This window comes from Anabrus simplex, chromosome 14, assembly GCF_040414725.1.
Source record: "Anabrus simplex isolate iqAnaSimp1 chromosome 14, ASM4041472v1, whole genome shotgun sequence".
In the NCBI taxonomy this organism is placed as follows: Eukaryota; Metazoa; Arthropoda; class Insecta; order Orthoptera; family Tettigoniidae; genus Anabrus; species Anabrus simplex.
Window position 1 is genome coordinate 57,090,835 of NC_090278.1, and position 60,948 is coordinate 57,151,782.

At 39.6% G+C, this 60,948-nt stretch overlaps 1 protein-coding gene across 2 annotated transcripts; it reads left to right on the forward strand.

The window, feature by feature from the left end:
- The first annotated feature begins 21,657 nt into the window (after window positions 1-21,657).
- Window positions 21,658-54,442, forward strand: LOC136885339 (zinc finger protein 37-like). Of its 2 annotated transcripts, none has more exons than XM_067157852.2 (4): window positions 21,658-21,714; window positions 27,753-27,883; window positions 34,023-34,105; window positions 52,992-54,442. In XM_067157852.2, the coding sequence occupies exons 2-4, from the start codon at window positions 27,818-27,820 to the stop codon at window positions 53,470-53,472; spliced, it is 630 nt and encodes a 209-aa protein (XP_067013953.2). In that variant the 5' UTR covers window positions 21,658-21,714; window positions 27,753-27,817; the 3' UTR covers window positions 53,473-54,442. The 2 variants fall into 2 exon arrangements, with proteins under 2 accessions (XP_067013953.2, XP_068086465.1); XM_068230364.1 differs by lacking the exon at window positions 21,658-21,714 and adding an exon at window positions 22,972-23,088 and having other exon boundaries at window positions 27,812-27,883.
- Window positions 54,443-60,948: the final 6,506 nt, after the last annotated feature.

Consider the following 60,948-nt stretch of genomic DNA (forward strand, 5'->3'; position numbering starts at 1 on the left):
TTTTATGTGTGTATTATATGTATAATGTTGTATGTTGATGAGGTGCTCATGCACGGAATTTGTTCAGAATATAGTTAGCTATTTTAGAATCAGTGTTATTGATGAACCTAGGTGCAGTTCCTACCTAATTAGTCGTTTTCAGGAGGTTAGGTAAGGCCTGCAGCAGATGTACCAGTACGCAGCATTATGTACACGCCCTGAGATATACAGTTTATCATGCTCTTATCTAAATTCGAGGGATCCATTCTGGTGAACTCTGGCGCCCATACTATGGACATTTCGGTTAATTATGCTTATTAATGTTATTAAGTTTTTGAGTAATTTCATTTATATATTTATATTCATGATTTTATTTATTAATATTCATAAAAAAAGTTACAATTGGCTTCCCAACGTGTGGCTGAATGATTGGTACATCTGTTAGGCTTATAAGCGTAGGTGCACTTATCAGGTGTGGTTGGAATTCTGCAAACTATGTCAGTGAAGTGTTTTATATGTACGTGATATGTATGTTGGATTATGAAGAAATGTAGCGAGTCGAGTATTATAAAATTGAGAGGTAGAGAGGTTGTTAAAGTTGCTGGTACCATGAATCAGGATAGGAGAAGTCAAAAGAATTCCACCACATTGAGTTTATCTAATTTAAGTGAGAGTAGCGAAATGGCTGATAGTAGGAAAGATCAATCGGCAACGATTGGTGAGGAATCTCTTAACCCGTCTCAAACTCAGAATGTAGGGGATCAAGGCGAGGCTTCAATGTTCAATATGCTTAAATCGCTATTTAATCAGTTCAGTAAGGAGTTCAAGGATGAATTAAAAGTTGTTAACAGTAAGTATGATGAAATGTCCGGTAAAATCAATAGTAAGTATGATGAAATGTTCAGTAAAATCAATAGTAAGAGTGATGAAATGTCCATTAAAATCGATAGTATGTTTGATGGAGTGTCCAGTAAGATTGATGAGAGGGGTAAAGTGTTAAGGGAGGCATTTGATAAAGTAGGGAGTGAAATCGTTTATCAGAGAGATTTTCAGAATAGGGGGCGTGATGAAGGCAAGGAAGATGTGTCGGATGTCTTACTTTGTGCTAGTGGTGATGGTAATAGCGGTGTTGCGATCGATAATCTTGTGGAAGTTTCTGAAATTGAAAGTAAAGTTTTTTGTGAAGTTGATGAAGGTTGTTTTGCGAGTGAAGAGTGTTCACGGAGTATACATCATGAGGATGTTTTTGTTGATTTAAGTGTACGTGAGGAGAGTAAAGTTAGGTCCATTATGTGTGAAAATGGTGACTTTGAGATTAATGAAACTTCTGATAAGAGAGTCGAAAGTAGCAGTGCTGTTGGCATGAAAGTGGTGCAAGTAGGAGCTGATATGGAATGCGGTGAAGATGGATTAATTGTTGGGTTATTAAGTAGTAATGACAGCAATTTCAAAGCGTATTATGGTAAGAATTTCAGTAATAGAGTGAGCGTGTGTGAGAATGGAAGTGTGCATGAGATGAAAGAAAGTCTTTTCAAGCGAGTGTGTAATGTTTTATTTAATTCTGAGAGATGTGTGAATGATGTGAATGACATGTTGTATGATTTCGATGTGGAATGTGTGAAAAAGTATGTGATCTGTTTGCTTGCATTAATTATGGTTTTGTGGAAGAGTAAACGTAGGGAGATTCCCGCGCATTTCAGAAATAGGGATTTCTTTGTTATGAATGTTCCGAATGAAAGTTTGTATGATTCTTGTGTGACTGGATGGTATGAATGTTTGTGTGTGAGATAGAGTGGATTCTAGACGTAGTAAGTTTTTATTGCGGTACGCATTCCTCGCTTATCGATGCCAATGTTAAGTTTATGTATAGTTTTTTTCATTTATATCAGGGTCCGTATACTGTGGACAGTAGTATAGGCAAGTGTGCTTATAGGCTCCTAACCACTGACAAAAAGGTCCTTGGGACATTTAATATCTATAGCCTTCGCTGATATAAGAGATAGGATCTGCACCTTGGATGTATATATTATCAATTATGAGTTATGTGTACAGTAGCAAGAAGGGATTGTGTTCAATGGTATATGAAACAATCGGAGTTGTGTGTATATAGCCATACTATGATTATTATTATTATTATTTTTATTATTATTATTATTATTATTATTATTATTATTATTATTATTATTTGGACAAATTGTATTTCGTGTGTGCGAATACAATGCAGTAGACGCAATGTATATATCATTATTACAGTAAATTATATGTTCAGTTATGCCATTGTAAGGTTATGTATGAAGTTCTGTTTTATGGTGAATCATAATATGTGATATCATCGATTCACCAAGGGGGCGTTATGTGATAGTACATATATCACACCCCCGAATTATATGTAGAAGTTAGAGATATTATTGTCAGTATTCGATTTGTTGTTATTATTATTATTATTATCGGTATTTCATTTGTATGTTTGTCATTTATATTTATAAGCTGGAAGATATCCACATATGTAGGTATGAGTAATTTGTTTTGCATGAGTGGGAAAACATTGCTTTAATAACTCTGGTAATTTGAATGAGTCATCTGGCTACCCCAGTGTTTTGTTGTGATGTACTTGTGTCAGGAAATTCATGAGTCATGTATATATCCCAGCCTGATGAGATGAGCTTGTTGTTGTACCAGGGAAATTTGATGATTCATGTAAAACTCCCCAGAGTTTGTTATTGTCTTGGGAGGAAGAAGTAGTTCAGGGCTTGGGCTTGAGAAGAGGACCACTCATGATTGGCGGGCAAGCACCAATCAAGACGTATCATCTGAGAGGAGGGGGATGTTGATGTCTATAAAGGTTGATCATACGGCGGCAACCAGGGACATTGTCAGAAACATTGTAAGGGTGATTGTAGAGGTGATTGTAAAGGAACGAGAAGGAAGATAACTACAACTACAACTACAACTGAGGCACTGTACGGGAAGGAAGTGGTGCTGATACACGGTACTGGAGTGACACGGCTGCAATGGACTGGACTTCAAACGTTTGTGGAGCGTAGTCTTGTTATGTTCGTAGAAAGTGGCTGATTGTGGAGAGTGCTTGCGCATTAAGTATTGTAGCACTTGTGGTGGCCTAGCATTATATGTTGGTGAAAGCTATCTCAGACTTTCCATAATTTATGTTGAGGATCGACAGACGTGTGTATATATCTTTACAAGTGTTAAAATATGTGAACACAGTAGTACAAGGTACAGTATCTGTGTGATGTGATAACTGCCGATTATGAGAATCGGTAAGTCGAATTGATATAGAGACAGTGAAGGGTATTTATCTTCATACATGTACATTGTTCATCGGACTATTTACAAATGGTAACTTACTTCTCGCTTTCGTTTTCCCACGATTTTCATTATTATTGTTGTTGTTGTAAATATGGAGTCTTCCAGCAATATTTTATGTGTGTATTATATGTATAATGTTGTATGTTGATGAGGTGCTCATGCACGGAATTTGTTCAGAATATAGTTAGCTATTTTAGAATCAGTGTTATTGATGAACCTAGGTGCAGTTCCTACCTAATTAGTCGTTTTCAGGAGGTTAGGTAAGGCCTGCAGCAGATGTACCAGTACGCAGCATTATGTACACGCCCTGAGATATACAGTTTATCATGCTCTTATCTAAATTCGAGGGATCCATTCTGGTGAACTCTGGCGCCCATACTATGGACATTTCGGTTAATTATGCTTATTAATGTTATTAAGTTTTTGAGTAATTTCATTTATATATTTATATTCATGATTTTATTTATTAATATTCATAAAAAAAGTTACAATTGGCTTCCCAACGTGTGGCTGAATGATTGGTAAATCTGTTAGGCTTATAAGCGTAGGTGCACTTATCAGGTGTGGTTGGAATTCTGCAAACTATGTCAGTGAAGTGTTTTATATGTACGTGATATGTATGTTGGATTATGAAGAAATGTAGCGAGTCGAGTATTATAAAATTGAGAGGTAGAGAGGTTGTTAAAGTTGCTGGTACCATGAATCAGGATAGGAGAAGTCAAAAGAATTCCACCACATTGAGTTTATCTAATTTAAGTGAGAGTAGCGAAATGGCTGATAGTAGGAAAGATCAATCGGCAACGATTGGTGAGGAATCTCTTAACCCGTCTCAAACTCAGAATGTAGGGGATCAAGGCGAGGCTTCAATGTTCAATATGCTTAAATCGCTATTTAATCAGTTCAGTAAGGAGTTCAAGGATGAATTAAAAGTTGTTAACAGTAAGTATGATGAAATGTCCGGTAAAATCAATAGTAAGTATGATGAAATGTTCAGTAAAATCAATAGTAAGAGTGATGAAATGTCCATTAAAATCGATAGTATGTTTGATGGAGTGTCCAGTAAGATTGATGAGAGGGGTAAAGTGTTAAGGGAGGCATTTGATAAAGTAGGGAGTGAAATCGTTTATCAGAGAGATTTTCAGAATAGGGGGCGTGATGAAGGCAAGGAAGATGTGTCGGATGTCTTACTTTGTGCTAGTGGTGATGGTAATAGCGGTGTTGCGATCGATAATCTTGTGGAAGTTTCTGAAATTGAAAGTAAAGTTTTTTGTGAAGTTGATGAAGGTTGTTTTGCGAGTGAAGAGTGTTCACGGAGTATACATCATGAGGATGTTTTTGTTGATTTAAGTGTACGTGAGGAGAGTAAAGTTAGGTCCATTATGTGTGAAAATGGTGACTTTGAGATTAATGAAACTTCTGATAAGAGAGTCGAAAGTAGCAGTGCTGTTGGCATGAAAGTGGTGCAAGTAGGAGCTGATATGGAATGCGGTGAAGATGGATTAATTGTTGGGTTATTAAGTAGTAATGACAGCAATTTCAAAGCGTATTATGGTAAGAATTTCAGTAATAGAGTGAGCGTGTGTGAGAATGGAAGTGTGCATGAGATGAAAGAAAGTCTTTTCAAGCGAGTGTGTAATGTTTTATTTAATTCTGAGAGATGTGTGAATGATGTGAATGACATGTTGTATGATTTCGATGTGGAATGTGTGAAAAAGTATGTGATCTGTTTGCTTGCATTAATTATGGTTTTGTGGAAGAGTAAACGTAGGGAGATTCCCGCGCATTTCAGAAATAGGGATTTCTTTGTTATGAATGTTCCGAATGAAAGTTTGTATGATTCTTGTGTGACTGGATGGTATGAATGTTTGTGTGTGAGATAGAGTGGATTCTAGACGTAGTAAGTTTTTATTGCGGTACGCATTCCTCGCTTATCGATGCCAATGTTAAGTTTATGTATAGTTTTTTTCATTTATATCAGGGTCCGTATACTGTGGACAGTAGTATAGGCAAGTGTGCTTATAGGCTCCTAACCACTGACAAAAAGGTCCTTGGGACATTTAATATCTATAGCCTTCGCTGATATAAGAGATAGGATCTGCACCTTGGATGTATATATTATCAATTATGAGTTATGTGTACAGTAGCAAGAAGGGATTGTGTTCAATGGTATATGAAACAATCGGAGTTGTGTGTATATAGCCATACTATGATTATTATTATTATTATTATTTTTATTATTATTATTATTATTATTATTATTATTATTATTATTATTATTATTATTATTATTTGGACAAATTGTATTTCGTGTGTGCGAATACAATGCAGTAGACGCAATGTATATATCATTATTACAGTAAATTATATGTTCAGTTATGCCATTGTAAGGTTATGTATGAAGTTCTGTTTTATGGTGAATCATAATATGTGATATCATCGATTCACCAAGGGGGCGTTATGTGATAGTACATATATCACACCCCCGAATTATATGTAGAAGTTAGAGATATTATTGTCAGTATTCGATTTGTTGTTATTATTATTATTATTATCGGTATTTCATTTGTATGTTTGTCATTTATATTTATAAGCTGGAAGATATCCACATATGTAGGTATGAGTAATTTGTTTTGCATGAGTGGGAAAACATTGCTTTAATAACTCTGGTAATTTGAATGAGTCATCTGGCTACCCCAGTGTTTTGTTGTGATGTACTTGTGTCAGGAAATTCATGAGTCATGTATATATCCCAGCCTGATGAGATGAGCTTGTTGTTGTACCAGGGAAATTTGATGATTCATGTAAAACTCCCCAGAGTTTGTTATTGTCTTGGGAGGAAGAAGTAGTTCAGGGCTTGGGCTTGAGAAGAGGACCACTCATGATTGGCGGGCAAGCACCAATCAAGACGTATCATCTGAGAGGAGGGGGATGTTGATGTCTATAAAGGTTGATCATACGGCGGCAACCAGGGACATTGTCAGAAACATTGTAAGGGTGATTGTAGAGGTGATTGTAAAGGAACGAGAAGGAAGATAACTACAACTACAACTACAACTGAGGCACTGTACGGGAAGGAAGTGGTGCTGATACACGGTACTGGAGTGACACGGCTGCAATGGACTGGACTTCAAACGTTTGTGGAGCGTAGTCTTGTTATGTTCGTAGAAAGTGGCTGATTGTGGAGAGTGCTTGCGCATTAAGTATTGTAGCACTTGTGGTGGCCTAGCATTATATGTTGGTGAAAGCTATCTCAGACTTTCCATAATTTATGTTGAGGATCGACAGACGTGTGTATATATCTTTACAAGTGTTAAAATATGTGAACACAGTAGTACAAGGTACAGTATCTGTGTGATGTGATAACTGCCGATTATGAGAATCGGTAAGTCGAATTGATATAGAGACAGTGAAGGGTATTTATCTTCATACATGTACATTGTTCATCGGACTATTTACAAATGGTAACTTACTTCTCGCTTTCGTTTTCCCACGATTTTCATTATTATTGTTGTTGTTGTAAATATGGAGTCTTCCAGCAATATTTTATGTGTGTATTATATGTATAATGTTGTATGTTGATGAGGTGCTCATGCACGGAATTTGTTCAGAATATAGTTAGCTATTTTAGAATCAGTGTTATTGATGAACCTAGGTGCAGTTCCTACCTAATTAGTCGTTTTCAGGAGGTTAGGTAAGGCCTGCAGCAGATGTACCAGTACGCAGCATTATGTACACGCCCTGAGATATACAGTTTATCATGCTCTTATCTAAATTCGAGGGATCCATTCTGGTGAACTCTGGCGCCCATACTATGGACATTTCGGTTAATTATGCTTATTAATGTTATTAAGTTTTTGAGTAATTTCATTTATATATTTATATTCATGATTTTATTTATTAATATTCATAAAAAAGTTACAGGGTGGAAGTTCCTTTTGGGGATCATTATAAGTATCTAGGAGTTAATATACGGAAAGATTTTCATTGGGTAATAACATAAGTGGGATTGTAAATAAAGGGTACAGATCTTTGCACATGGGTGTGGGGGTGTTTAGGGTTGTAGTAAGGATGTAAAGGAGAGGGAATATAAGTCTCTGGTAAGACCCAACTAGAGTATGGTTCCAGTGTATGGGGCCTTCACCAGAATTACTTGATTCAATAACTGGAAAAGATCCAAAGATAAGCAGCTCGATTTGTTGTGGGTGATATCCGACAAAAGAGTAGCATTACAAACATTTTGCAAAGTTTGGGCTGGGAAGAATTGGGAGAAAGAAGTCGAGCTGCTGGACTAAGTATTATGTTCCGAGCTGCCAAAGGAGAGATGGCGTGGTATGACATAAATCTTACTAATATATATATATATAAATGGATGGATGTATGTATGTGTATAAATGACACATCTCCTCCTAAACCCATGGAGCAATTTCAACCAAACTTGGTACAATTTTGACTTACTATCTGGAGACGAGAACTGTGGGTGTAAGCTGTCCGTAGCTCCATTAGAGGTGAGGAGTCAAGAGGGGAAACTTATAAAAATAATCGATAAAGTGTCGAATCCACAGTTTTCGGGGTCTCTGAGATGAATAGTGACATCCTCGATTTCTTAAAAGTCAAAGTTCAGCCCCCCTTGGGTTGGGGGAGAGGGCAGTGATATATAAAATTAATCGAAAATAGTGTCGAATACATAGATTTCAGGGTCGCCGAGGTGAATAGTACACTCCGGATTTTTAGTATCAGGAGACAAACCACGTGGGGGTAAGACAGCCCAGGAACCCTTAGGGGAGTGAGGCGAGGGGAGTCAGATATTAAAATCATCGAAAGTAGTGTCGAATCCATACTTTTTTGGCTCGCTGAAATAAATAGTGACAGTCCGGCATTTTTATATGTCCAAGTTCAGCCCCCTTTGGGGTGGAGGGCGATGGGGGAGTAATATACAATAATAATAGAAAAGAGTGTCGAATCCATAGTTTTAGGGGTCGCTGAGATGAAAAGTGACACTCCGGATTTTTAGTATCAGGAGACAGACCACGTGGGGAAATACACCCCAGGAACCCTTAGGGGCAGGGTGGGCGAGGGGACTGAGATATAGAAATCATCGAAAGTAGTGTGGAATCCATACTTTTTGGGGTCGCTGAGATGAATAGTGACACTCCGGAAATTTTTGAAGTCCAAGTTCAGCCCCCTTCTTGGTGGGGGGGGGGCGATAGGAGAGTGATATATAAAAATAATCGAAAATAGTGTCGAATCCATAGTTGTCGGGGTGGCTGAGATGAATAGTGAGACTCCGGATATTCTATAAGTCCAAGTTCATCCCCCTTTGGAGTGGGGGTGAGGGGGAAGTGATTTATAAAATTAATCGAAAATAGTGTCGAACATATAGTTTTCGGGGTAGCTAAGGTGAGATGTGCACTTCGGATTTTTAGTATCAGGAGACAAACCACGTAGGGGTAGGGCACTGCAGGAACGCTTAGGGGCGGGGGCAGATATAAATATCATCGAAAGTAGTGTCGAATCCACACTTTTCAGGTTCGCTGAAATGAATAGCAACACTCAGAAATTTTTTAATATCAACGTTCAGCCCTCTTCGTGGTGGGGGTCGATGGGGGAGTGCTATATATAAATAGTAGAAAATAGTGTCGAATGCGTAGTTTTCGGGGTCGCTGAGATGAATAGTGACACTCCGGATTCTTAGTATCAGGAGACAAACCACGTGGGGGTAATATCCCCAGGAACACTTCGGGATGGGAGGCGAGGGACTGAGATATAAAAATAATCGAAAGTAGTGTCCAATCTATACTTTTCGGGGTCGTTGTGATGAATAGTGATACTCCGGAATTTTTTAAAATCCAAGTGCAGCCCCCTTCATGGTGGGGGCGATGGGAGAGTGATATATAAAAATAAGAGAACATAGTGTCGAATCCATATGTGTCGGGGTCGCTTAGATGAATGGTGAGACTCCGGCTATTTTATAAGTCCAAGTTCATCCCCCTTTGTGGTGGGAGGCGAGGGGGATTGAGATATAAAAATAATCGAATATAGTGTCGAATCCATAGTTTTCGGGGTCGCTGAGATGAATAGTATCACTCCCGATTTTTTAAAACTCAAAGTTTAGCCACCTTTATGGTGGGGGAGGGGGAGTGAGATATAATAATAATAATAATAATAATAATAATAATAATAATAATAATAATAATAATAATAATAATAATAATAGAATATACTGCCGAATCCATAGTTTTCCGGGTCGCTGAGATGAATATTAACATTCCGCATTTTTGAAGTCCAGCTCCAGCCCCCTTTGGCATACGGGGTGAGAAAGGGTGAAAAATAAAATATCAAAAATGACCGAGATAATGGACGTGTGTATATTCCAGTATGACTTACGGTACTACCTGGAAATCATCTCGTAAGACGCCCCTAGAACCACCAGGGAAGGGGATGAAATATAATCCATATTAATAAATGGAAATCAGTTTGGCAAGATATATATATAAATTAAGGCAAAATGAAAAAAAGACGTGAATTAATGAGATAATTCTAGGCATCTTAGAAACTTATAACTTCACCAGAGAAGCTGATGACTTCAAGATTCCTAGAAAAAAATGAAACTCTCAAAATTCTCTGAGGGGGATACGCTGGGAGTTTCAAATTTGCATAAGAACACAGTCGGTGATATTTATCCAGAATGATAACCTATAGGTTTCGTGGGCTTAAAAGTTTCCTGAAAGTCCTAATTTTTAACCCCTCGCCCAAGTCAAAATGGTAGAACAATCTTCCAGACGAGTTAGAATATTGAAATTTGGTTCAATTATAGCTTTTAGCCTGTAACCGACGGAAAATTTACGAGATGTTTAAAAATTGTATTTTTTACGCCCTAGAAATATCGAAATATGGAGGCAATTTTAATGACGGTGTAGACCTTCCTTTCGAGGTATTTCGTGGCTAAACGGTAAATCGTATCACAAAACGGATGGCGCTATCTCCGTTCAATTTGGAGTGATTTACAACTTTTGTCCTATGACGTTTTGTCGTATCTCTATGCCTTATACTTCAAATTTGGCTCTATTTCTGGATATACATAAATTTTGCACTTTCTACACGTATAATTGATGGTTTGATTCACTTATAGAAAAGATGGGATTATCAAATTCTACACGAATATTGGCCCACCCAGTAGCAATATGTGAGCCAAATTCTATGTTTGAATCTGTCGCATAAGTATCTGAAATGTAATTCACTCTGTGAAAACCTTACACAAATTTCATCATATTCAACGTTCCTAAAACAATCTTACCTTTAAATAGATGAGATTCGAGGAAATATCGTAGGGCCAGCCATTTAGATCGCTAAATGGGGCCACAGGCGTCTTTTCGTACAAACCGTTTTCCGAAATGATGCACCGTTTAGCAGCAGTTATTCTGTAAATGAAGGTGAACATGCATATATTTCCGTATGTCGGTCCACATTTTTCATTTATGTCGATCTTTAGCGATCTAGAAGGGGTGTGTCTGACACTGTCAGCAGGAGTGCGTCTGCTGTTGTAATCAGTACTCCCCACATCGACTTGAATTGGCAGTAGGAATGGGGTCCTCTTCCAACGCCTGTGTACCATTTTAGTAAATAATTCCCTTCTCGGTTTGACTAGCAAAAGGCAAGGGAGCGTGCATTTTTTTTTCAAAACTCTTGTACCTGATTCTCTTTATCATTAAGTATAGGTGCCCCCTTGCAAGGGTGCCCCCGATTATAAACAAATTTATCCAGCAAAATATGACTGACGTTATGCATAGTGAATTGCGATAGACTATTGTACCTGTCGTTATCATCACGACTCCGCAACTCGCACTTTACATTGGAAACAACGTCTGCGGACTTCCCTATGCTTTTCTCGGATAACGCCAAGAGACATGCAATTTAAAAATTCTTACTTCATGTACAGTAATTTACTTCGATATCCGTATACAATGTAGGATACCGTGCCGAAGCACGGGTACATTTGTTAGTAGACAAATAAGTTTGAGTGGCGTCTTTTAAAAATTGGAAAGATCACAATATAAAGATAAATTTGGAATTCAGGAGGACAAAGTTGGGCAAATATTCCTTTATAGGAAGGGGAGTTAGGGTTTGGAATAACTTACCCAGGGAGATGTCAACAAATTTCCAATTTCTTTGAAATAATTTTGAAAAGGCTAGGAAAACAACAGATAGGGAATCTGCCACCTGGGCACCTGCCCTAAATGCAGATCAGTATTGATTGATTCTTCAGTTTCTCGATGACCACTAGAAGGAAATCCTTGCTTTGAAAGAAAACACACAGTACGGAATCTTTAAAGTGCTGATAATATATCTGTTATTTGTACTAGCTCATTATGCTCGTTAATTTTCTTTCCGTGAGCTGTACCGTACTGTATTTTGGACCTTCCGAACTGAATCATATCGGCAACAGCGACGATGTGTGTTTGAGACACCTCATAGCGTCCCTTTAAAACTCAACCTACATAAATTGTCCACCCTGTCTTTATTCCAACCATCCTTTCCTGAGGAAAATGGAACACACGGCCAACAATACAGTTTATTAATTTTTGCACTAAAACGTAACCAATCCAGAACTATGTACCACGAGTCATGAAAATATCGTCCTGTTCTTTTCGATTCCTTGACTACATTTTTAAGGGAAGGTTTCAGTTATGTTTTTCTTTTCTTCAAAAGTTCTTATCAAAAATGGCGTGTTCATTAAGCTTTCTATTATACATGAATATTCTGGGCCTGCTAACACACTTATTTTCGAGGTGAAAGTGATAGCACTCATTTTAATGTTTAATACGTTGTGCAGTCCTATAGGCTATCCTTACCTAACATAAATTCACACTTTAACAAGAAAGGTCACATCGTACTATAATAGAAAACAGTAACAATAATATAGCAATGCACTGTTGAGCGCGACGGCAAGAACGGAGAGTACAGCACAGCTCCGACGTATTAAGGCCACCACACACAAAAAGCTAAGCTAAGCTACGCTACACTATGCTACGCTAAGTAATGCCAAGCTGTGGTCTGCTATGACACGAATAAAAAGCTAAGCTAAACTATGCTAGGCAGCACTTTTATTGTCTCACTGTTGTAAATAATCAATTACTCTCTCTGCACTACTGCTCGGTGGCATGATTTTTTTTTTTTCGAATGGGTTCGACTGGCTGAGATTGTGTAGGTGTGTGGGCGGTCGGAACAGATTATGAATCAGATATATGTGATAAGGAGTGTAGGTCATCACATTCCGGACTCTCACGTTCATCTGGGTGGCTACTTCAGTTATCTCTTGACGTCGATATGTTTCCTGTCTGTCAATATTTCAATGTGTGCTGTAAGGAAACTTAAGCTATTAATGCACATCCAAACGTATATTAAGAAATGACACATGGAGATCTGTTTATGGAGAATGAGCATATTGAACTCTCCTAGTCCTTGTGCTTCAAACGCAGTTATGTTTTTCATTTTATTAGTGAAATGTTTATAATGTCTTAGCTGCGAAACATAACAAATCGAGACGGTCTTGTCTGTGTCTGTTAGGTCATCAGCCCAGAGGCTGGTTGGATCCTCAAATAGCACCACCAAAAGTTATGCGGTTATAAGGAAACCGCAAAAATCAATGGTCTTATTTTCTTATAACCTCAAATGAATTGCATGCGTTTTAATTTATAATATACTCATTATATACATTCAATTATAATTTCATCAATTTTTAATATTTTAAAACTATTTTAAACAATAGTGATACTGCGTGCGTTTCTTGTAGAAATATAAGCAAACCAAACCAAACCCCATAGCAATACAGCCCATGAAGGGCCTTGGCCTACCAAGCGACCGCTCCTCAGCCCGAAGGCCTGCAGATTACGAGGTGTCGTGTGGTCAGCACGACGAATCCTCTCGGCCGTTATTCATGGCTTTCCAGAGCGGGGCCGCTATCTCACCGTCAGATAGCTCCTCAATTCTAATCACGTAAGCTGAGTGGACCTCGAACCAGCCCTCAGGTCCAGGTAAAAACCCGACCTGGCCGGGAATCGAACCCGGGACCTCCGGGTAAGAGGCAGGCACGCTACCCCTATACCACGGGGCCGGCTGTAGAAATATAAGGCAGAAGGAAATCCATTAGTTTGTGGAATCTCCACTCCATTTTTTCCTTTCCTGCCCACTTTACTCTCCTTTTGTCTCGTTAGTGCCTCCCTAAAGCAGTCTCTCAGTCTTTTTGATAAGTTTTTAAGTTCCTTACCTAAAACAATATATGCTATTATTTTACCTTTTACGTTCTTAGTAACTGTTGATATATTTAGGAATATGGCATACAGTTGCAGAACAGGCGCGTCAACAGTATCTGCTAAATTGTAAATGTGTGTAAAGCCATGTGAAAAATGTATTCTTCTCAAACAATTAGAACTGTCAAAATTTTTATTATATAGTTAATTTATAAATGATAGCCTACCTACAATCAATTTAAAGTACTGAACTTATTTTCCGCCAACAGTTGGATTCTTATCAAATCTCTGTAGTAATTTGATGACATATCATAAAGGCAGGGATATATTTTTACCTCCTCAATTAGTCGTTCTTCTTTTGGCCCGTTATCCATTGTATTAAAATATCGAAGTACTATACCAGAAGAGACTCACACGACACGACTAAATACACACGGCAGCCCGCCAGACCAACTGGCTCAGAAATGAAAAGCGCATGCGCCAGGCCAGCTACAGCAAATAGCTTAATATGATAATAGTAGAAACTCCAGCGAGAAACTGGCGACACCGCTTCTGCGTGCCATCTAGCGGTTCGAGAGGCTAACTACTCTTGCTACTGCTGTCAGCTGTGTACGCCAGAAGTGAATTATTTGTACTTCAGATAGTTTTGTGCTTGTTATGTATCACGATTTTGGAAATGGCAGGAAGAGGAGTTATTTGTGCTGTGTATGGGTGTTTTCATTACCGAAGACAAAGTGATCGCAAGCCGTTTTACAGATTTCCTAACAACAAAGTGCTGTGAGTATAGGCCTACCTGTTAAATCAAATCAAATCAAAATCTCTTTATTTGCAAATGAGGTGTCTACCTCGGTGGCAAATGGTACACTAAAATACATTATTGTCAAGCACTAAATATTAAATTAACAAGGGAAGAAAATTTTTCCTATAATACAATATTATACAATTTACGCTAACAATGTTTTCTATTAACACACAGCTCATCCTTAATAAATATATATTGTTTACAAAATTCTAATTATAATATCTCCTGTACTACTTACAAATATAGTCAACTGATATACAGCATGTGGAATTGCTTCAAATGATACTATAAAACTGGTATAACATTAATATTTACATTGCATTTATTTATTTACTTTTTTTTTACCCGTTCTGGATCCTAAGTAGCATAACGACCTGCTGCGTCTTAACCAGAGCCCCTTTTGCCACCACTTTTCAGAGTTCCTGAAGGGCCTTCACAGCTACCGTAGCGGTCCCAGGGCCCTCGAAGTCCCCACTGTACTTCACCCCTACAGGCAGTCTCCTACTTTGGCTGTCCAAACTCCTTAGACCAGGGGATGGAATTAATTTATTCACACACATTTTTTTAAATTTACAATAACCTGCACCGGTCGAATGCCCTCTAACACTTCATTTATTTTCTCTGTTGCTGTTTATTCTCTTCTTGAATATCTGTACAGATTTTGGAAAAGGATCAAACACTACCGCTGGTAAACTGTTCCACTCCTTCACACCCTTCCCAATGAATGAAAATTTACCCCAATCGCTTCTGCTAAAATTCCTTCTAATTTTATATTTGTGGTCAGTCCTGCCGATATAATTATTTTCCAACTGAAGCCTCTCACGGATATCTCCCCATGCTTCTTCTCCTGTATAGGCTCTATATAATCCTGTAAGTCTAGTTTTCTCCCTTCTCTTACTTAAAGTTTCCCACCCAAGTTCCTTTAACATTTCTGATACACTACTCTTTCTCCTGAAATCCCCTGTTACAAATCTTGCTGCTTTCCTCTGCACACTATCTATTTCTTTTATTAGGTATTCTTGGTGAGGATCCCAAACACTGTTTGCATATTCCAATAATGGACGAACCATACTCAAGTAACTTTTTTCTTTTAATTCTTTGTTGCATCCTTTAAGTAGCCTCATTATGACATGTAATGATCTGTATGCTTTCCCAACAATGTCATCAATATGACCCTTCCAGTGCAAATTACTTTCAAATCTCACACCTAAGCATTTGCACTTGCCTTCTTTTGGGATAACTACCTCATCCAAAGTATATTCAAATTCAGTTTTAAAGCTCCTGTTTGTAAAAGTTGTAACAGTTGATTTGCCTCCATTAACCTTCATATTATTTTCTTCAACCCATTGTTGGATACTTTCAAGGTCCCTTTGTAATTCTGAACAATCCTCAATGTTGTTTATTTCTCTATAAACAATTATGTCATCTGCATACAATCTTATTTTTGATGTTATATTGTTCCCTAAATCATTTGCGTATATTAAGAAAAGTAACGGACCGATTATACTACCCTGTGCAATTCCCTTCCAAACTTTCTCTTCCTGCGATACATTATTTCCTACTTTGACTTTCTGAACCCTTGAATTTAGAAATGCTTTTATCCAACGTGTAACCCTTACGTCCAATCCTATTCCCTCCAATTTCTTTAATAATATTCCATGTTCCACTCTATCAAAGGCTTTGGAAAGATCTATGGCTATGCAATCTAACTGACCTCCTGAATCCAACTGATCTGATATGTCCTGCTGAAATCCCACCAGTTGTGCCTCACAAGAAAATTTCTTTCTAAATCCATACTGGCTCCTCATGAACCAATTTTTATCATCACATATCCCTCTGATGTACTTCGATATTAAACTCTCCAGAATTTTACAAACTATACTGGTCAGGCTGATTGGTCTGTAGTTCTCTGGTTTCCTTTTATCACCCTTTCCTTTATAAATTGGTATTATTATAGATTCCTTCCATTCCTTTGGTATTACACTATTATTTATGACATAGTCAAAGAGAAATTTTAAATAAGGCACTATGTACCACCCCATTGTCTTTAATACCTCCCCAGTAATTTGATCACTTCCTGCAGCTTTTCGTTGCTGAAGCAGTTGGATATCTCTGAAAATATCTTCGTTTGTGAATGAGAAGCTTCTTGTTTCCTTCTGTCTCTCTCCCTCTCTATCTTCTGTTTCGGTTTCCAACTCTTGACAATCATCTACTGAATCTCTAAATTCCCTACTAAATAGGTTTGCTTTCTCAGTATCTGTTAAATAGTGTTCACCCCCTTCTCCCACCATTGTAGGAATTTGGACTCCTTTTCCTTTTTGATTCCTGATATATGAATACAGCCTTTTCCATTTCCCTTTGTGGTCATTACCCTCTTGAAGTATGCCATTCATATAATTCTCTTTTGCTTCCTTTTTCACTCTATTCAGTTCCCTCATTAGCTGTTTTCTAGTTTCTCTACTCTCCCTACCCTCTTTGATTTTCCTGTTTACTATTCTACATTTTCTTTTTAATTTTCTTATTTCCCTTGTATAATAAACAGGGTCTGAGGTCATTTTACCCTTCTTAACAGGTACAAATCTCTTCTCTCCTTCCCAAATAATTCCTTTAAATTTAGCCCAAAGTGTATCCACGTTACTCCCTTCACTTATCCAACAACTGAATTGTGATTTAAGGTAAGTCCCAAATTCATCAACTTTAGTTTTTCTGTACAATTTCTTGTCTTGTGTAACCCTCTTATTAAGCCTTTTTGGTACGAGTCCTACATCCATTATTACAGCCTTATGGTCTCCTATTCCTTCAATTACCTCAGTTTTATCAACAATTTCCCATGGTTTAACCAAGAATACATCTAGTAAGTTATTGAGACGAGTCGGTTCTTGTACTACTTGTTTAAATCCTCCCTCCCAAATTAACTTATTTGCCAGTTTCTGTTCATGGGCTTCACTTGCAGCTCCTTTCCATTCAACTTCAGGCAAATTTAGATCTCCCCCAATTATTACCATGTCATTATTATTGTTTTTATGAGTATAATCTATTATTTTTTCAAAGATTTCCATGTCTCTTTCCTCTCTTCCAGGCCTGTATGTTCCTATAATTCCCACCTCCTTCATATTATCACAAACTAATTTTATCCCTAATATTTCATCCCTTTCATCGGTAAACCATTCATGTGAACAGTAAGTTTCCTTCACCAGAATAAACACCCCCCCTCCCTTTTTATCTCCTCGGTCTCTACGATAGACTGTGTACCCTTCTGGAAATACTTCTCTATTACCCACCCCTTCTTTCAACCACGATTCCACTCCTATCACCACATCAGTCTCATAAGATTCCATCAATGTACCGAATTTTAATTGTTTATTTACTACACTTTGACAGTTTACCAAGAGCAGTCTCAGACCCCCTTCCTCCCTAAAACTTGACTGTTGCAATTGGGTAACTTGAAATTCCTTACTATCCTGAGTTTCTTTTTCTAGTTGACTGAGCCAGCTTGAAGTACAGCTGGCTCTTTCTACTAGTTTTCCTGGTCAGTATTATAACTCAAGGGAGTTGCCTGTTTTACAGTACATATCTTAAGATTAATAAAATCTAGAACAATATTTGCTATCTTTCGTTTACCTGAATTGTTTAGATGGAGGCCATGTTTTGTATAACAGTATCTCTCAAAACTGCTGCATTCAATAACCTGAGTATTCCGAAAATGTTTACAAATTTTAACAATATCTGTATTGACCTTGTCCACTTCAATATTCACACACGAGTCTCTACTCAAATCATGCCTGTGGGGCACGTTCACTACAAAAACGTTAGTGTGGGTCAGCTTCCCTAGTGTATGTTTAAGTTGTGATCTTACATTCTTGGCGTCGTCGCGAGCTACGTCGTTCGTCCCACCGATGATAAGCACTGCATCGCCGCTCCCGAAGTTCCTAGTTGCTGCTTCTACGTTTTCCATAACACTGCTGATAGAAGCTCCTGGATATATTTCTCCGGTTGCTGCTATATTCTCGTCGTTAATCACTCCCGCAATTCCCCTTCCTTGGCTATCACCAAACACAGCTACCTTCGCTGATTTAGGCCTAACTGGGTCTTGAATCTGAATTCTAGGCCTAAATTTTAAACTCGGCACGGCAACGGATCGCGATGATTTGGTTTCACGCGCGCGATCACTTTCTTCCAGGATTAAATTATTTAGGGCAGAAAACCTATTTCTAATGTTTATTTCCGGAAATTCAGTTGTAGATTTCTTCTTAGCCGGCCATCCACGAACTACTTGACACCACGTGCTCGAGTTTGTTACTTGTACCGGTATATCACTCGAAGAATGGTCAGTCCCAAGTTCTAGCGATCGCAGTCTTTCTTTTAATTCTTGATTTTCAACTTTAAGAGTCTCATTGTCCTTTTTTAGAATGTTTATAATTTCTAATGCACTTTTATATTCCTCATCGACTGTTTTCGGTGCTTCGTCAACGCCGTCCCCAACAACAACATTCCGAACACACTGCTCACAAATCCATTCAACATTTTCATTAGTTTTTAGGTCTCTAGGGCAATTTCCGCACTTATAATGCCACCATCGATCACATGAATCACACAACATACCATTTTTCACTAATTTTCGACATTTTCCGCACTTTTCGTCACATTTTACGGTTAATTTACTCGGAGAATAAAACACTACGTCGTCATTACCGGGCGCCATTTTGAAAAAAAAAAATCAAATCAAATGTTTACGTGCCGGTATTTTTTTCTATTTATGAGAACATACTTTCTTTAAAATATTGTTATGATTAAACCTATGAATTTTATCGATTTTTAGATGTACTCAGTGGGTGAAGAGCAGAAGGACAGATTTAGATGAAAGGTATGAGGGTATGTTTAGCCACCAGGGTCCTCAGCCATTCTGTAGCTTCTGGAATGCTAGTTCATGTGTCATTCAATTCTTTGCAATCAAGTGCTGCAAACACTGCAGAGTTTATAGAAATGTGTGATATTTTTAATTCTTGAAGTCTCAGTAGCCCCAAAGAGTACAGGAGACCCTTAAACAATGACTCAGGGCATATGAAAAAGCTGGATGAAATTTGTGATTGTCTAAAACAACTCAAAGTTTTGAATAACCGCAAAGGCAACCCTCTCTGTATTCAGGGTTGGATAGACAATATTTCTGCACTGAAACTATTGTGGTCTGAATTATATAGTGATTATGGTTTTCATTATTTGCTAACAAGGAGGCTCACACAGAACTGCATTGAAAACATTTTTTCCATCAGAGCAAGAGGAGGTAACAATGTAACTCCAGATGCAACAAAATTTCGCAGTGCCATAAGGAGTGTTATGATAAATCAATTGATCTCTGCTTCTGATGACAGCAATTGTGAATCTGATGTTGCAGACTTTCTACTGACTCCTAATGATGTGATAAAGTGCAAGTTTGATGCTAATGTCACTCGACAGTGTGAGTTAAGTGATCAGGTAACTGATTATGACTATGATATAATACAGGAAAAATGCAGGCAATTATGTCATGGGCTGGGCATGTAGCAAATTTCTCCATGCTGAGTGTAGGGATGTATTGTCATCTTATGATAATGATAGCCGCCTCTGTGGTGTAGTGGTTAGCGTGATTAGCTGCCACCCCCGGAGGTCCGGGTTCGATTCCCGGCTCTGCCACGAAATTTGAAAAGTGGTACGAGGGCTGGAACGGGGTCCACTCAGCCATTCTCGAAGTGGTTTTCCGTGGTTGCCGGGATGGTACCTAACTTAAGGCCACGGCCGCTTCCTTCCCTCATCCTTGCCTATCCCTTCCAATCTTCCCATCCCCCTACAAGGTCCCTGATCACCATAGCAGGTGAGGCCGCCTGGGCGAGATACTGGTCATACTCCCCAGTTGTATCCGCCGACCACGAGTCTGAAGCTCCAGGACACTGCCCTTGAGGCGGTAGAGGTGGGTTCCCTCGCTGAGTCTGAGGAAAAACCGAACCTGGATGATGATGATGATAATGATTATAGCATGGGAAACTTGCACATAGAAATGAAAAAGTATGACAATTCTAAAATTATGTTTCCGAATATTTGTGGGGGAAAGTTAGATGCTAAAATATCAAGAACATTTGAAGCAAAGATGGGCATATGTGAATATAACCTATGATTCAACAGTGAAAAATATTGCCTGTTTACCAAGTTTAAAGAGATATTGCATGTGTGATTTGCTCTTGAAGACTGTAGGCCCTAGTCATAACATGGCGATCTAATGCTTTAATTTGATAATACATTTGTTTTATTCTTATCACTGGTTCATTCAGATCAACATCCACCTTTTTCCTTCCCTATATTATGTTACAAGAACGACGCAAAAGTCTTAAAATCAGTATTTCGTTGGGTTGGAAGTCGAAATGTGTAGTGTTTGAATGGCGCGTTATGTTAGTGTTCCCTGCGAGCCGCTAGATGGCAGAACTATGTGCTGTCGCCGCTGCTCTGCGTGCTAAGTGAGGGGAGTTTCCACTATTATCATATTAAGCTATTTGGCTACAGCCAAGAAAATCGCCTGCCTTTAGCTTAGCATAGTATAGCTTAGCGGTCTGTGTGAGTCATCGTACTTAAATGCATTGGGAGCGATATTTTTCACAACACCGCGTAGCTTAGCTTAGCTTAGCCTAGCCTAGCTTTCTGTGTGTGGTGGCCTTAAAGCTTTTGTTTCCACTTTCCATTGTGGTAACACGACCGGAGAACGTAGCAGGAAAGAGGTGCCTTGCTCGGCGCAGGAACAGTAAAACTTGCCTAGCTGTTAGAGGAGTTTCAAAACGTAAGCACTACGTGGAGTGGTAACTGCCTCTCAATCAGCTTTGACGGTAGTGTCTACTGCAACAGAGTTCTCGCGGCACGTCCAGGCGAAGAAACAAGGGTATTCAATTTTATTGTTAAAAGAATATTCGATTTTTATATTTTCAAATTGTTACCGCGCTTCGCCATTGCCATTGTATTCACCAAAGTGATTCAGTGACTGGACGGATGCTATTTATGCGGAGTTCAATAACGATCAAGGGAAGAAGAATAGCGGGACATTGCACCCAGTTTTCTTTATAATAAGTGTTGTATACTCTGGAATTGTTATTTTCTAAATTCAGTCTGTTTTACTGACTGACAGAATTCAAATTTGTTCTTCAAGCATTCGTTTTAAGTGATTAAACTAATTTAAAATATCCAGTTTTGTTTTGAAGTGTCTGGTATGTTTTTATATAAGTCGCGTATTATTAACCAGCTGTACAGCTTATTCCGTTAACTGTATTACAGATTTTCATCAGTGACGAATTGTTATTTCTATAATTTTACACTGTAACCGCAAGCTCTAACATCTTGTCGGTAATGTTCAAGTTTCAATACTTTACGTTTGCCAAACTCATAGATCTCAATTGAGAACTATAAGAATTAAATAATAATCTTTCTCAGTTTCAGAATCTACATATTTTGAGGTAGTTCCATTTTAACTTTTCTTCAATTTTAAGTCAATCATTAAAATGTATACCTGAAAACTAACTTCCTTTTTGAAAGTTCTTAGCCTTTGCATTACAAGTGCCGGCAAGTCTATTCCTTGTATGTGTAGCAATATATCAGATATCTAAATTAAGTAGTATGATGAATTTTTTGAAGGCGAATAATTAGGCATGGTAGTTTCAGAAAGAAATTACAAAACATAGTGTATAATTGTAATTATTATTATTGAATATCCAAAGCAGTTTGGAAGCCTATTTTACAATGAAAATGAATTCTTGTATCTAATTGACGGAAAATGAAGTGGATGAAGTTAAGAAAATATTTGTAACAACATGGCTTCTTAAACAAATGGTACAAGGGTTTTGGTAATGCAATGTTGCAATAATTCAAATGAGAGTTCAAGTCATGCCTTCCTCTTTCAAATGCAGCACATTCAAACAGTAGGTGGTCCATTGTTTGTGACGATCCGCAAACACACACGTAGCCATCAGGACGATTGATTCCAAATCGATGAAAATAATAACCAAATTTGCCATGACCAGTCAAAAATTGAGTAACTTCAAAGCTTGGCACCAACACATTACTTTGCAGGTGGTTGAAAACCTCAGTGGAAGAAGAGCAAATGTTGTTCCATTGATGGATTAAGTGTTTCATTATGACTTTTTTAGTGTAACTAGGTGTTGTTTTGTCATAAGAAATTTCCAAATTAGATGTAGCCTCTGCTTTTGCCAGAAGTTCAGCTTTCTCGTTTCCAGATATTCCACAATGACCATCAATCCAGTCAAAACAGATGTGCAGACTTTGTTGAGCTGTAGTTCTAACAGTTACAGCTATTGGATTCAGATTATATTTATTATTTATCACATTCAATGCAGCTTGCGAATCACTTAATAACTGAGATTTCTTATCGTTAGATTTGCACCAATGTAATAGACAAGAAAAATGTTCCACCGATCAATACATTGATGATGGCCAAGATAGGTTGAAACCGGTACTAGTGCAATAATTCATTCACAATAAATATATTGATCGGTGGAACATTTTTCTTGTCTATTACATTGAATCCAATCAATACGGAATATGAAACTTATAAATAATAAGATTTGCACCATTTGATTGCCCACAGTTCAGCCTGGAAAATAGAGCATGTGGAAGGGAGTTTGTACTGGGATGAGAACACCTCAGAATTGTCTTCATGAACAATGAAGCCGCATCCAGCTTTGTCCTGTTCATCTGTGCTTGGTATGCAAGATCCTTCTGTGTAAATAAAGCAGTCATGTGTAATTGAACAATTTTCATAAATGGAGTTTTTGAAGAGCCTTGGGTGATCAGACTGTAGAAAATGACAGGGTTGCTCTAGAGTGGTATCCAGAATGGGCATTGATGATAATTTGTTTCTCTTCAAAGGAGTGAGTTCATCTTTTGCTATTGCCGTCAGAAATAGTGGCTCAATGCCTGCAATAAGAAGAGCTGTGTCAGTAGAGGTGGTACGGTAAGCACGGAAAATATGAAGAGCAAATCTTCTCTGAATTTGCATCCATTTATGCTGAGCCCATTTCTTCTCAAGTGTCATTAGAAAAGAGGAAACAGAATACAATATCAGAGGTACAAATGCTATATCATAAATAATACTTAGTACCTCTGAATTTGGTCCCCAAGAAGGTCTGCAGGCAATAGCTAAACCTTGCATAAACTTACTGCTTTTCTGTTGGAGTTTGTTCAAATGGGCCCTGAAGGTTAACTTCTTGTCAAGCACAACTCCCAGATAAAAAATATGATTTTCCATGGTGATATTTTGTCCATTCATTTTAAATTTTGGCTTTCTCAGTTTTCTTCTCCTTGTAACAAGCATGGCCTTTGTTTTCTGGGGATTCAATTGTAATATATTATCACAACATTGCACGTTATAAATTTCATATTAGAGCCTGTATTGTCAAAGTATCAACTTGTGAAAGTTTAGATTGTATAATTCCACCTTTACAATACTGTAATTGTCTTTATTACAAAGACTACATTAAATTACACTCGTGAAACATGTTTCGTCCTCTTGTAGTGGCTATGCAAATAAAATTATGTGCATGTTGCCACTTACAGAGTTTTATAATTGACAATTCGTTGCTTTGAACAACAGTTTTACATATGATTTTAATTGGACTTCATGCTTCATATCATGTTCACACCGCACCATTTTAACATTGAAGATTGACAAGACGCTATCACGCCGCGTCACAGTATACAAAGACTTTGCATTTACTTATTTTAATGTGTCCTTGCCTTATTTTTAATGTTATGTATTTGTATTTGTGACTGAAGATGTCCTATAAGAGGACGAAACATGTTTCACGAGTGTAATTTAACGTAGTCTTTGTAATAAAGACAATTACAGTATTGTAAAGGTGGAATTATAAAATCTAAACTTTCACAAGTTTATTATCACAATCCCAATAAATAAATTGATAAGAGACAAATTTACTCTTTCTCTCAGATCCTGCACATTATCTGCTTTAATTAAAAGAAGGGCGTCATCAGCGTAGGCCACAACTTTACAAACAACAGGATGAGTTATTTATCTCTGTGTGTGCTTTAAAGGTCACACTGTGAATTTTGAGTTGTTCTTTACAGTGTACACTGCAAAAAATGGTATTAGGATTCAAAGTCTTGGAAGATATTCCCTTTATGATATCTGTAACATTATCTGAATGTGTAGAATTCTTGTTATATCAGTGTTGTTATGGAGATTCTTCTGTATCTTGTCATTACCCCACAACAGCTCTATCCAGTATTTACTCCTCAAGTTTTATTTACCAGTAGGCTGCCCCTCTTTCGTCAGAACATCTTCAGAACCCTGCCACTTGGCTGAGTGAGAGGCAAGTGGTGGTGGCTGTGCATGGGTTCGATCCCAGCATCATTAATAAATGCTGGGGATGTACATTAATTGAGGCTACAGGTGCTACCTTCCGAATCCTAGCCATTTGCCATCCGTATGTCGCCAAGAATTTTCGATATGTTAGTGCAACATTAAACCAGCAGCAAGAGTGGAGGAAAAATCTTCCGGACTAAATTCTGGCTCAGGAAACTGTAGGAGGTAGTTAGTTGCAAGTAAAACCAATTACATATGAATAGAATTACCAGTGAAGTAGAACAAGAAAATGTGGCACACTTTAGAAGTGTACCCTACACTGAAATATACAAAATGCAATTGATCATAGTTTTCTGAATTGGTATATGTTTACATAGAAATCTGTTCCCTGGCAAAGAGCAAGGATCAACGCGATTCATTGTCAGTTCAGTTTGTTTACTTTTACAGAAAAATATAATTTGCCAAGAAACACTGCTATTGGCTGAAATGAATTCAGTGAGGCACCAATTATAGTAGCCAACACGGACAAGTTTCATACCACCTGGGGAACAATAAAAACTGCTAAACATTTAAACCAATTGTCTGCCACAGAACTCCCTTCAAGGGGTGCTCTGATCAGCACCTGTCGGTTGTGCCATTAAACATGGCATGCACAGACATATAAAGAAAGAGCACTTAAGTAAAGATCGGTAGCATTGTTTGATGAAATGAGCTGATAGTAGTGTTGTATACATTTTTGTCTTCAGTTCAGCAGGTTCTTCTTCATCATGTTCCATTTCCAGTCTTCTGGTTTGAGTTATGAATCAAGGACCTCCTCAGTTTTAAACCTCTCCACCACTCCCTTCCTTCGTCCAATATTCCTTTTAAGTTTTTAAAATGCTGTTCTTCTGCCCCTATTTTGCACCATATGTTATGAATCTGCGTGTATTTGTTAATTGCAGAAGTGTGAAGTGTTGAATGTGAGGAAAGGAATGTTAAGAATGACACAAACACCCAGTCTCCAGGCCAGGGATATTAATCGTTTATAATTAAAACCCTCTGATGCAGCCAGGAATCGAACTTGGCCCCCTACACTGCGGGGCGGAGTTCTTCTACCTTTACTCCTCTATTCTCTCCCTCCCTGTAGCCATCCACCTCTTTCTTTGCAATCCCCATTGCCTTTCTCCTATTATTTTCTCTGTAAATACTCGCTTTGGAACTCAATCCTTTTCTATTCTCATCATATGCCCATACTATTTCAGCTTATTCCCCCATATCTTGTCTTGCAGTTTAGGGAATCCACCCTCTCCCTGATTTGTATGTTTCCGACTTAACTCCATCATGTCTTCCCAATTAGTGCTCTAAGGAATTTCTTCTTGGCTGCTTGGATTCAGCGTATACCATCTTTTGCTGTTGTCCATGTGCCCACTGCATATGTCAAAGTTGGTGTGTAATATGTTGGGTAGAGAATTTTTTTTTCATTCCTTTGGGATGTTCCACTTCCACACTGTACCTCTTACACATTGATAAAACCCATCGGCTTGTTCAGTTCTCTTTCCTATTTCTTCATTTATTTTCCCATCTTCTGCAAGTTTGCTCCCCAAATTTTTGAAGCTTTTCACAACTTCTGATTGTTTTCCATTTACTTCAATAGTCTGGCTCCATGGCTAAATGGTTAGCATGCTGGCTGTTATTCCCCTGGCACGGGGACTAGAGGTATGTGTCGTCTTCTTCATCATTACATCCTCATCACATCGTGTAGGCCACCTACAGGTGTCAAATAAAAAGAACTGCACCTGGCGAGCCAAAGTACTCAGACACATCCTGCCATTAAAAAGCCATATGCCATTTCATTTACTTCAATATTCACACTTCCTTCTCCATTACTGCTCGTAACCACTACTGTCGTACACCTCTCCTAACTTATTTTCATTCCATATTCCTTTGTCTCCTCATTCCATACATTAACTTGTTCTTGTACTTACATCTTCTCCCCATATTATTATATCTCATCTGCAAAGATTAAGGCCATTGCCTTCTTGCTTCCCATTTTTGTTGTATACTCTTAGATTTCTTCCATGACTGTAATGAAGAGTAGAGGGGATAATTCACATCCCTGTTGAAGTCCTGTTTCTACTGTGCACCAGTTTATATGTCCTATCATAGTCTTCATACTACTTACTACTTTTGGTATATAGCTTGCATAACTGGTTCTTCTCCTCTCCCTGCCTTCATTTTTATCAATGCATCCAAGTCCAGTTGTCATGGTACACTGATAATATCAATATCAATAAATATCATCCATCACTAAATCCTGCCAGAACTTCCATCTTTTCTCCATTATGTGCCTTAGATTCAAAAGATTGAAAAACTCAGAAATTGTGTTTACATTGAGTGTGTAGTATGGAAGTGAATCATGGATAATAACTAGTGGCGAGAAATACTGAGTTGAAGCTTTTGTGGTGTGGTGTTATCAGAAGGTTTTGAAAATCAGATGGATGGAATATGTCTCAGATAAAGAAATTGTGAATGAGCTTGATGAGAGGGGAGCGGTTTTACACAACTTGTTCCTAAGAATGAAAAGTTTGATAGGACAAATATGAAGGTGCTGAGATCTTGTTTAGTTAGTTTAGTTTAGTTAGGAAGCGCAAAGGAAAATAATGGTGTGATGATATCCGTGTGATCAGAGCCAGAGCGAAGGACATAGTCTTTGAATTTTCAAGAAGTTTTGTGCAGTCCGATCACAATCACTGTATGTTGGATTTTTAAATTGAAAAATCATCTGCTGTGGTTTCTGTTCCATGTAAAACTGTAAGTCATATAGCTATGAATATGATATTAGCTCTCGTGTAAAACTGGAGGTCCTTGGCTACGATCATAGTATCAGTCATGTAATCTTTGAGGTTCTATAGGAATGATCATGATATCAACAGTCATGTAAAATTTGGTGTCTATTTCTGTGATCATGATACTGACAGTCACGCAAAATTGCAAGCTTGTTGCTCGGTCAGTTGACAAATAACAAGGAGAGCAATAAAATAATACATTATTGTGATATGTGTTTCAGTGTAAGGCCTTTGGAAGTTTTTTAACAACCCCAGTACCTTCTATCTACTTTACTTGCAGTGTGAAATGGACCAAGAAATGGAGATCAAAGAGGAACCAGTCTGGCTTGAAGGAATAGCAAATGCTTCACTTGTAAGTCTCATTGCAGATAACATTATAGAGATTGGAATTTAACCCTTAGAAGATAAATAAGTTTGGCAGGGGAAAAATTTACTATGTGCTTACCTGACATTAACACCAGCAGTCTCCACTTGCAGCATGGGCATGAATGTGTGGTATGTCTCTGTTTTGTTTCTTTATTCGGGAATACATGACAGCACGCTACACAAGGCTGCCAACTCTTAGGAACTACAAACCGCAGTATTTATGTACATCTCTAGGTCTGGCTAGTGAAAATGTCATTGTTCATGGGGCAAGCAGAGGGGTTCTGTTGGCATTAGGCCCCAGATTAGGGCCATAGTGTGGCAGTGCATTTGATAGTGGCAAAAAACTGAATTAATATTTTGAGCTTAATAGTGAAGGAGCCTTTGTTAGGTCCAGTTAGTGACAAAGTCGTGACAAGAAGGGGCTTAAGGTCGAGGCATCAGTGCATTTCATGGCTAAGTACCCATCGAATTACTGTCTATTGTTTATTCATTATGACTGTTGGTGTTTCCTATGTGGATTTCTGGAGGGAGTGCGGTTGTGTTTTTAATCTCCATGGTTTGGTAATGATATCTTTGTGGGATTGACATTATTTCCTATCATGTGTCAGCTAATTGCTGTGCTAGGTGCTGCTGAACTGATGGACAATGGTGGGTGCTAGATTTAAGTAGATTATGGCTGGTATGTGCCTGGCTGTCAGAGTAAACATTTTTCTTTTCCCAAGAGAAATTTCAGTTGAGATTTGCATCACTTAAACTTCTGTAAAATGTTACTAATGTTGGGTGTGCAGAGTAAAATTCTGCCTTGGCGGATTATTATCATTATTGAACATCCACAGCAAACACCCTGAAGAAAGTGGAGATGCAGTGAAAGATTCAGGAGAAGATGCAAGATATTTTCATCATCTTTCTTTTCTCTGTTGGCTGGTACTCTACGTACAGTTCATTGCAATCTTCTGCATGTGCGACTTTCAGTTTAGTGGCTCTTCATCTGATAGCTCAGAGGGTAAAGTGATGACATGCTAATTTCGTGTTGGAGAGTATGGTTCATTTTCAGTCTAGAGGTATCCTAACTCATGTCTGTAGATACACTGGCATGAAAGTGAATTCCTGCTCATCATTCTGGCACCTCAGATTCTTTGAAAACCTTGAAAGTTGGAAGAGGGATGTTCAACAAATAACAGTGACTTGACAGTAATAATCTATTGCAAACACTATGAACTGCTAATTTAGAGATGTGATATTGCCCAAGGGTTGATGAAAGCTAAAATTCAGCAATTGTTGCACTTTGTTCTCAGAATAAATGTGAGCTGGTTTAGTTCTAAGTTTCAGGTGCTACAGAAGAGAGTGATGATTGAACATATCCAATATATTAGCACACTGGATATTTCTTGTTATGTTCTTTGTCAAACTTGAATCTGACATATGAGCACACTCCTGATCAAGAAGTCCAGGTTTGATGTTTTGTATAATGCTAGGTGACAAAATTGTATATATATCATAATTATGTTAAAGAAATGTGGGCCAGTATAAGAAACAAGGTTCACAAACATGCATAGTTATTCTAAATGATTCATTGAATTTTAAATGATCCATAGCTTTCACATAATAAGAAAGGTTAACTTTCTAACTTTCATCCCATGGCACACATCCAGTTAGTTTAATGCATATTTGAGCATTTCTCTGTTGATGACCATCAGAGCAGCAGTCATGCAATCATTGAGATCATTCATTGTTACTGCAAATTGTGGGTAGTTAATGAGTTCAGAACATTCCTGTAATGCTATTTTCCCTGTCAATCTTTCATGTTCTATGCCCAGTGTGCTGATCAATCAATCAATGACCAATAATCTGAATTTAGGGCAATCTCTTCAGTGGCAGATTCCCTATATACTGATTACCAAACAGTTTCTTAAATAATCTCAGTAAATTTGAAAATTACCTAACATTTCACTTGTTGAATACTCCAATCACTAAATCATCTCTCTATAAACGAATATTTGATGCTGTTTTTCCTCGTAAATTCCAAATTCATCTTCATACTGTGATCTTCCTTACTTATAAAAAGACTAGTCAAACTTACTTGTGTACAAATGTCATTGCATACTATATCTCCATTGACAGCTTGGAACATCTGCATTTAAAATGTCCAATAACTTCAGCACAATTTAGATTTCCTCCTTCACGAACTGAATCTATGTCTGGGGTGAACTGCTACTTTACCCCACAGTATCTGTTTTTGAATGTCTCATGGCCTTTTTTTAACTATGCTTTCTTAGTTCTCTTAAGTGGAAAAACTGAGCAAGTTGGCCACATGATTGGAGTCACATTTCTATGAGCTCTCACTTGGGAGATAGTGGGATCAAATGCCGTCAGCAGCTCTGAAGATAATTTTCTGTGGTTCTCTGTTTTCACAATATGCAAATGATCATCATCACGTTTCTAATTTTATTGATTATATTAATTATTGGTTCCTAGATAATATAATTATTTGTCAATACAAGTTGCAGGTGACAAGCTTGCTTACTGCGAGGGTTCACTTCTATACTACACAAGATGGAGTCATCTTGTGGCAAGTGAAAAACATTCTTATTTTTCCTAATGTGGTCTGTGGTGTTACTACTATATTGTGACTTATAATATTACTTAAACTTGCAATGAATAATAAGCCCTTCAGGTGGGATCTTGACATTCTGATTCATACTTGGAAGGGGACAGTGTTCATGAATAGGCCCTGAACGGTCATTACATGAATTAATCCGTCACTACCAGGTTGTACATTTGATCACTACCATCGTCCACTGCATAGTATGCGTGTTGTCTTCTTCTTGTCTCGAGTTCTTTACTGTCCTTTCTCTGTGGTTGTCAGTTGCCCATTTTTGAGATATTCATATGACCATCTCTTCCTGGAGTTCTGGGATAGCTGCTGATTATCTAGCCATGTGGGCAAGGTGGTGATTGGAGGGAGAGTATAATCATGATCAGGGAGTGTAGTAATTGGCTCCCTGCTGTCATTTCTTGATGGATACAATACTTCTGCATCCATCTCCTGGCACAGGCCAGAGTAAAGTATAGCTTCCACCGAAGTCCCAGTCAACATCCATGGCTGTGACAATATGGAAGTTGCTGGGGTATGGGTAGTGCTGAGTAATGACATTCAGAGCATGGCTAGTGCATCTGAGTGTTATGAAAGGTGCTGCTCATTGGGTCAGTCGTGCTGCGATAGTACTTTCTGACCCAGTGAGGAAAGCAATGGCAAACTACCTCACTCCTCATCTTGCCTAGTACGCCTCATTTTGGTGCTGCCATTGGCTTTTGGGGTTTCCTTATAACTGCATAACCTTTGGTGGTGCTATTTGAGGATCCAGTCAGCCTCTGGGCTGATGACCTAACAGACATACGGAAATAAGATGTAGATAGGTAAAAAGTGTCAAAAGGGTCATATTTATTGACAGGACATGAGTATCTGTTTTAAGAGTGGTCAGTTGTTTGAAGGTGAAGCAATAAGAATTCATCACTCTTCTTAGCTGATATTACAGACTCTTGAGAGCTGCTTCTCAGATTTCACCAATATATGACACTGCAGGAGTGATAAAATGCCTTCTCAGTCCCATACTTGCAGTTGCAGTGAAGAGATGTTCTTTCAGAGGGTTGTCTTGCAGTAACACCTTGATTTCTTTAGCTGCTCCAAGGAATTTATTGCTGTTATTGTTATAAATGTTTAGGGCTTGACCTCTATGAGAACTAAGTCGATGAAGGGTGGTGAGAAGTGTAGTTGCGGTGAGATCAGATATCATGTCTATGTAGACAGCCTTGGTAGCTAGGCAGTCTGCTCTTGTTCAATCTCACACCGATTTTTATGGGAATTGGGCCAGCATAGTCTGTTCTAGTGATAAGAAATGGGCAGATCAGGGTTACATGCACCCTTTGTGTACTTCATATTAATTGTTCAGAAGTATCAGCAATCAACTTTCGACATTTGAAACGTGCATGAATGTGGCTTCTTTATTGTTCCTCTTCCTGATGGGATCCAAGATTTTGTAGGCGAACTTTCCATCATGCTATGCGATGAGTAACATAACCACGATACCATATGTTTAGTTAAAATACTGGTTTATTAAACATCACAAGTCATACTATATAACTGTAGGAGTCCACTCTTCAAGTACCCCAGTTTGCTATATCTTGTAACATCTACAACTGACATCCAAACAATACACACATCCAACTAACACACACATTGAGAGACTGGGACACAGCTGACTGAGTCCACAGACTTTATACAACACCACAGAGTGAAAGCTTCTTTCGAAGAGTTCTTAATATGAGGGAACATTGATTCCTAACAAATTTTTCTCTCAGAGATGTGATTAATAATTGAGTGCCAGGATGAAGTAGTCAAAGGTATTCTGCTATGAACATTAGGTTTGTTAGATAATGGTATGGATACAGAATGATCTGGTGCTTTGACTCCACTAGACTTCGGGCATTGTGCAGTATTCAGCCGACACAAGGAATGCCTTCTTGATCTGTGTCTTAATATGAGTTCATATTTTCCTACAGAATATTAATGCAACATTTGTGTATGGATTTCAATTCCAATATGAACAGTGGACTTTAATTACACTCTGTGGTTTGTTTACAACAGTTTGAAGTAAATAATTGCAAACAGTAAGCTACTGTAACTATAACTTTTGTTATGAATAGATCATCATGCATTGCTGTAAGAAGCACTAGTGGTATTATTTTTTTTTTTTGAGAGATTAATTTTAACATCATGTTTTGATTTGGGCTGACTCAAGGGATCTTGATTCAGTGATTTAAGACCATGCCAACAAACAGGATTGTTGGTGATTATGTTCATTTGTAGTATCTGAATACTAAGTCAGCATGTTTGCCCTTGTATGGCACACAGCACCACTCATTTGTACCTTTAACATGTTCACACTAAGAGACTTTAATGTCTTCTTCATTAGTCTTCTGAATGGTAGGGTCCTGCAAATCTCCATGTTGATTTTAGATGTGATATCCTGCATTTTACACATACCAGCATTGTTGTCACTGGAGCTTCATTGCTAAATGATCTGCATTTTGTGTGGGAGTTTTCTGACAAAAGATTTGTGTTACAAAGATGTTGCAAAGTTTGGGCTGGGAAGACTTGGAGAAAGGAGAAAAGCTGCAGAACTAAGGGGTATATTGTGAGATATCATTGAAGAGGTGACTTGGAATGACATAAGTAGATGAATATATTTAAGTCAATGTTTTTTAAAAGTAGGGAAGGTCGCAAGATGAAGTTGAGTTGAAATTTAAGGAGACAAATTTTAGCAAATGTTCATTTATAGGAAGAGGAGTTAGGGATTGAAATAATTTACCAAGGGGGTTGTTTTATGAATTTCCAAATTCTTTTTCTACATAAACAATTGATAAAAATGTTGCCACCAGGGTGATTGCCCTAAATTCTGATCATTGTTGTTTGATGGATTTTATAATTGGTTTGTTGATTGATAGAATTGATTGATTAATTCATTGATTGATTGATTGATTGATTGACTGATTGATTTATTGATTGGTTTTTGCTTGCTGGTCTTAATGTGATGTACAGAGAGGAATGATGGATATTTCTGTGGTTATGATTTAAGCATTGTCCACTTGTTGAGAAAATGTTAGGAACCATGTGGGATTATTTGATCTTGCAGTGAGGTGTTCGGGAAAAGGAAGTGTATAGGAGCATGGAAAGAAACAAAGAAGTGACTAGTCAAGTCATGTATAGAAGGATGGGAACAGGGGAATGTGAATATAGGATCATGAAGAAAATACCTAGTCTTTGGAATTGGGGATCAGCAGAAAGAGAAAGAGAAGCATGGAATGGTATTGGATATGGATTTGGAGATATTCATTGTCATTTCATGTTTCTCCTTTTATATTCCTACCTCATCTAGTGCTATTCTGTTCGTGTTACTTTTCATGTTCCTATCTCTCTTATCACTGGTTTGTTCCTTTCCATTCTTATGTTTTTACATTGGGAGATAAATTAATTGTAATCTTATTGTGCCAATATGAAATTTATTTTTCAGCTGTTTTTTTGTTCCTTATGTCTTTATTCTATTTTTCTTATTTCCTACTTCTAGCCTTCCAAAGACATTAAGGAGGAAATATTTATGGAACAAGGAACAGTTAAACAGCTGGTGCCATACATCAAAGAAGAAACAATGTACGTACACCACAAACCCTATGCAGTACAGAACATATTGTACCTATTCACTGTTGTTCAGTTCTGTGTTCTTTATCTCTGCAAAATGGTCATTTTCATCAATTAAATCCTTTATTTACAAGGTTACATTTAAAATATAATATCTTAAAAATCTATTGGCTATAATTATCTGATACATTCAGGAACTTTAGGATCATATTTAGTGTTCCTTGATGTAGTTTTATTAAATATATATATATCTGCAAAGAAATCTCTGGTAGAGCTTGTACCAACAGTAACACACAGAGTAAGCCTTGATAATAGATTGTGAACTCACTCACTCACTCTCCTGGTGCTACAGCCCATGATTGGCCTTAGCCCCTCCAATTGCTTTTGCCCACTCCTGTGGGTCCAGAGCTCTCCTTCTCCAGCCCTGGATCCCTAACAACTTCAAATCTCTCGAGACGCTGTCCAGCCATCTTGTCCTTTGTCCCCCGTCTTCGTTAGCCACCAGGGTGTTGCTTCGTCCTGTTCTATCCTTACTATTTGCCTTAGATACCAAATTCTTCTTTTTTTGCCCTTTGAAAAAATTTCGAAGTCTCCATACAGGGCATAGACTTCTCCATTGGTCCTCTTGTCACGCTCATTTAGGGTCCATGTCTCGCATGCATACAGTACAACTGGACAGATTATTACACAATACACGGTGAGTTTTAATCTTCTGGACATTGTTGCAGTCTTCAGTAACTTTTGGAAGGCGAAGTAAAACCTGTTTCCAGCTGCCACCCTAGCCTTTATCTCCTCGCTGACCTTGTTGTCCTCAATCATGAGGGATTCCACGTACTTAAACTGCACCACTCTCTCGTAACTGTTACTTGCAAATTACAGGCCTCTCACACCATGAAATTGTCTTTTGTCTCGGGTGTTCACCATATACTTGGTTTTGTCTTTGTTGATCTGTAAGCCCAGATGTAGTGATCCCTCACTCATGTTTTGCAGAAGAGCTGTCAGGTAGTTAACACTTCTCCCGAGTAGGACAACATCATCCGCGAAGGCTAGGTACTGGAGGGTTCTATTGCAAAATGGCACCCCCTGGTTCTGTGGTATTTGACGCATATCTTGCTCCAGACAGAGGTTAAACAGAGTGGTTGACAATGCGTCACCTTGCCTCAAGTTCCATAAGCTCGTTATGAGCAGTGAGGAAGGTCTGAGCATTGTCAGAATATATGTTGTGCTGCATACCTCGTCTGCTGACAAATCTCTGCATGGCCATCAAGAATCCATCCATAGACATATCCATAGATAGCTCGAGATGGCTAGCACGGGTGGTGGCACAAGTGAAAAGAATGATGTACGATTTGTTAACATTGCTGCCACATCTAACATACAGGGGTCCAGCAAAGTCGATCCCAATCACAGAGAAGGGTTATGTCAACTGTAGGCGGTCTGCTGGTAATGGCGCCTCAATCACCACTGGTCTGCTGTTGTGCGCTAATTTGCACGGTAGACAAGAATGCAGAATCTTCTTAGTTATTTGTCGAGCTCGCAGAATCCAGAATTCTTCACGTAGTTCTGCCAGTACTATGCGTACTCCAAGATGGTGAAGTTTGATGTGGGTCTCTTGAATGATTAACTCGGTGAACCTGTGACGGCCATCCAGAATTGTTGGGTGTTTCTCAGTTTGAGACAAATTTGAGAATTGTAATCTACCACCAAATCGGATGATACCTTCATGTAGAAATGGGTTAAATCTAGCAATCTGTGAAGTGCCTGGTAATTGTTCACCATTTCGCAATGCAGCTAGTTCAAGAGTGAACCGTTCCTCTTGAACCCTTTTGATCCAGTATGTGCGTGACGCACGTAGCTCTTCAGCCATTAGTGCATTGGGGTGCTTTGTGTTCTTGCTCAACATACTGACGAAACGAAGTACCCAAGCTGTGACATGTAGCAATTTCCAATATGAGCTATACATCGAGATATCCAGTAGGGGTTCCGCTATAGTGATCGTGAGAAGTTGTTGCGTCTTCCTGGCTTCTGGCAACTGCGCGCAGGTGGGTGTTGGGTCACGTGGCCATGCGCCTGTGTCTTTGATGAGCCAGCGAGGACCATGCCACCATGTTTCTAAGGAGGCTAGCTGATCTGCGTATACTCCTCGAGTGAGGTGATCTGCAGGGTTCTGATCTCCAGGACAGTGTCTCCATTGACTGGGGTTTACGTGATTATGTATTTCTGTCACGCGGTTGCAGGCAAAGGTCTTCCACTTATTCGGATCGTTGCGAATCCACCGAAGTGCAACAGTAGAATCGCTCCACAGCTGAGCATTCTTGATGTCACAGCCAGTCTCTTGACAGAAGTAGTGAAGAAGGCGTGTACCAGCAAGTGCAACTAGCAGCTCTAGTCTTGGTAGAGTTAGCTTCTTCACGGGTGCTAGTCTGTTTTGCTGCAGACAAGTTTTGTGACCGGAGTGTCGTTAAGTGTTGACTTCATGTAGACGACAGCTCCGTATGCTCTCTCCGAAGCATTGCAGAAGACGTGCAGCTCTGGTTCATGTCCTGGTCCTGTAATGCCCACCCACCTGGGAACGGATATGGTTGATAGGTGCTGAAGTTTAGAAGTCCACAAATACCAGGTACATGCAAGATCTGATGGAAGAACTTCCTCCCATGATAAGCCTCGGAGCTACGTGTCTTCGAATATAAGTTTTGCTACGATCCCCACAGGTGTGAAAAGTCCGAGGGGGTCATAGAATCTGGCAGTGGCGCGTAGAATGTTCCTCTTCGTCCCTGGTTTGTCCACCAGGTCTCTTGCTATTTCCCCCTTGTCGGTCGAAATGATGTCTTCAGAGGTATCCCAATCGATACCCAGCACACTCGTTACGGATCTCATTTCCACCCCCTTGTTGCGCAAGGCTTCCTTCAAGGTCAGTGAATTGGTAGCCCACTTACGGAGTGGGAGTTTGATCTCCATCAAAAGGTCGGTGAGTTCGTGATATAACCTCATTGCGAGGATGTCGTCTGCAACACTTGTTATAAAGTCATCCATAAATGTTGATTTATCGAGAAGACCCGATGCAAATGGATAATTATCTTGACGCAGTGTTGCCAGTTCCCTAAGACTAGCGGACAGAAGAAATGAGCTCGATGTAAGTCCAAATGGCAAACGTTTGAAACGGTAGGCAATGACCTCATCAGTGAAATTGTATGCATCATCTCCTGTATTCTCGGTATGCTACCACAGAAACCACGTGAGGTCTCTGTCGTTTTTGTCTAATGCTAACTGCAAAAATTCTTGGTGACCATCACACGCGATAGCCTTCGGGTGGCTCCTGAAACGTAGCAGGGTTCCCAATATTTCAGGGAGCAAGTTAGGACCTATTTCCAGTGTGTCGTTCAGTGAAGGCAAGTCTGGTTCATGTGATGATGCGTCGAGGACAATTCTGTACTTTGCGATGTCTCCCCTTTGTTTCTTTGCAATGTGGTGTGGCATATAGTAGACATTATTAGGAGTGACGTCCTCGGGTGCAACTTCCATGTGCTCTTGTGTGATGTAGTCCCACATATGGTTGTAATAGATGTGTTTCAAGTCCTTGTTCCTCTCCAGTTTAGACTCTAACAGGGTGAATCGTTTTTCAGAGGTGGTGCGATTGTCAGTTAAGGGAATGCCCACCTTTCGAGGTAATGATACAACTCTCCGTCCATGTTCGGTGCAGTAAGAGTCGCGAAACTCTTGAAAAATAGTGTTTTCTTTAATGGATAATTTTCGCTCTTGGTTATCCACAATTCCAATAGTTTCTAAGTCCCAGAACCGTCGCACGCTTTCATCAGTTATCTGATCCGTTGTGAGTGAGACATGATGGACCACTATTTGGTTGATCGTAGTGCCAAATCTACTTCCGCTGAGAATGTAACCGAAGATAGTAGGAAGAAGAACCAGTGATGTTGTTACTCTGATAGGTTCCTTCATTGTTACTATCTTCCAGTATGAATCTGCACCTATAAGTACCTCGATCGGAAGATCTTTGTCAATGTCGTCACTCGGATCAGCCAGCTTCATCTTCCTTAGCGATGCTAGCGCGGTTATGTCTTGGGGTGCATTTGGTTGAAAAGTGTAGGAGCTGTGACTTTCAAAAGCGGTAATCGATACTTGAGCTCTGGTTGAGTAGCCCATAATATCGAAACAAACCTTCCGTCTAATATCATACATAGTGGAGGGTGATTCAAACGTGCTTATCTCAAGAGTGTTGCGATCAATAACACAAAGCTGCAGCGAATCAATCAGAGAATTGTGGATGAAGCTCGATTGACTCCCTGCATCCAGGATACATCAAGTTAGTCTTTTTCGCCCTGTCGGCCCCTTGATCCATACTCGGGCCGTTTGCAGGTGTGTGCAATCGGACGTGATGACTCCTATCTTGCCTACAGAAGTGTGTTGACTGCTGCCCTCGGTACAAATGGATACATGGTGTGACCCTCAACATTTGTTGCAGGATGCCTTCCCCTTCTTAAAACACCGTGTCTTGTTGTGCCCACGGCGTAGGCAAAGAAAGCACCGGTTTGTGGTTTTCAGTCTCTCAACTCTCACCTGGGGATCCTTCATCTGTTGACAATCCTGACCCCAGTGACCTCGGTTTTTGCAGTACACACAGAACGGGTCTGGTCGAGGTTTCTGCTTCCCCTTTTGTTTGTTTGGTTTTGTGTTTACATGAAGAGTGGCTGCTCTGGGTAATGAAGATGTCGTTAATGGGGCGTCACCCCGTATCTTTTGAGTGTTAAGAGCTCCTTCTACTTCTTCGTTAAGGAACGCCATTAGTCGGGTAGTGTCCCCTTCTTGTATGCCTAGTCTTTTAGCGTGGATGAGCCAGCGGCGACAGATGTCCTCTGGAAAGGCTCGTAATAGTTTGGGTGGTAAAATTCGACCATATGCGTCGACGTCTTCCCCTAGTGCTCTCAATGCTTGTATCCGGCGATGGCATTCAATGTAGGTTGTGTTTGATACTTCGGAGGCCTCCGAAACGGCAACTTCGAGATTTTCCAAGTAATGTAGATGTTGATTCCCATAGGGAACCTAAAATATTTGTCCCGAATGAGTAAATTTATAATACCAATATAAATGGTCCGTTATTGGACATTATAAATTTTCCAGCTAACTCATTCTTGGTTGCCTGCGTTTCGCCCTCGTGTGCTAAGTTAGGCTCGTCAGTTGGGACTTAGCACTGACGAGCCTAACTTAGCACACGAGGGCGAAACGCAGGCAACCAAGAATGAGTTAGCTGGAAAATTTATAATGTCCAATAACGGACCATTTATATTGGTATTATAAATTTACTCATTCGGGACAAATATTTTAGGTTCCCTATGGGAATCAACATCTACATCATTTGATGGCCAGGCAGGCATCAATTTTTGAAAATGAGACATAGCTCTCATAGTGCATTGGCACTGCTGGTGGCTTCAAGTAGCCTATGCAGTGGCCTCCACGGTATGCACTAGCCTTGCGTCTTGGGTGGTGTGCTAAGTCCCAACTGACGAGCCTAACTTAGCACACGAGGGCGAAACGCAGGCAACCAAGAATGAGTTAGCTGGAAAATTTATAATGTCCAATAACGGACCATTTATATTGGTATTATTTTCCAAGTAATCGAGGTGAGACTGAATAATCCTGTTCTTATCACCATATCGTGCTATCAGGATTAGTTTAGTTTGTTCGTATGTGTCTGCCGTTATAGATATACCGTCTACAAAACGCCTTGGTTCTCCCTCTAAGTACCCACGGAGAAACACATGTTTGTTTACGACTGACACCGACGAATTTTTGTCAATGGAGGACTCTAACTGCTCTCAGAATCCCGGCCATTCTTCTACATTCCCTGAGAATGACTGCAATTTAATGGTAGGAAGCTTTATCTCCACTGTAGTCATGGGTTGAACAAGGACACTCAGATACGTAGTGGTAGAGTCGGCCTCATTCCTCGCGCTTTTCTGTTGAATGAGGCCTGTGGCCATTCTAATTGCCCGTTTGGAGTTGTCCAGATATTCTTCACAGGCTGCCACGTCGTCTTCGTACTCCGCGTCATCAAGTAAATCTTGGATACTGCCATTTAACGCATTTAAGGACGCTTTCTGTAGACGCTCGCAGATATGCTCTATTTCATCTAAGTCCGTAGATTGATTGAAGGAATGAATCTGATTAATAAAACGCGTAGTGTTCGAACGTTGAGTTACTCGTCTACGTTTCAATTTCGTGAGCTGATTCGCTATACTGCTTTCCATAATGTCTCCTGCTAGTAAATTAATTCTTCATTGATCTGAATACTATTACTCCTTGAGATATTCAGACAAAAAATAAACATGTGAAATGATTTCGCGGCTCAACGTTACGTCATACACTATTGTCAATGAATGGTTGCCAGAGATGTCTTATTAAAAGTTAAAAATCATAGCTTAGTTACTCCCTTTTTACAACAGACAGCGCTAGTTTTCTACTCGAGTGTTGCATGCATAGATCTCTTTGGAGTGGAAGCCATTACGGATATTTTGACGTAGGTGGGGTTATATTTCTTGTTACAAGTAATATTGAAATTCCTTCGAACTTCTATGCATTAAATGTTCAGAAAAAATTACCAATCTACGGTCAACACTACGTATACTGTAATTGTGTTTCGTCTTATCTGTTGGTTTGAAGTTGTAGCTAGTTCTGTGTTGGTGAGCCTTTCTTCTCCTCAGAGATGCATAGATATGTCGAGATTTAAGTCGCTCAACATCCGTGTCCGTGGTGTGAAAATCCTCTTCTGTTCTCTCGTGTCGCGTTGAACTCGTAATATTCCCGGAGGTTTCGGCACCAAGATTTGTGTGTTATAAATCGTAACTACTGAATTATAAGAGGACTTCACCGTCGTGTTCACAATATCACGTTTATTATTATCAACAACATACATGCGTCACAGAGTAAAAAAAGGCAACTATACAAATACGAAGAATACATAGATATTTCGATGTTGACGTAACCAATATCAATCCGCGACAGTACTCATAAAACTTTTCAAGGATGAGCCCTTGGGTTAGTATGTGGTCTGTTGTTAATCTGTTGCACTGGAACCCACACTGACAGTCTCCCAGCTGCCTCCTAGCCAGCACTTTTGAAAAGATCTTGTAGGCCACACTAAGTAGTGAGATTCCTCAGCAGTTGCTGCACACTGTCTTGTCACCCTTCATAGACGGGACAGATAAGGGCCGAGCTCCTGTCCCTTGTCATCTCCTCACTTTCCCATACAAATTGGAACAGGACATGTATGTTAACATCTACAAGCTCTTTTCCCACATACTTGAACAGCTCAGCTGGTAGGCCATCCTCACCTGGAGGTCTCTTACTTCGCATGAGGTCAATTACCTCCTTCACCTCATTCCTCGTCACTTTGGGGACTGGCTTATGCTCGTTGTCGCCTGATCAGGCACCCTTGCTTCTGCCTCCTCAGTGTTCAGGAGCTCTTTGTTGTGCTCCTTCTCTCCAACCAAAAGACCTTGAAGTATGGGGTTCTGGGCTGAAACCCATTCTTTAATTCCCTTGTTTGCTGGAACATGGCATGAACCTCATTATTGTACAGCTTCTCGATGGCCTCAAGCTGCTCTTTCTCTCACTGTCCTTTCTTCCTGTGGAGCACCCTCCTTGCTTGTACATTAGCCATATGGTAGTCTTCTTCTGTTGACCTTATCGATCTTTGTAAGGTCTTGACTTTGCTTTGTTCCTCAATTGGATGACTTCTTCGCATTCCGCATCGAACGACTCGGATCTTATGCTTGGTCCTTGGAACCCTCAGATTCTGTCGCTGCATTCGTAATGGCCCCATGTAGTCATCCCTGATAGAAGCGTTTTTGTTCAATGTGCTGACATCGAACCTCCTCGCCTTCTGTATTTCATGACAACCAAAAATAGTCATACGAGTCAATGTCCGCACCTCTCCTCATCCTCACATCCATAACATGCAATCCATACCACCGATCAATGAGGTCGCTCAATTTGGTTCTGTGTCTCGCTTTCAGGTGACTTCCACTTTACCTTATGGAGGCTCTTCTGCACGAAGTAACTGCTGCTAATGCTCATCTGATGGTTGATGGCAATGTCCACTAGTCTGAAGCTTTTGTCATTGCTTTCTGGGTGTGCTCTCTCTTGTCCAATCCCTGGTTTTAACACCACCTCCTTCGCATGTTATAAATCTCATTCCGTATTGATGGTTATCGCTTTACAAATAAAATGCTTATTTAATCCTCCTATTCAATACAGGAGAACATAGAAAGCATCATTTTCGTTCTCAGGGGCATCTTCAGTCGGTGCATGCACGTTGAACACTGTCACATTGAATAGAGAGAACTTCAGTCTCAAAGAGTACAACCTCTCGTTCGCGGGCTTGAACTCCGGAACTGCTGGCTTGAGGCTCCTGATAATCACAAATCATGTGCCTCTGCTTCTTCTCCCTGCAGAGGAAGGGTTTCCCCTTCCACCACCTCCACTTTGTTGATGGTCTCCATCTTCGCTGTCACTGCTGTTGAGGTCGTCGCACGTATCCCTGTGCATGGGGCCCATGGTATACTCAGGGACTGGGTCCACACTAGAACTTAGCTAGGCACATAAGTTTGCCCACCCCCACGACGTGGACACCGAGAGTTATCTATGTAGACTCGATGTCTCATGTACTGGGTTTAGGAGACGGTCTGATCCCAGCCTCCATGGTAATGGATTAGAAATTAAATCTACAAATTCAGAATTGTTCACTTTTTATGTACATTGAAAACAATATGATGATTTCAAGCTAACATAATGCAGCTTCTTTAATCATTATATTGATGCTCCATTCCATAGTGTGATAACACAAAAATGCCATTTTTTAAGTGATTTATTTGGTTAGATTGCATTTTTATTATCTTTCCAGTTCTATTGTGTGTTAAGTCAAATTCCTCTATTTGTGGACACCAAAGCAGATAAGGTGTTGTAGAAATGAGACATTCATTTCAGTAGAGCTACATCTTAGATATCATAGTTTCTACTAAAATATTGTAATGGTTATAGCGCCCGCCATGCCAAGTCGCTACACGCTGGGGGCATCATCGTTTTGGCCCCATCCCCTTACGCTCGAGCGCGCCAGTAACGAACAACACTTGGTGTTAGGCCGGCCGTCTCGTCTCCGTCCGCGGTCTCACAGCAGAGGACGACGGAAATTACTTGACTGTTAATCTGGAGTCTTCTATCTCGCGAGGTTCCTGGATACATCTAGCATCCAGATTGTTCTGGAAGGCCCAGAGCAGGTATATAAGGAGAGGAGTAACTTGGAGTGAAGTTCAGAGTGAGATTTAGTTAGTGAGTGAGTGGGAGCAAGATTGAGTTTGCTCGTGCGCAGTCAGTGATGACCTGGGACAGTGCAGCCTGATCGAGTATCTGCCTGTTGGAGCCGAGGACTGTTCCTCTTTTCCTGATGTCGTGTGTGTGTGTCCCTTGAGGCTGGCTGCTGGAGGAGAACCTGGAGTGTTCTGGAGCAGCACGAAGGGAACACTGGGTGCCGACGTGTGCGGACTGGGAACGGGGTTCGACAGATCGAGCGAACAGCGGATACTATCCCGACCTGCGAGACTGACGTGTAGGCTGTGGACTGTGACAGCGCTAACAATTGTGACTGAGGGGCTGAGAGAGTGTACTGTAAATAATCAATGACTCTGTTTGTGCGTGTGTGTGTGTGTGTGTGTGTGTGTGTGTCATTGTGGATGGAACATGAGAAACTAAGAGAGAGAGCGCGAACATGTGAACGAGTGTAAGTGTACTTGCGTAAGTTGTAAACTCGGCTATCGTCCGCGTGTGAGTGTAAATCTGTAATTTTAGTGCTAAGGTTCTGTACTCATTTATTCATTTATTTACCCCGCCAACACGTTACAATATCCACATTGTTGTAAGTGTAACAAGATATCATGGTATTGAATTGTGTTATGGTCTTACAGGCTGATTGTTGCCATTTCCTACTATTCACTTTAGTGCTCATTGTCAGTCAAGTGCTTGTACTGTGCTGATTGCAAACATATTTACACACGTATTATAAAGTAATAAAATGGAATGTTACAAAAGAAGTATAAAATTTGTTAAGGTGGCACAGGAAATTGACAGAATTCTTCACGTCAGTAAACTTTTCTATCTCATAAATGTAGGTAAATAATAATGTAATGGTATATTTTTATTTCAAAATTGTTATTATCAGTGATGTAACAGAGTAGTGCATCTCCTGTTTTCAAAATGTTAATGCAGTAGTGTCCTTTTTATTATGGGTGTGCTGTGGGCTATTTGCTAGTTAATTTTTTGCTGTCAAACCTTTGTTGGTTACTGCATGGAATGATCTTTCATTGCCACTCCTTCACTCCCTGGGAACTGATTGTATAAGCTCAGACTTATTCTCTCAGCTGTGGCCTTGTATCAAGAGGTTCTGCAGTGGCTAATTGTAGCGTAAGATGGAAATATTGATGGAAATTCTGAATTCTGAAAGGTTTACTTGATTTTGTGTATGGTTCGAGTCTTCTCATCTGTTATGTGATGCATTGACTTTTTCCTACTGTACCTTCATAACTAGAGGCAAGACATATTCATTTCAGTCCTCAGAACCGTCCAGTACCAGCTTACATTCTTTCATTAGAAGAGCCATGCACACAACTGAAGAATGCTCTAATATATCAACTCTTTAAAGGTCAAATTCTCATGTGTCTTTGTAATTATTGTGTAACAGGAGACAATAGGCTAATTTAGAGAACAATCTTGCAATATGACCAGCAATAAAAATGTTGCTTAAGAAAAGTTTTCACACCCAAAATCATTATTCCACAATGTGTATTTCTATATTCAGATGGGATTTAATATTGCTTTTTTCTTTCTATAATATCTTGTGGAGAGGCACTCTCTAACCAGGAAAGCAACAAAGACTTTGGTGTATAATCTTTTGTCTTAGTATAGAGCGCAGAGGACAGTCCACTGTCTAAGTACCCTCGTCCGTTGAATATCATAGGACTTAGATGCTTCTGAAGGATACAGTCGACCGGCCCATTCAGTATCTACTGCTTCCCACCTCTTTCATTATCTCACTTCTGGCACTGTGTTATCTTGGCTCTCATTGACTCTCATTCCAGCAGTCTACAAATATCATGCAAAATGACTGCTTTCAAAATGTCTATAAAAGATTTCTCATTTCAATATATTACTGAATTTATAAGAACAGGTTATGAAGATTAATAAAATTTTGTTAATTGCTGACTCAATGAAGGACACATATTCCTGAGCTTACCACTTCATGATGAGGTTACCTTCCACATATGGAGACACACATGGCCTTGAACTAACCATTTAGTACTCGGATTACCTTCCACATGTGGAGAAAGACATGGCACTACCCTAACCGCTTAGCGCTCAGGTTACCTTCCACTTGTGAAGAGACACGTGCCCCTGCTCTAACCTCACAGTGATGGGTTTACCATCCAGTTGTAGTGTTTCACATGGCCCTGAGCTGACCACTTTGTGCCCCTCCATGATCTTCGTATTTACAGACTATGTTTGGGGTGAAAATAAAAAATTGATGTATCTGATTTTCTGCTATGACGGATATAAGCAGAAATATGAATTGCAAAATTCCGTTCAGCCTAGAATACATTGACAGACTCCCGCTCTTGTTGGTACTGCTGGGCGAGTTGGCTGTGTGGTTAGCAGCGCACAGCTTTGAACTTGCATCTGGGATATAGTGAGTTCGAACCCCACTGTCGGCAGCCCTGAAGGTGATTTTCTGTGGTTTCTCATTTTCACACCAGGCTGTACGATAATTAAGGCCAAGGCCACTTCCCACTCCTAGCCCTTTCCTATTCATTGTCACCATAAGACGTATCTGTTTCGGTACGATGTAAAGCTAATTTGGAAAAAAAACTGTTGGTACTCAGGATTTCACCGGTAATTCAAACTGTCACTGCTGATTAACATATATAATCATGAAGTGTTTCTTTTGTTGAGTTACATATTTTCTCAATAATGCATTTAATGGAGTGAATTAAACATGAAATGAAGAAGTGTTCTGTCATTGAAGCTCTATTTTGTGAAAATAAATCATTTGTAGATATTGGATATAAGCTTCAGGAGAGAGAATTTGAACATAATAAGTCGAATGCCAGGATGATTAAAATATCCATTGTTTCCCATTTTTTACAATAGAATATTCATCAATCTGATTCTTGTTTTTCTGCTTATTTAGCGTTTGTCCAGCCTGGTGGCAGAGTCTGGTGTTGTGATTCATTGTCTCCACTTAGTTCACTCTCAGGTCATGTCTGTATGTAGTATTACAGCTTTCAGGTCATTGTGAAATTTATCGTGCCTTCACCGTCTTGTTCGTCCCTTATGCCTCTTTTCACCATCTTCCTGTGTATATGCTGACTTGGCGATATATCGTCCTCTGCACACAATATATGCCCAAACAAGCGTGCGCGGCTATCCTGAGTTCTCTTCTGGATCGGTGCAATGCCAAAATGTTTCCTAACAACATCATTAGAATTGTGATCCACCTAAGCATCTTCTTATCCATGATGCTTAGTTGGTGTCCCACTGCCTATGTACCTAGCCAACATTCGGTGCTATAGAAGATGACAGAATGGATAACAGTTCGGTAGATGTTAGATTGCAGATGATCCTCCATCTGGTGGTTGCAAGGGCATCCATTTTCATTCACCTCTTCAACCAGCCTGTGTATATCCCTAAGTTGACTTCAACAGTAAGTCGGTCATCATCAGAGACTGTGGAGCCAAGATACAGATATATATCTACTCTTGGTGTTTCTTGACCATCAACATGAATGGTTCCTAATTCTGGAGGATCTACGGTCATGTATTCTGTCTTCTTTTTTGTTGAGGTGAACACCATATTGCTCTAGTCGATAGTTCCAATCTTCTGTTTGGTGTTTGAGATCAAGCTTATCAAAATGATATCATCACATCATTAACATAGAGAACTGTCCCTGGTATTGGCTTGTGGAGGTCTGATGTAACGGTGTGCATCACAAGAATGTACAGCAGTGGTGATAAGGCAGAGCATTTACTGGTGGACTCCTACAGATTTTTGGAAATCATCAGGTGCTGCTGCCACAGCCTGAACATGACTCCTTGGTTCTACATAGAGCAATTGTACCCTCTCAGCAAGGTGCTGTGGAATGTTATGTTCTTGTATATCCCACCAGATAAGGTCATGTTGTACGTGATGGAAGGCTTTCTCAAGGTCCAGAAAGTCAAGATGATGCCTGTTATTCTTTCATAGTATCTCTCAACTAACAGCCGCACAGCATGGATTCCTACGCGAACCAGCTTGACTCGGTGTAAGTTTGGCTAAATCGTTAATCCTGTTTCTGTGGATTTGTTCGAAGACTGCCATTGCGTAGATCAGAATTGTAATAGGGCGGTAATTATAAAATTGGCAGGGCTTCCCTTATTTTTAATGGATACTCCATTGCCAATCTGTTGGTATTTGACCTTTGAGATCTGCTTGCAAAGCGTGTTTTAGTCGCAACACTTCCATTCCACCATTGTGCAAATCAAAACGTTGCTGGAAATAATAGGGATCAGTGGCTTTCCCTGGTTTCATTTCCTTCAGCAGAGCCTGGGCTTCAGTGACGTCAATTTGTTGCTTCGGACCTCCAACAGCGGAGGTGATTGGGACTGGTAGATACGGAAATTCCAAGATTGAAATGTTGTCGAAGCAGTTCTGCCAGAGCTCTTGCGCTTACCGCCAGTCAAGTAGCAAATCGTCTGTTTCCTGATTGATGCCATAAAAACGTTGGCTTTCTTCTGTTTTGCAATGCCTCAGTTTGACTAGCCACTAAATATCCTGCTCGTATTCGCGCCTGTCCAGTTTCACTTATAGACCTGCATAGCTGTTTGGTTTTGTTATGACAACGACCTCCTACACTTTATTACTTTGTGCTTTGTAGGGATTGCAATGATCAAAATATTTTGTGAAACAGCTGTTCTTTCAAACTTACTGCAAACTTAACATCGTCATTCCGAAGCCACGTGTCATTGTTAATCCTTCGTCATCGTCGTTGCCCTCGTTTAGTTCCAAGAACAGGGCATGTGACGTCTTACAGCTTAGTCCGCCTTACTTCAACTATGGTGCTGGTAGCCCTGTAATTTTTACAACGATGTAGGCCTCCTTCAGGTGCCACCATTTCATCCATTTTGGTCCATTTACTCTGAAGTGTTGGGCTCTTTGTGACTTTATCCATAGCTTACAGATGACTGGTCGGTGATCAGTTTGTGCATAATCGCAAATTCGTTGGCCGTCGTCATCGTTCTTCTGTCCAATCCATGGACGCAATAGGCTGTGTGGTCTTCTTTCCTCCGTCTGACGTCCATTCAGATCACTGGCAAAAATAAGATTGTCAACGGTCTTCTTGTCAAGCAGTGCCCCGATTACATCTTTGGTTTCCGTGCCCAGGACAGTTTGTTTAGCGTTGCACTGAAAAATTGAACTTTCCTTCTATCATCAAAGTAGACAAGTTACATCAAGCAATTGTCATACATTTGCACCTTGGAAAATGAATATTCGAAATTTTCCTGATATAACAATGCCAACACAATTAGTTTTTCATCGGTTTCCATTGTATGCCAGTTAGTAACCACATCCAACTTTGTTTGACATTTCTCCACTTCATCCTTTTTTCTGCACCTCACAGATGCCTATTAACCGTACTAGATTGCAATAGTACTACAGGAGTAAGAGAATCAGCCGTCTAGGAATAGTCCTAGTCTGTTGCCCAGGAGACACCCGGATGTATGACAATATAACATGTAAATACATATTTCTGGGAGGTTTCTCTCGTATCAGTGCTGTCAACGTGACCAAATTCTGGGCTGATATTTAGTAAATATCTGTTTAATTTTATGTAATATTGTAATTTCATATATTTTATCTAATTTGCATCTGTAATCAGTATTATGCTACTGACATCTTATAAATAAAGTTGTTCGTGTCTGTCTGTTTGTTCCACCATCACGTCAAAACGGCTGGATAGATCTCAACCAAACTTCATATTTAGAGCATACTCACCCCGGGGAAGGTTTCAATATGCATATCATTTTAAAATCTTTGAAAAGACGGGGGTTTTATAGGAAAACCCCAACGGTTTTATTTTCTCTTATACTATTATAGGCAAAATAATGAATTTGTCATATAAGGACGATACAAAGCTCAACTTAATCCTCTTGATGCAAAGAACAAAACTCGGTAAGCCCTACGGGCCCGAAAACCATGTTTTAAGGCCCTAAAACCAACTGTTATGGAGATATTGGCACCACACTCCCCCTGCTCTAGGAATCGGATAAAGAAATGAACTCCTGTAACCATGGGAACGTCAGCTCCAGGATTCTAGAGCAGTGAGATTGTGTGTACGTTTGGGCATAGCTGCCAACCAAAATTGGTACAAATAAGACTTAATATCTGGAAAAGTATACTGTTGTGTAAGGCACTCATAGGACTCCTTTGGGCGGGGATGGAAAGGGGGTGAAGTACGAGTATAAAAATATTACTATATATAGAAATGGAAGTGTGTGTGTGTAAATGACACATCTCCTCCTAAACTGCTGGAGCAATTTCAACCAAACTTCATACACGTATTACTTACTATCGGGAGATGATCACTGTGGGGGTAAGCCATCCCTAGCGCCCTTAAGGGAGGGGGTCAGAGGGAGGGGTAGTTACAATAATAATCTAGAATAGTGTCAAATTCATAGTTTTCAGGGTCGCTGAATTGAAAAGTAATACTCTAGAATTTTTTAAAGTCCAGCCCCCTTTTAGGTGGGGAGCAAAGGGGGTTGAGATATAGAAATAATTAAAAACAGTTTCGAATCCATAGATTTCAGGGTCTCTGAGATGAATAGTATTACTCCGGATTTTTTGCAAGTCCAAGTGGGGAGCGAAGGGGGTGAGATATAAAATTAATTGAAAAACTACATATAAAATATTATCTTCTTCTTACTATATATAAAAATTGATGTATGGGTGTGTGGGTGTGTAAATGACACAACTCCTCCTAAACCACTGGAGCAATTTCACCAAACTTGGTACACTTATCAATTAGTATCAGGAGACAAACCGCGTGAGGGTAAGGCACCCCTAGCACCCTTATGGGAAGGGCCGAGGGGGGTGGTATAAAAATAATCTAGAATATTATCAAATCCATAGTTTTCGTGGTAGCTGAAATAATTAGTGACACTCCGAATTTTTTAAATTCATGTTCAGCCCCCTTTGGGGTGTGGGTGAGGGGGAGTGAGATATAAAAATAATTGAAAACAGTGTCGAATCTACAGTTTTCTGGGTCACTGAGATGGTGACAATCCAGATTTTATATCTCTTAGTGGTGGAGGGCGGGAGGGAGACAGTCTCATTGACAGTTGAAATCCTGTACATCGTATCTATAGTGCGACGGCTAAATACATATAGTTATCACTTATTAATTTTTGACAGGATAAAATACTTCCCAGTCGATTCGAGCTTCCATAAGGACGAAGTTTTACTTGAAAACTAAATCATCTAAAACTTGAAATCAAACACATCTAAATAATTTTAAAACTACATAATAGATCATAACATATCAATCTGCAAGTCAGAAAGGAATTCTATAAAAATTTACATCACACATAACTAACTGGTAATGCAAATCTTAAAGGTAAATATTCAGAATCATCCTGGCAACGCCAGGTACTACAGCTAGTGAATACATAAAATAGACAAATGTCTACATGCCTTTTCTTAAGTGGGCTGTTTTCTACTTCGTCCAGACGTAGTTCAGTGATGTGATACAGAATGGGGGTACTAGCTTGTTTAGCTGTCGCAGCCCGTGCGACGGTAACCCTTGCATACTTTTCATGCTGACTGGTCCCTGCCAAAGTGCGTCCCTTCCAGGGGACATCCTACCCTTTGTTTCGATTCTATGAGTCATATTTCCATAAGGATGTGACGGTGTTCATTTACGGCCGGACTGTTATGAAGAGTTTTATAGCTCGTGAAAGCTGGTAGTTACGACGCTCCAGACATTGAGAACAGACAACTTTTTAAGGTGCTCCTCTGGAGAAGGAACGCTACACTCCTTTCTGCATTAACTTCCAGAAAGGTAGAGTACCTCTTCTGCCAACTGCTCCGTACTGAAAGACTGCCAGCAGACCTGTGGGAAACCCGTATCCGTCACCTGGGACACGCCACGTGTTATGGTAGTATAGCTGGTTCGTGGAGATTATTCATCAATACAAAATGAAATACCATTTTACTAGAAAACTAATTGAGAACTTGATAAATCACTTTGTCAAAGTCATGTACAGAAGAATTGCCGCAGTCTATTGCACCTTTTGCTTGGTATGATATGCTAAAAAACGAATGGCATACAAGTCACTTTCCTATTTTCTGCCTCCTGTTGTTTTATGGTGGCAATATCAATATATTGTCTGGTGATCGAGTGGTCTAGCCTGTCGTATCTAAAATCTATGCCCCTGTTTTATTTGTCCACTTATTTTCTCCATAGAGTGCAGTAACAACAGGTTGTCGAGCCTTCTACTATTTTAATTGTGAGGAAGTCATGCATTCGACTGGGCCATGTGAATTCAGTGCATACAGCTTAAATTAGGAGTACCACTTCATATTATGATGTATTTTGGCCTGCTTGATCGACTCTTCGCCTGCTTCTGTTGCAAGCAAATCTCACCTTTAACCAAAAAATGTGTATTTCTCGCCCTACTTTCCTAGTATCTAGAACCACTCTGTGCTTGTGAGACAGGCACAGACTGCTATGCTATCCAAAGATGTTATCATTCCCGTAAGATTATCACTTGTTCCTTGAAGATTTTGAAATAAAATGTATCTCATTCCTTCCTTTGCATAGCAGCAGTATCCATTTCAGTGCATTTGATTGTTCTGTGATCTTGAATTTTGGCTCAAGCCTTGATTTTCATACTCCTTTTAGCTGTAGTGTTAAAGGAGCACTTGTACGAATATTCAGGAACGTGATAGCTTGCATTTGGTTTCAAATATTTCAGGATATCAAATCATAGTAATAAACACTACAACCAAGATATATTCATTGTCGCCATCATGATGTCTATGACATCATCTGGAGGTGAAATGAAAGTGTCTGGGTTAGGGAAAGAGCTGTCATCTGTGTACTGTCATTGAGCTTTTCGAGGATTTCATTAGGATTAGTTTTTTATGTTGCATAGAGCCTCTGTTAAATATAATATTTAAGACATAGACTGATGTAATACATGATAGTAAGTATGAACTTCCTTGTAGAAACCTACGGTCCTATATGTAGTTCAGCTCTGTTTGACTGCACATGAATGCTACGTGATTATAAATAACCAAACTCTGGCATAATAGAATGCTACACTGATATGATAATGTACAAATAAAATACGTATGTTTGCGCGACAGGAGGAAAACTTTATGAACATGATTCAGCAGATCTCGCTGAATGTCGGGAAGCAATGTTCTCAACTTTATTATTATCTACAAATCTGAGATTCTCTCAGACAATCTAAACATCCAGGGCTTTTACAAAAAAAATATTACTCACCTGCCAGAAACTGCAGAGTAGTTGAACAGGATCAAATCTCCAAATCATATGCCGTCCTTTACACAGGCGAGCAAACATATAAGGATTTCAATAGATAAATAGCTTGTACTTAACCTTTTAATCAGGACCACTTCTTCTTTGCATGTTTACTCTCAATAATGTAATGTTCATGAGTAAATGAGCTCTGTGCATGGGATATCAGTTAGTGGAATGTTCATTGTCAATTGTTTTGTGTGAATGTTGTGGTGTGGTTGAGTGTTGAACGTATGGTCACATCGTTTTAATTTGTTACTGTAGATCGAGAGCAGAAGTGAGCTGTGTGGATCATCAACCTCAAGATGACGGAGCACCCCGTTTCAGGTGCAATGTCTGTGACAAGTCCTTCAAGCAGAAGGGCCATCTAACCCACCACATGCGGACTCATACCAGCGAGAAGCCACACTGGTGCAATGTCTTTGGCAACTACTACGGACACCGGGGCAGCCTAACACACCAAATGCGGGCTCACACGGGCGTGAAGTTACATTGCTGCAATGTCTGTGGGAAACACTTCACCCATAAATCCACTTTTGCAGTTCACATGCAGTCTCACAGAAGTGAGAAGCCATACTGTTGCTACATGTGTGGCAAACAATTCAGCTATAAAGGCAGTGTAACAACTCACATGCGGACTCACACGGGGGTGAAGCCGTACACCTGCACTATCTGTTGCAAATCCTTCAACTGGAAAATCTGTCTTACTGTTCATATGCGGTCTCACACAGGCGAGAAACCTTAGTAATTTAACGTCTTTGTCTAATCGTTCATCCAAAAAGTCGATCTAACGGTTCATATCCGCACGCACACGGGTTTGTAAGGCTATTGCCTGCTCATTAATGCTGTAAAATGTTAGTAGAGTCGTGTAACTGAACCTCACTAGTGTGATAGCGCACTGCTGCGTGTTTTGTGGCAAATCGTTCGCACGCAGCACCTCCCTGTCGGTGCGCACGACCGTTTGGCTTTTAGGTCCCAGTAACTACTACACGAGGGTTTTGAGTCCCACAAGACCTTCTCCAATTCTGGAGATGTTGCCAGGCACATGCGATCGCACAGAGTGTAGAAGTAATAATTTCTTCAGCCAGAACAGCATGCACACCTCATGATGTACAACGAAGAAGGATCCATCTGTTTGTGCCAATATCTCTGAGATAGAGTATTCAGGTAACAAAATGCTAGGTCCGTATATGAAAGGAGCGAAGGACATTTCATGAGTTTTCTCCTGATCAAGCCCAGATTTTTACACCCACTTGTTCTCAGCCCAGGATGACCCTTTGCTGCTTCCAGACATCAGTAGAAGTGTGGTCAGCAACATACATTGAGGGGCCATCTAGATGCAAGGATAAGAAGTAATCCAGATGAACGGAGAAGAATCATACGACAAAGATGAATGCAAGTAGTAAAAGACTAGAAGCGCGAGAGAAGAATACTCAAAAGTTTGAAAAAACAATCCAAGGGAATAAGTAAGTGCCGAATCAAGTCATAATTGGGTATGCAAATGAAGAAATTTTTGCTGAAGACTGAGCACCACTTTGCTCTCCCTTGCTACATATCGCTAGTGTTTGGTCTGTTAATTATAAGTAGACCAGTAGCTCAAAACTCTACCTGCAGCCTTGGCTCTTGTACAAGAACATTGTATCTATCAGCCTGTTCTGAATGCAAATTGAAATTTCAACTTCAGTGCCTGTAGCTATTCATGAAGATCACGTCAGTGGAAGGGAACTTAATTTTTGCGAGATCGTTGTGTACAATGTTGCTCAGAAATGAAGCATAGCCTGGCAACAATTAATTTCGCAGCGATGCCTTACCCGGAATATATAACAAATCGTGGTGCAAAGGAGTTATCAGGTACCACCAGTCCACAACCAACATTGGAAGACTCTGTGTGTAGCAACCACGTTTCCCTTAGCTGAGACCGCAACCTACTTCCAGTGTCCAGTTTGCGAGGCCTAAGGTGTTTTGCCAACACCTTCATTCTTGGATGTGGTGGACCTCTTCCAAATAGTGGTTGCCACATCCACCAGTCCCATTCACCAGAGATAAAAGGACCTCTGTGGAAGAAAATCCCAACATCTCAGCGAACATAGTGGAAAAAACATGCCTTAAAGTCTTTAAATGAATGGAATACTCGTCCTTCAGCATCTGCATTTGACATTGGTCTGTTGACCTCTCACTTTCACTCTATGACACTGATATCCGGGGAAGCAGTCATCAGTGATCCTTGGTTCTTCTTGCTTGGATTACTGGTTACAACCAAGGCTAGTCAACACTTTCAGTCTGGAGAGTTTTGATTTCAATTAGCACTATTTCAAGAAATGATATTCATATTGTAGTACGTTGGCAGAAAAGATAAATAAACACAGAAAACTGGTAGTACTACACATTAGCACACAACTTACTCTAATAGAGCAGGACAGGTCTTGTATTTCAGTCACACTGAGGCTAAAGAGTTATGTTACAGTTCACTTACACCCACACTACATATTGCTTGTACCCTACAGCATTTCAGTTATGCTGAGGCTATACAGTTATGCTACAGTTCACTTACACCCGCGCTCTATATATTGCTTGTATCCTAGGGCAGTTCAGTCAAATGAGGCAAAACTGTTATACTACAGTTCACTTACACCTGCACTCCACATATTGCTTGTACCCTATGACAGTTCAGTAAAATGAGGCTAAGCAGTTATGCTAGAGTTCACTTACACTCACACTACAAATTTCTTGTACCCTAGGACAGTTCAGTCAAATGAGGCTAAAGAGTTATGCTACAATTCACTTACACCTGTACTCCACAAATTGCTTGTACCCTAGGACAGTTCAGTCAAATGAGGCTAAGGAGTTATGCTACAGTTCACTTATACCCACACACTACATATTGCTTGTACCCTAGAGCAGTTTAGTTATGCTGAGGCTAAACAGTTTTGCTACAGTACACTTACACCTGCACTCCACATATGCTTGTACCCTAGGACAGTTCAGTCAAATGAGGTTAAACAGTTATGCTACAGTTCACTTACACCCACACTGTACATATTGTTTGCACCCAAGGGCTGTCATGATAAAGCCTGCCATACACTTTGAGCAGCTGCACTTTTCGCAATTTAAGCGTTTACACAACAGTCACGCTTCGCACTCACACTGCAGTCACACTTCTGAACTGTATTCCCTCAGTGTCCACCCACAGATCTCTCTAGAATTTGTAACATGTTGATCCAATATTCAGCGGTACACACATTTCAGCACTGTCTGCACACTCTGCACGTTAGCTGGTGGCACACTGGGTCCACATACCAAACTGAACTGTCACGATCGCTCTAAACTACTGACTGACTGAGCATACATTAAACTCAAGTGTATCACACTTGTCCGCTGCCTTTATCTAAGAGGACTGATGCTTTGAGATCCATTGGGCACTAGAAAACCAAGAAATCTTATGGATATAGAAGAATCTCGGTTCGTGATACTCATCGTGAGGGTGGGGTGCGCAACTCTGCAATCCACTGTGGAGGCAGCCTGACTTGCTACACCCAGGCTCATTCCATTAAAATGGGATTGTAGAGGCTTTTTGCACCACAGTATTTTCATATTAGCACTATTGCTACTATACCTTAACACTTATTTTATCTTGCTCAGTTCGATTATGATCTTAATATCTAGGAATTTCAGAGTGAACAATTAGAAATTCAGTTACTGTTCTCTTCAACAAATACTATGGTATCTTCATCAAGTTGAAACATTTACGACACATACGCACAAGAGTGGATGTTAAAGTTCATAGTCGTGTTCACTGATAAATGAATTATGGTCACTTGATTTCAAAGACTTATTGACTGATTTTAAGATTTTACTTAATACATATTATTGACTGTGCCTTTGTTGCAAGTAATTGTTATTTTGAAATGTTCAGAATGACCAACAAGAAGCCTTATTCAAACACCAAATATGCAATGGACATGGAATGTAATGAAAATCTGAATTCAGCTTTATCGGAGCAAGAGTTTGAGTATGACTTTAGGAATGTTTATTTTTCACACTACTTAGTAACATGAATTTTCAACACAGGCATGCTTCACGATTGGGGTGTTATTATTTCAGATTCAATCACTTTAGATAGTACTGGTGTTAAGTTCTCATATTGGATTGTGTGGATCTAACTTGTGTGCTTATAACAAATGACTGACCATTCAAACTTCATGACTGATCCTATCAAAATTCAGGGTGTTTGTTATATTTCTAGTCCGTTGTTCAAGTCTGTTTCCCAGCATTGGCTTCTGGTACACTCAGATGTCAATGGACGCAGTGGAAGGTATGTTCAAGGGGAGAATACATTTGGAGTTGTTGGGCTGGGATCATGCACATACATTGTACACATTTCATACCAATTGAAGATCCATTTACTAACATGCAGTACACCACCAATGAAATTCTCAACCATTTGTGCAGCACTTAATGGATACATATGGTGCTGTGTTCTCTTTCACGGATGTCACTGCTCACCCTCTTTGAGGATCTTACTGAGAAAGGTAGGTATCAACCACATGAATCGACCAGGTAATTCACCGGACATGAACTGCATTCAGCCTCCACACAGACTCCCAGACCACATGCTACAACTATACACAGTGCTATGTAGGGGCAACCTTCAATCAAGGAGCACAAATTGTAATCATTTTCATTGCTGCTTGATAGATATTGGGAGAGAAAGTCATGAGAGTTTGTATATTTCCAGGTTGTTTGTCTGTTTGATACAATTAACAACAATCTGTAACATTATTGAATTGCATTTTGGATATTCTCTGTAGTTTTGTACTTAATAGGACATGTAAATTTATTTTGTTATTTATAAATAATTGAAATACTTGTTACTGAAACTCTTTCTCTTTGATAAAGGAATTTACTTTCATAGCTATTTCATTAACTAACATTGTTCAAGGTTTTCTTCTCTTTATTCTTGATGAACCAGTGATCTTCAGTAGATGTTTTGTGATGGTTCAAAATGCTCCACAGTGGGGTGCGATGAACTTGACCATTTTGCTGTTAAATTGTACAATGCACGCCTGAAGCTCAGTGACTAGCGGTTTCATTATAACAGCCGCCACTGTCTGTATTGAGTAGCATGGCATTTACTTCACAAATAATGATCGGAGTTAAGAAGTAACTTTCGATGTTAAAGTAAATAAACGTGACATCCATGGCGGAATCTTGTGGAGACACAAATGGCCCTGAGCTGACCACTTGGTGTCAATCCTTGAAGAACTTCATAATAACACACTTGATTGTGGTGAAAATAACAAAGTAATGAATGTGATCGTCTGCTGCCTATGATGGACATAAGCAGAAACATGAATTGCTGAAATTCCATTCTGCCTTGAATACACTGACAGACTCTGCTCTTCTTGGTACACATAGAGTTTCACCAGGTATTCAGACTGGCATTTTTCTTTCGTTGAGTTATATATTTTTCTCAATAATGCATTTAATGGAGTGAATTAAACACAAAATCCAGAAGCGTTCTGTCACAGAAACACTATTTTGTAAATAATTATTTTATAGATATTGGACACAGGCTTTAAGGGAGGGAATTTGAACGTATTAATTTGAATGCTGGGATGTGCAAAATATCCATTGTTTCCCATTTTTTTACAATAGAATATTCATCAATCTGATTCTTGTTATTCTGCTTCTTTAGCGTTTGTCCTGCCTGGTGGCAGGGTCTGGTGTTGTGATTTGTTGTGTCCAGTTAGTTTGGTCTTGGGCCATGTCTGAATGTAGCCTTATACCTTTCAGATAGTTGTGCACTTTATCGGCCCTTCACTGTCGTGTTCGTCCCTTGTGCCTCTTGGCACCCATTTCCTGTGTATATACTGACTTGGCAATATATCGTCCTCTGCACACAATATATGCCCAAACCATTGCACATGGCTTTGCTGAATTTTCTTCTGGATCGGTGCAACACAAAAACGTTTTCTAATGACATTATGTGAAATGTGATCCAGTCTAGTTATGACAGCCTTCCACCTAAGTATCTTCATATCTATCACCCTTCATTGGCGTTCTACCTCCTTTGTACCTGGCCAACATTTGGTGTCATAGAAAGTGGCAGGACCAACCAGAGTTGGGTAGATCTTAGATTTCAGATGGTCCTTCATCCGACTGTCGCAAGGGCGCCCGTTGTCATTCACCACTTCAGCTAGTCTGTGTATATCTTTAAGTTGACTTCATTAGTAAGTCGGTCATCGCTAGAGATTGTGGAGCCCAGATACATAAATTTATCTACTCATGGTGTATTTTCACTGTCATCGTGGATTGTTTCAACTTATTAAGGTCCAATGTCATATATTCTGCCTTATGTTTGTTGAGGTGCATGCTATATTCCTTTACTCGATTGTTCCTGTCTTCTATTTGGCGCAAGAGATCAAGCTTATTCTCCGCAGCCAAAATTACATCATCAGCACGGATGAGTGTCCATTTGTACATGTCTGATTTTAACATGTCCAACACAAGAATGAACAGCGGTGGTGATAAGACAGGGCCTTGTTGGACCCGTACAGTTATGCAGAAGTTATTGCACGCTCCTGCGGCAGCTTGAATATAACAACTCGTTTCTATGTAGAGCGATTGCACCCACTCAACAAGGTGCCCTGGGCCCTATTTCATGAAACGTCTTTTACTAATATTATTAGTATTAGGTTTCATAGAGTTAATTAGCTAGTCAAAATTATTAGTAGATATTCCTAATAATATTGGTAAATTGATTCATAGACAACATGACTAATAAATGTTACTCATATTATTAGGATTATTTCCATGAGTGTATTTTGACACATGATTCATATTATTAGTGAAACCAAAGTGAAATATTTTGGCATAAAATCGTGAAGATCACTGAAATGGTCGAGTCTGATTCAAATAGTGATAAGGAACGAGTGTAGGTATTCACCATTCAATAAATTTTTCTTCAAAAACAACCTGTATTGGCATGTAACAAACATATGAATACCGGTACATTGAGAGATTTAGGTTAGATTATGGAACTTTTGAGTATTTGCTTGATAGGATTGGTAGGCAATAGAATGTTCCACTGCAAGGAATGAAGCAGCTTCGTATTGCACTCCATCGGTTGGTACCATTGTATTTTCTCTAGTGCAGTTCTGCTCTTGGCTTATATCACCAGTAAACCAAGATGATGGTGGTGATGATTATATTTTTAAGAGGAAGTAGACTACAACTAGGCAACCGTCATCTATAATAACACTAATCAGATAGAAAAATAGAAAGGATCCGACATTTTGAAAATGAAGGTATCGGCCAAAGGACGAGAAGGCCCACGAAGGGCGTGGAAATGAAAAACACTCTCGGCCTCGCAACCTAATACTGTCAGGATCGGAAAAGGACAAGAGTTGAACAAGGGAGGTCGAAAGGGCAGATGAGAATGAGCCTGGCACATGTAAGTTGAAGCAATGGCAGGACCCATCTCAGTGCCTCGTGTTCGCCAACCCACGCTCCCAAGTTGAGAGCCCTGGGACTACTTTTAGTCGCCTCTTACAACAGGCAGGGATACCGTGGCTCTTATTCTACCTCCCCCAACAACAGGGGGTAGTAAACAAAGATTTTGCTAGTCCATCTCAACAGATTTTTAAGAGCACATCAAATAAAAAAGTAAAAGGAACAATGAGGGTTATAGTGTGCAAAAGGCTGCGAATAGTTGACGCTTCAACTCAATCACTTTCCAAAAAGAATTTTCTTCTCTCACTTTATTTTCACTTCTTTTATCCATTTTCGTATGTATCAGAGCCACAACAATGAAAATATCAAGTTAGCCTTTTGAACATGTGGATAAATAGTCGGTTGTAGTCAGGCATTAGCCTACTTCTAGGAACAAACCCAAACCAAGAACATACGCAACAGACCTATTCTAAACTATATCACCAGTAAACCAAGATGATGAAGCATAACCTTAAAATAGCAGCTCCGCATTGCACTCCACCGGTTGGTAGTGATACAGTTCATATTATTATGAACTAATAATATTAGTTCATTAGTCAGCTGACACAAATGGAGTTTACAGAATCGGTCTGTTGCGTATGTTCTTGGTTTGGGTTTGTTCCTAGCAGGAGGCTAATGCTTGACTACAACCGACTATTAATTCACATGTTCAAAAGGCTCACTTGGTATTTTCGTTATTGTGACTTCAATACATATGAAAATGGATAAA

Coding starts and splice junctions, on each gene's coding strand:
- LOC136885339 (XM_067157852.2), top strand. CDS start 27,818: ATGGACCAAGAAATGGAGATCAAAGAGGAACCAGTCTGGCTTGAAGGA. Junction 27,884..34,022: donor GAATAGCAAATGCTTCACTT/GTAAGTCTCATT, acceptor TCCTACTTCTAG/CCTTCCAAAGACATTAAGGA. Junction 34,106..52,991: donor TACATCAAAGAAGAAACAAT/GTACGTACACCA, acceptor TTGTTACTGTAG/ATCGAGAGCAGAAGTGAGCT.